Source organism: Amblyomma maculatum, chromosome 1 (genome assembly GCF_055883805.1).
Source record: "Amblyomma maculatum isolate TAMU_Amacu chromosome 1, ASM5588380v1, whole genome shotgun sequence".
In the NCBI taxonomy this organism is placed as follows: domain Eukaryota; kingdom Metazoa; phylum Arthropoda; class Arachnida; order Ixodida; family Ixodidae; genus Amblyomma; species Amblyomma maculatum.
This window is the reverse complement of record NC_139344.1, coordinates 375,479,094-375,551,182: the sequence shown is the minus strand read 5'-3', so window position 1 is coordinate 375,551,182 and position 72,089 is coordinate 375,479,094.

Below are 72,089 nucleotides of genomic sequence, written 5' to 3'. Positions count from 1 at the left end.
GGTACCTAAACCAGCGGGAGCATCTTTCGATGGCGAGGGTCAACTCCTCTAGTGTCAATGGCGATTTTGTGCAGCCGGCTGGCCAGGAAGTATCAGCACTGAGATGAAACAGACCGAGAACTCGGTTGTCAGTGAAGGCCATCTCACCATCGGCACTTCCCGAAGGGGGAAGCACCTGCCTGTCGCAGTTTCCGACCGGGACCAATGCGACCTTACATAGCTCCTGGGAGGTGTGCTTTTCTACTCCATGCATCTCATTAAGGCTGCTCATCGGCGTGCTTCTAATTCTGCTAACAAAAGTCAAGAATTTCTCATTGTCGTCGCTGTTCACGCCATGCGGGATTAAGGCATGAATAGTTAGCTCATTTCCGTCCCGAAGAGTGGCTGGCCGCCGCATTCGGAGGCCCCGTTGTCAACACGCTGCCCCTGGGCTCCACAGGCATGCTCGTACGGTGTGGTTAAGACGAGGCCTTATATCTGTGTTGCTCTTGGTAGCTTACGCTACGTACCTTCCAGTCCTCTTTATGAGTATGCATCAGTCAGGTGATGGAGAGAAGGTAGTAAAAAATTCGAACAGATCTATATTATGTTTTAAAGAAGATAAATGAATAAGGTAAACTTGGGCGTTCCCGCATTTCACCAGGTTTAGGCATGTTATTCAGCTGTACTTCATTTAAATTTTAAATAACCGTGACACGTGGCTGAAGTTTTAGGAAGAAGAAATTGGAAAGTGTTCTGTGCAATAGGATTTACATAGTTAACATGAGCGCATAAACAGGGACTACAGAGAAAATAAGGACACAATATGCTGATGTTAGCTATATGTAATCCTACAAACTTGCCCAGATATCTGCGCTGAACGAAAATATTTGTTGTTTATGTAACACGTGATCGGTAAATACTTTCTAATCCATTTGTCCTTACTCGAACACAATTTTACACATAATCATGATAGCGAGGAGCAGTTACGTGAAATGTTTGTCGTACACAACGAAAGATGAACAAGAGGTGAGGGAAGCATCAGTGCATTCGCCGAAATCTAGCGCATTCAGGCCTTGTTCGTTTTGCACTGAAAGTATTATTTCTATATGAACTGATAAAACAAGTCCAAAATAAGCAGAACACAGCCACCAATGCGAGCACATCAAGATAACTGTAATGGCAAAGAAACTGTCAGCGCTTTCCTGCGCAAGCTGCGGTCAGTAATCAATGCGAAAAACCCCAGTAAGCCTCTGTCGGCTCATAATGATGTTTGAACGTTTAAGCGAACGTAAGTCTATATTCATTCATGTAGGGTGTTGGTCGACAGATTACGGTGCATTTGGAATGTGTCACCCATTAGTCGCTCCATTCGTCTTTTTTCTTTTTTTGATTCGACAATCTTCCGTGATTCATGGAAGCAGAAGCCGATTGTAAATATTTTTTTTTAGCTCTGCGAGTGGAAACTCTGTGTTCACGGGCTTTACATCCGCTGGCTCTGAATGCTAGATTGTAGCAAGTTCCATTTTCCACTTTCCCTTTTTGTTCCGGTTATCTTTAAAACCGGTCTTTCTCCCCATCTCTCTTCGTGCCGCCGTCTACTACGTGCAATCCATTAGGAAGCCTGCTAGTGGCATTAAAATTAGATTTTAGGAATCAAAAATAAATTGCAGCCAGCGAGAGAAGCCAGACCCTTCCATTAGCGGAAAACGGTCGTCAGTCACATCGCTTCACGTTTAAAAATGTTTTTAGCCTCGGGCTTAAATTAATCTTTCGACACCAATTCTTTTCTTCCTTTCATTCGCTTACTCTCATATAGTATTTATGACAGGTTAAATCTGCAGTCACGCTCGGAAGTGTTTTTCCAATAGTGGAATGAATTGTTAGGTTGCTTTTCTACACGGGCTGTGCATGTAAATACAAAATTTAATACTGTCATCAAATGTAAGCATTCTAGATGCTAATTCCTTAATTTTGCTTGTTATTTTTGTTACAGTTACAGTGATAGCTAATTTTGCTACCACTAATCGTACCACTTTTTGTGACTATTTATAATTTCACGGGGTTTTGAGAAGCTGGAGCAGGTTCGCTAAGGCACGCAAAACTACTCTCACTCACACATGCGCGTACAACACGAAAGACTCCTGTTCTTCATCACAATGGCGCATCATACCACAGCATATGCCTCGACCTCACCTCTTGTGTGCCTGCCGTCCGTGCCCCTCAATACCCCAATTTAAATGCATGCCACCCTTGTCCCTACTCCACCGCCTCCTCAGGGCAATCTTCGAGTGAAGGACAGCTCACTCTACTGTCAGGTGCTTTAGACAGGCGAACAAGGGACGCGGTTGGGCACGGAACAAGCTCCTGAAAGCAGAATACGAAGGAAAGTATTCTTTTTTTATTTATGTATGCTGCTATATAATGCGCCATTGTGAGTATATATATATATATATATATATATATATATATATATATATATATATATATATATATATATATATATATATATATATATATATATATATATATATATATATATATATATATATATATATTTGCGCGTCTTCACTTACTGAAAGCAATGTATTGCATACGCATTAGCGCAGCGTCATGCAGAAAAGAGGTCTCGGGGCTCGAGTGGGCGGGAACTGCGTCGTCGTGTTTAATAAATGAAGCGTTCGTTGGCGTTATTCTTTTACAGGCGACTCCTATACTAGACACCGTGATCGCAGCGCTAGCCTCGGTTCGGCTCTCTGCTGTGAATAAGGTTGATAAATCACCAGCTTTCTTGGTCACCGTCCCCGTTTCGTAGCGTTTCACATAAAGCGTATCATACTTCAAATGGGCGGGCCGAGGCTTTCGATCGCGATTTTTTTTTTTCTATCGGTGAAATGAAGACACCGCGTGAGGATGCTGAAAGATAATAGGTCACATTGTGCCTTCCTCTCTCCCTATTCGTCTCCCTTTCTTTCCCTCTCTTTATATTCTCGGCTGGCTTAGCGGGCTTTCGCTGTGTTTTTTTTTTCCTCGTTGCTTTGTGTGCGCGGCTATATTCAAGGAAAGGCGTACGGCGCTGTCACGTAGAAGGAAAAATAATACATTATTTTTCACTCAGTTTTGGCAGTTCTCAGTGCATTGGTTGGAACGATTGAAGGAAATTGAAGACCCTAACAGCCGAAAGGTTTCAAATGAAAGAATTTGAAAACTGCGTAATCAAATGTAGAGGAAACGTAACCTAACAGGCAAGGATCAACAGAATACAAACACACATCGTAATCCTGTCAGCCTTTGTCTTTCGCACTAAGTTTTTTTTTTTGGTCAGAAAAAATGGGACCAGTAAGGCTAAGCGTCGACTGCTATGTGTTAATAAAATGCTTCCTATTGCGTTTCTTTTGAAGAGCCAAAGTGCCTTGTGGAACTTTCCTAGTGGAAGCTCTTATTAAAGGATAAGAGCTGCCTCAGTAGGTGGCATCGCTTGTTATTATAATGCCCCCCCCCCCCCCCCCCCCCCCCCCCGACCTTTTCCCCCCTTTTCCCCCCGAAAAAACAATAACAAACAAACAAAATAAGAATACTGCTTGACAGCTTGTATTTTCCTTTCATGATAACATATATTATGTTGAGGCATGAAAAGGAAAGAAAAATAAAGATCCCGAAAAAATGCTTTAATATAATTATTGTTTTGAAGTCTTCATAGCGTGAATAGGAAAGATAGCGCAAGACAAGGCGAGGAACGAACGTTTGGGTCTTTCCTTAAAGCATTGTTTTGTGTTTTAAGGTTTTGTTATTTTATACTAGTTCCTGGCTTCACCGAGCGAACCAACCTTAACGAGGGCGCAGCGTTAGAGAGAGCAAAGTCAGTGCCAGGAGTTATGCTCAAGTACAACCCCTGGCTGGGACAATAAAAGCACCGAAACCACTTTCAGTTTGTTCGAGGTCGTACTCAAACAGCTTGTAGTAGACTTTAGTACAAATTGTTAGAACAGGAAAAAACTCTTCGGGTCAAATACGCATCGGTGCAGCATATACCCAAACCACGGAAACTACGCGATATCAGAAACCTATGAACTATCTTCTCCGCATTATGTTTAGGGATGCTTTCAACGGGTCACCAAGATGCGAAAGTTGATCTAATCAAAGGCACCGGCTAGGGTCTAGAGAACATCTGCGCATTATTGTAAGGTGCCCTCCTTGGCATCAATGATGAAATGCTGAAATAAAAAAAAAAAAAGCCATTTGGTGGCAGTACTGGCGTTAAATCTAGAAGAAGATTCTGGTAACGTGACACATCAAGATGTGGAGCAACTGAGCAAAACGACCTGAGGAAACGTGCATATCGCTACATCAAAAACTTCCTCTCGGACAGGAAGGGAATGCAGACATCTACGCCGGTCATGCTGAGCCCAAAATGCATCTTCAAGGAGCAGCACTTTAACCTAGCCCTGAAAGGCTTAAAAACGTAAGGAAATTAACGCCATCAAACACGCATTCTATGCCGGCTGTATAACAGCCTGTTAGAACAGCGGAAATGATAAAAGAATCCAAGCCGCAGCGCATGACACAGCTGGCACAGTATGTGGGTACGCAGCAAATATGGGGCTAAAATGCTGCCCTTAAAATTCCTGCTTATACATTCTAAAAGACAATTTGGAGCAAGGCTCGGATAGGCTCGATTAAAAAAAAAATTACGAGACGCTTTGGCGGCCAAAGCGGTGAAAGGCGAAAGCCTGAGTGCCGCATTCTGCTACGCATTTGTTGCGAATGTGGAGGTTAATGATGCTTCCAGTCAAGAGGATGACTACTGTTTCACATTCCTCCATTCATTTATTATGGCATGGTACGTGGAGAATTGTGACAGATGCGGTGCCTTTTCTATCCAGTAAATCAATTTCAAACGCTGCTGATGCCTGCTGTACTAACGCCTCCAGACATCTGGGTCTGCTTCTGTTTGCTGTGTGTGCGGCGTTCCAGGAAGCGCCAAATTAAAGGGCGCACGAACGCCTAGATCGGACGAGCGGTGGGGTCAGCTCCGCTAATGCATTGGTTAGTTGCATAACTTTTATTTCCATCGGAAATGGGCGTCCTCTTCCCCGCCCTCGGCACGCGTACTGGGGAAGACGGGGAGTCGTGCGCCCGCGGATTAGACGCTGGCAGGTAGCCCTTGGCTTGTTGTGGCCTCTTCCGCCATTAATCGCCTTGTGACGTGATGACCTGTCGTGATAGTACATCGCGCGCCCCTTGTCGAACACAACCAGCATTGCATTGAACACATCAGAGTTCACCGGCGTCCTATAGTTCGTCTACAAGAAAAGAAAGGCGCAGTATCTGTCATTGGCGGAATCGCGCTATCATTCTCACTGTAGACAAGGGGAATTAGGAAGAGCGCTTCACGATCCGGGGCGTGGCGCAGGCAACAGGCGCCGCAGCCTAACTTGGCAGATGGTGCGCAAGAAAGAGCGTTTCTCCCTGGTTGTTGTTGTGGCTGTAGGAAGAAAGAAAAGAAAATGCACGGGACTGCTACTGGCTCTGTATCTGAGGCACCTCCGCTGACTCTTGCGGACGGAAGAAGATTGATAGATTTTTTTTATTGGTTTATAGGAAGCGAAAGGCGCGGTAACTGTCTCACTTGTTTTCTGTGGACACCTCAACCGCACCGTAAGGGAAGGGAGGAAGGTGGGAGTTAAAGTGGAAAGAGAGAAGGAGGAGCCGTAGTGGAGGGCTACGGAGTAATTTCGACCACCTGGGGATCTTTAACGTGCGCTGACATCGCACAGCACACTGACGCCTCTTCATTTCGCTTGCATCGAAACGCAGCCGCCGAGGTCGGGTTCGAGCCCGGGTACTCCGGCACAGAAGTCGGGCGTCTTACCACTGCACTAACCCGGCGGGGGGACCGAAGAAGAAAGCAGACAAGAAAGAAGAAGAAGAGGAAGAGAAAGATGCGCGCCGCAACAGCCTTCGTCCACCATTTACACGGTGGCGGGTGCAATAACGGCCTACAACATGGCAAGTTGTGTGTTCTTCTCTGGCTTGGTAAGGAGTTGGTGCCAGCTTTCCGCAGAGGGAGCTGGCAGGAGGGTCCTTGGGGGCGGTTTATTTTCGCATCCCCAGAGGATATGCGCCTGAGTGGCGGGTTCTCCGTCGTTGGAATTTGGACATGCGGGGTCTTATTTCCCGTTAGTAATTAGAGAGAGCCTGGAGTGACTAAGAATTGAGTGTGTTTGTAATCTGCGGAGCAGGGTGGCTAGTGCTCGGTCGAGGCTGGGTGGGGAGGCGGGAAAAGGCGTCGTGTCTCTTTGTGAACATTGGTTATTTCGGTGAAAGTCTGGGGGCTTCAGCGAGTGCGTGTGGATGCGTGAGACCGACCGCCCGGATTGTTAATCTTCGGACAAGTTGGTCGTCCCATCGTTTCCAGAGTTTCCCGCGTGGGCGGGTATTGATACGAGCTTGATTTTGTGATCGGGAGTGCAGCCGCGTAGGACGCGTGCAGCAGAAAGGCAGGTGTAGCCTGCCGAGAAATTTTTTTTGAGTCACTGAAGACTGTACGTGTACGCGGGCCAGTGATGTCCAGCGCTATCGCCGTTTCTTCCGTTGCGGTGGGTGAGGAGGCACGCACCGTGGCGGCGGATAAAAGGGTAGATTGCGGCGTGGTGGCACAGGCCACATAGGTTGTTGTACCTTGCCGCGCCGCGTCCACGTATGCTGCGTGTTAGTCGGTATGGTAGGTGTCATGGAGTGCTCTGACGGCGCGCGTCGTGTCGGCCAGGGAGCATGTTTTTTGGTACCGGTTTGACAACGAGGCGGCTCTGTACACATGTCGGGAGGGGGCCTGTGGGATGGGAATCGCCTATTTGGTTGACGTTTAACCGGTCACGGATGAGACGGCCGTGATTTGTTCTGGAGTGACGATTAATTTGGGCTTTCATTCGTGCCTCTATAAGTTCGGAAAGAGTGTTGTAAATGCCCAGTTGGAGGAGGTGTGTGCTAGCGCATTGTGGCAACCCTAGGGAAGCCTTGTACACCTAGCGGATGATGCTGTTAACGGCCTCTTCATCTTTTTGGCGAAGGTGATAGTAGGGATAGGAGTATACTGTCTTAGTAACGAGGAATGCATGTGTGATATTGTGCTCCCAGAACCCTTGTACAGGGCCATTTGTAGGGCCTTGTACAACACCACTGCGACAGGAGCGATAGTTTATCGTCCAAACGCACTTGCCTGAGAAAGTATGATAGATACTTCGGCTTTCCTGTCCTGTAAACCAATTATAAGCAGTATCGCAACGAACGCCGGTAAAAGTCAAACTATGCGAGGCAAATGATAGGAGAGGAATGGTATGCTTTCGCTTTTAAGAGACATCTAAGTGACTCTCAAATTTTTTCTTGCATCGCGATAAAAGCGTTCTGGTTCATATAGACGTAGTTTACGCATATCGCGTACAGCGACCGTGCCTATCTGGGAAAAAGACAAAAATAAGATATAGGAGCGCTCGCAGAATGACAGGAACGCTGGAAACTGAAGCACGTCGAATGAAAAGCACCATCACCGACGCGACTGCATTATTCAGAAAAAGGCATGCCCTCGCCATCGAATCCCTTCCCCTATGTTGTCTCGACCTTCTTTTCCTGGAAAACGGGAAGAAAGGATGGCGCCGGGAGGTGCCGGCGCGACCGCGCAAAGCGTGATTCATGGCGATCAACGCCACCAGAGGCCGCCGCGAGCGCCAGCTGCTGCTTGCATACTTGCTTCCGCCCGTGCTGCTCCTTCACCTTTCTATATCACTTGTTCTTGCGCCCGTTCCTCGTTTGTTGCAGCCTCTGTTGGTCTGCTCTTTGCTTGCTCTTCACCACGGTGCTTTTCACCCCGCTTTGCATTGGTCTTCCAGTTCAACCTGTCTCCTTTGAATTCTTACCGACGCTTCGACGGAGCTGCGCCACTTCTGTGTGCCTTTCGAGTGACGCCATGGTTTACTTTAGACGCCGGAGTAATGCCTACACTCCTTGCTTCGAGAGCGCATGCTCTGACTTGCTAGCTAAAGCTGGTATGCGGGTTCACAGAGAAGCAATATATTGTGCTTAGTAAAGCTGGATATTTCGGCTCTTTTTAAACATGTAGCGGTCTGCCCTCTAGCAAAGGCTGCCTTTATTCATGAGAAGTAGTAGTAGTTGTACGTGATTATTTATTAAGATAACAAATAAAGGAAATAAAAATTTTTTCCCAGCCCTGGCATCTGCTATCTGAATAGCTGAAGCACCCCAACTAGGGAGGGGACTAGGTGAGCGACAGGGTGAAAATTCAGGGTAGGTTAAAATAAAAATAAAAGGTATCATACGCGATGGCATTTTATGTTTCCTGTCACGCGATTCAAACTTAAGATGTCGATACACCGTAAATAACCCAGCGAGTTTCGTTTATATTAGCCAAAGGGCACAGGGACATAAACTTGCGCAGACATGTTGATGTGCAAGTTACTTGAGAAATCACTCAGTGTATTGCATTCTTTTTCTACCCGACAAAAAAATACAACAAGACCGTTTTGAGATATGATGACAGTTTTGTTGTTGGAACGCGGTAATATATAAACAATGGGCCGAGTTCAACGCGTCTTTCGTGTCCATTTGAACCCCGGTCGGTATTAACAGTGAGAACCTGGCCCGACCTGAAATCCACTGGATAAGAAAGAACGTACATTTTTGCACATTTCTTCTAAAGCCGTTATTTTTAATGCAATACTGTTATTAGCCTTATTAAACAAAACCCCATCTGGTGTTGTTAACATTCGAGTGTCTCGATAAAAATGGCGTATAACTCGAATTGCAGGTATTATTGACAGGCTCCACGCAGTGCAATATTTTCCTTCCTTCGTTTAAAAAAGTGTGACGCTACCATTTTTCTGGTAGAATTTCCGGTGACGTCATACCATTTGGTTACTCTATTCGCGTGCATTAGCTAGTAAAGTTAAAGACTAGTTCATGATAGGGATTCGAACCAATGACAACTGTATCTCCTATTGTACGCTTTGATCAGCTCAACATACCACGTTACCTAGTCCAGAGGGAGTTTTCAATGGAGGAGGAGTGGTGACGGTGCTGTAAAAATTCAGAAAGTGTAGAAAAGGCATTGCGTTATCGGTCACGTGGTTGCGTGTACCACGCGAAGAATGCTGAAGGGGGAAAACGGGGAATGCAGGCAACGAAAGGCAGAGGCAATGCGGAATAAGCGACTACAGGACAAGAAATTGTGGCAACGGGAGTCAGAGGCCTCCCGTTGCCGGTTTCGTGTTGTGGTGATGCACGTAAAGAATAGAGATGCTACTTCTTACCAATAGATCATGCAGAGTCGGCACTTCTCGCCGCCTTGAGACGAGAATTCCCGAATATCGCCAGTCTGCTGTGTAAAACTGTGCAGGTATATTTGCAGCTGCATTTCACCAAAAAAGAGACGCGATTTCGCACTCAAAGGTTGGTTGGTTGGTTGGTTCATAGGAAGGGAAAGGCGCAGTATCTGTCACACTTGCTCTGTGGACACCTGAACCGCGCCGTAAGGGAAGGGATGAAGGTGGGAGTGAAAGTGGATAGAGAGAAAGGGGGGTCGTAGTGGAGGGCTACGGAGTAATTTCGACCACCTGGGGATCTTTAACGTGCGCTGACATCGCACAGCACACGGACGCCACTTCATTTCGCCTCCATCGAAACGCAGCCGCCGAGGCCGGGATTCGATCCCGGGAACTCCGGCACAGTAGTCGGGCGTCTTACCACTGCACCACCCCGGCGGGGCAAAGCCGTAAACTTTCTTTTTCCGTTACGCAGACTGTACACTCACAAGGCTACTAGCGAACTGCTATTATTGTGAAACTCAATATTAAAAGGAAGCGGGTTGGTATCGCAGGTCATTCGTTACAAAATGTATACGAAACGACATCCACTGAACGTCTGCGCATGTGCGGCTAAAATTAGTGATTCATTCCACAAACTCCTTTTAGCAATAACTTCATTTAAATATCCTTTTTACTCCATGCAAAGGTATGCGTCTATATTTTATTACTGTCCACTGAGTTCTTGTTGCAAAAGGGTGTGATCTGAACGCGCACTCAGATTATTCGCTGTTTGGTGGGCAGCCAGGGTCGGAGATTAACGTGTGTATATATATATATATATATATATATATATATATATATATATATATATATATATATATACATATATATACACACACACACACACACACACATATATATATATATATATATATATATATATATATGGTGCATGGCGCATTGTTTTTCCTTCCGCATTGCATTTAATATTCTTTATCCTGATAATCACCATAAGACTAATTCTTTTCAGATCAGGAGGTTATGATGCAGCTCGCGAATAAGGTATTCAATGCTTTCGTTGGAACTGCACAAGTAGGCTTCGGCGGTCGCTAATGACAACAATGCACGAATGACGTCTTATCACCAATTGAAGCTGGAAAACGTTAGCAGGCCAAGTAGCAAGCTTAAAATCTTCTAACATCAGTTATTTATTTAAAGCTCTCTTTGTATTTGTGTAACAACATTGGACAAGGAGAAAGCGAGATGAGGGGGAGGAAGTTCTTTCCGGTGCGGATAACAAAAAGTGTTCCTCACTGCCTGGAGTATGATGCAACATGTGGCCTTCATGTCCTAGATGTACCATTGTTTATTTCTTTAAGCCTGTAGAAATGTGAGCTGGGTCAATCGGATACATATTGCCTGGTATCCGAAGGGCGGTTCATGGGAGGTGATTTCTTTCAGTTATGCACATCCATTTCTTCGTGCTTACATTCTACTTCTGTCAGCGTCACATCGAGCTCTGCTATAGGCCCTCCAAAAAGCAATATAGACAAAGGCGACGAGGAAGGGGGCAGGCAATAGAACGACTGTAGAAAATTACTGCCAATAAAGATGGAAAATAAGTGCTCTGGTTGTATAGACTCAAAGGCGGTGCGAACTACATAAACGGGGAACGCACGCAGCCACGTCTAACACCGAGGTCGGAACCAAAGAAGTGCCAGGATAGAAAGAGAGAGAAAAAAAATAAAAAGGACGTGCGCGAACAGAAATGGACGGGGGAAGCACGCGGCCTACTTGAAAGAGGCGTTCCGGGCCGTGCGTTGAAATTCACTTCCTTCCGGTATGGGGCGCTGGTTCCCGGCACCTGCTCGGCGCTTCCGCATTATTATTCCCCGGCTTAACTGCGCTGCGGCTCCCTACGGCCTTCGGTCGTCCTCAGAGCATTGCCGCACGCACATACGTACGAACGCAGCGCCGCAATCTACCCTTTTCTCCTTTTATTCCCTAACCTTTCATTGTGGGCTCTGCCTGTGAGCTCCGCGTCCGCACGAGGAGGAAAAAAACGGCCGTATGTTCTCTTTGAAAAGAAAGCGGAGGATCCTGGCGGACGTCAGCAGTGCGATTTTTTTGCTGATATGATGTGCTTCTCTGGGAGAATGAGGAGGAAGGGAAAGGGCCGATGATAATTTTCGCAGGTGGTGCCGTAATAGAATTGTGCAAGTGTAAACGGCAGCTCAGATTATTTAAACGCGGTTGAGTGTGTCTGTATTCACGGCGCATTATGCACAAACGTCGTAGAAAGTTTAGGGCCTGGGAAAGTTGACTTCAGGGACATGTTTGGTGGCACTCTAGGCTTCCTCGGTATTTGAAGCTTAATGAAGATGAGACACACGTTGTACATGGAGGCAGGTTTGCGTGCTGAGGAGTGAGAGTTGCAGCTAAGGTCACTTAGCGCTACGAAACAGCGACTGTAATGAAGACATCGCCCCCACACCTCCCACTGCTTTCGTATAATGGCGTTTAGCTCTATAAATATATTAAAAAAGAAAACTACTGCCGAAATTATACATTAAGAGCAAATGTTGTCAACTTCTGCGTCATTGGCGCACTTAGGCCGGCCCCGTCAATCATTTACTTACGTGAAGAATGAATGTGCGAAAGTGAGACTTGCGGTTCCTAGAAAAGAACGTGCTTAAGTGTGAAGCTGCCGGTAGAAAAAAAATCTGTGCACGTTTTTTTTTTTTATCTTATCGATCTTATGGTCAGTGGTACCTTTTCGCTGTGTAACTCCGATTAACACTAACTCCTGTCATGGCAATGAAAAAGCGAAAATCTGTTTTGTAGTAGTAAGACAAAAGCCACACAAAAATCAAGATATAAATAAAGAATTCGAAGACAAATTCTTAGTCGTCGGTGAATTCTTTTTAATCACAAAAATCTTAGTACTGAGCTGCTGCGAGCAGCACTACGAAACATGGTGATCCCGTCATACAGGCAACCACTCAATGACCGCTCGCAAGCGACATAGTCCACCACCGATAAACGCCACCTTCGGCCACGTTTATTGCTTAAAGAAGGATGCGAGAGACCAGCTTCAGGTTCATTTAAGCACGTAGGATGGCCTTCTGCAGCAGTTGTAGTCGGGAACAGTCTAAACGATCGTGCACTCCCGTCCGCATTAAAGACAGCTCCAAACTCTTCTCGCAGGAGATGATTAGCTTGCAGAATAAGAACAGGTATGTGACACCGCCGTTACCACGGGAGAACCAGCGCTGCCTTCGAGAACAAAATAAGACAAAGGCATCGACGTAATAAGATAGACCCTGAAGCGAGGCTACGTTCTGCCCCCTTCTGCGCAGCTCCTCCAATTGTGAGTACCCAACAAAAATTTATTCTTTTCAGCTGGGGCTCAGAGCTTCATAAATTGTCAAAAAAAAAAAAAAAAGGGACTGGGTAGACGATTAAAAAAAAAAGAAATCAGTTGAAGAAATGAAAGGCAGGACCTGAGGTAGTGGCGTCGTGCTCCCATTAGGACGAATCCAGTGGTGGTCAGCCAAGCCGCTCACGTCTGGCTCCCAGCTCACGGGGCGTGCTATGGCTACGGCTGAAGGCGGTCACGGGAGGCGGGGCGGCTTCTCAGTCTACCGCGGGTAGTGCGATCACGTCTGACCCTGTTCTAGGCGGTACACTGGCCTGCCACCGTGTCGCGGTACCCCGGTGTGCATTGTCCACTATTTCCTTTTCACCTTTGTGTTCGCCTCCTAAATCAGGGAATAAGCCGCTGCTCCCTCTCTAACAGAGTACATGGCATTGTTTAATGGAAGTTTATTCTTAAGTTTACGGTGGCCCTGGAACACTCTTCTCACTTTTCTCCTTTTTGTTTTGATCGTTATCGGATGTTCGAATGGCTTTGTAATTGGCTCTCGTGGACATGTATTTTTTTACGCTTCTACTCAGTTTCTTTTCCGCATTTTCCTATAATGCGCTTTGTTTACGCTTTCTTTCTGGCGCTGCAAAAGTTAAGGTTAAGCCACAGCGTAACAAATTACTTACAGGGTGAAATAAATACTATACAGCTTTATAGTGTCTTCGTCACAAAGAAAATGTTGGTAGTATGTGCTGTATGATGACTTTCGCACATAACGTCGAAACGCTGTTCTTGCTGGAGAGAAAAGAGCAAGATGTAGAAGCACATAAAGTAAGCATTAAAGAAAGAAGAAAACGTGAAATGCAACGAAGGAGTGAATCTAGGGAAGGTGTTGTGCGTGGCTCAAGCGCTAACGTTTGTGTGCTCGTCATGAAGACGAAGGCGACAGTGAAAATGAAAAAAAGAAAAGACATCAGTAGGCCAAAATCACTCAGCCTAGAGATGGGTCCCGAATGGGTTTATTCCCCCGATAAAGTGCCCATAATGAATCACCTGTTATTGCAGGAACGTTAAGCTGCTCACAAGCATGCTGACAGTGCTGGAAGCATTCGTCCAATAAAGATCTTTGAAGCTAATCGCAGTTGTCTTACCACGAGGCATGTGCAAAAGGAACACTAGGGCAGAAGCTCTCTCTCTCTCTCTCTCTCACACACACACACACGCACACACACGCGCACACACACACACACACACACGCGCACGCACACACACACACACACACACACACACACACACACACACACACACACACACACACACACACACACACACACACACACACACACACACACACACACACACACACACACACACACACACACACACACACACACACACACACACACACACACACACACACACACACACACACACACACACACACACACACACACACACACACACACACACACACACACACACACACACACACACACACACACACACACACACACACACACACACACACACACACACACACACACACACACACACACACACACACACACACACACACACACACACACACACACACACACACACACACACACACACACACACACACGCACGCACGCGCGCACACACACACACACACACACACACACACACACACACACACACACACACGCACGCACGCGCGCGCGCACACACACACACACACACACACACACACACACACACACACACACACACACACACACACACACACACACACACACACACACACACACACACACACACACACACACACACACACACACACACACACACACACACACACACACACACACACACACACACACACACACAGGCACGCACGCACACACGCGCGCGTAGGCAGCGGAGAGACTGCGGATGACATGATAATCCTCGTGAGAGCAAATAGCCAGAAGTAAAAATGCTACCTGGCAAACATTTTTATGTCCTTTTCCAAAGTTGCCAAAACGCGAGATGTGCAATACTTTGATTTCGCCTCGAATGACGAAGACGTTGCCGCTCGCACCATAGCAGTGGTCGCTTGTATCCAAGTGCGTGCGGTACAATTCCTCGTTCTGCATTAGGCAGCCAAGGTGAGGCGAGTTAAACGCCCGAGGCGCTAGCGCCTCCAAGCTCCATTAGCGTAATGCGATTGGCGGCCTTGCCGTCAGAGCCAGCCGCGAATTTCGGCACGGAATAAGCGCGCTGAAATGCAGACCACGGCTCAGGGCGTGAAAGATTAGAGAAGAAAACGAAAAGGAAGATAGAACGATGAGCGCACATAGGAGGGGACAAGCGAGAACACTGTTATACCTTTTTATAAAATAGGTAAAAAAAAGGAGACAACTGTGCGGGAGCGAACGTTGATGAGGGAAAGGAGAAAGAGTTAAAACCGCGCCTTTCATCTTTTGCTCTATGCTCCTGAAGCGGCAGGTCCTCTCCCGCCACTGAGGCCTTTAAAACAAATGGGGCGGAGAAGTCAACGTTGGTCGGTGGGAAGCCGCCCGTGGTTTAGGCTCCCGTTAATCCTGCTTACCGCTGGCGCACGCTTGCGGCTCGCAGTGGGCAGTGTTAGATGGGGTGGAAATCATGACGCGAGAGAAAGGGGAAGGTCGAGAGTTCAAGCTATAAATTTTCCGGGAACACGAGATGCATGGCACCCGAGGTGTGTGGGGATTGTTACCACGCTCTATATTTTGACGCCGCGTAATTGGGCTACCAGGAACGATCCGCAAGCAGCCTTCCTTCTCTCCATGAAAGAGGGGTAGAGGGGAAAACGGGGTGCACAGCCCAAGCGTTTGTCGTGGGTGTGCGATGGAATAGGGATCTTGGACTTCGTGTATTTCGAAAAACACAGCCTAAAGACATTTCCAAAAGAGGGCAGAAGAAAAGAATATATGTTGTGGACAGGCAGTATTGCAAGCGAATTGTCTCGTAGTGCGTAAAAGTTGCATAATGAGATCGTGATTCTGTGCAGCTTGCCAAGGAAAGATGCAGTTCCGTCACATTTTTAACCAAAACTATGTTCATGGAATACGTAGAAATGCCAAGAAGATGTAATTATTCATCAGTCTGATATTATTATTAGTGTTTTCAGCTCACACGTCATTTTCATTGTCGCTCTCCCAATGGTCTTAAAATTGTATTTGTAGGCCATAAAATTCCGCTTCATAAATATAGCCTTGTTTTCTAACACTTTATCCTGACCTAGATATTGAGGAAGAAGTTCGCTACATACAATTTTGAAAAGCCTCGGCTTTAATAGATACCTTTCTAGGTCTGAAATGTATCGACAGAAACTGTTTGATGCGAAGCATTTGGATCGCACTCTGCGAAGCATTGCATATATTACAAATATTGTATCAATAATGCTTTCACGTAGAACAATTGGCAGTTTTATACAGAGGAAAAAAATGTAATAAAAATACACTCTAAATATGTGTCGTGACTGGTAAACTTGTGCCTATATCAAACGAACAGAATTTGTCGGCGGCAATGGTTCATCGTACCTAAATCCCTAATTACTGCTGGTATGTTGATGAATTACAAGAATTCCCTGAATCAAGAGTGACATTTATGAGTGTTGTGAAAATCATGCGAGCGCTTTCGTAATTTTTCGCGAACGTGCTGTAGACGCGTCACGCCAGTTACCAAGATAGCTCGATTCACTAAAACTGTGTAAAGAATTGGGACATAACAATGGCAATGCTAGGACACTAATGTCCCGCTTGCTTTTCTGCTTGTAGTTAATAGTAATCCAGACTTAAAGTAATTATAAATTTGTTTTTACGTAGCCCATTTGTTTCGGACATGAAACATGAAACATAAAAAGACATGAACATAGCTCAACACTATCATATAGCTTCTTATGTCACTCACACCAACTGCTCAAAGAGCGCCCAGCGATGTGGCACTTTTTTGTTAAATACTCTGCATCGCCACATACCTTGCCTGACGATGTTGCCTGTGCTAGAAATAAGAGGAATTTCTACACATTTCTTTTTTATGTTTCATTTACTTATCTCTGTACATCCAACTGTAACCTTTACACCTTTCAGAGCACTAAAATCTTGCACCCTTTACAGTAGTGTTGTCTTCGGGCTTAGCTTATGAAAGAACGGACTGTTGGCGTCTTTCCAAGTATGCAGTTTTCTTCTGTTTCATTCCAAATGAACCTTACTGAAAATTATCGTTAGTGGTTAAAAATAATATCTATAGAGGCCTTGGAGAAATGAAAGCTGCTCGGACTTCTTCTTTTCTATTTCGACGTCCATAATGCGGGCTTAGTCCAATGTGTATTTTCTTGCCTTTTCATAGCGCGCCTGCCTAAAGTTCTGGCTTTTTCTGAAATAACAAGATAGCCGCAGAGAGCTGTCTTAAAGGAACAATAAGTTGCAATAACTTGCAAGGCGCAGCTACATAAACAAAGCGCTTCTTACGAGTTCAGCTGCGAAATAAAGAAATATACAATGCCAGGCGTGCCTTTATATCTAAATGTAACCAGACATTTCCCAAGCAATTTGTTTTTAATTTTTAATGTTTCTGTTGCGTTTTGAGCTCAAATCTACGGTTTTTAGTTTTAGCACAAAAGGCGAAACAATAGTGAACATTCGAGCTATGGCGAATAAGAATCGATACATAGGAAAGCATTGTGTCGATTCAGTTAGTTACTTTTACTACTTTTGTTCGTCGATTTTTTGCTAATAATGCCAAGGTAAAGGCTCAACGATCTAACAAAGAGGGTACTTTTTAACTTCAATGTCAGTTCTTTCGCCTCAGATTTCAAAACTTAGGAAATACTTTTTTCTTGAATCGAAAGAAAAACCATTACCAGATGGCATTCAGAGAACTGCGGGTTCGAGCTAGAGCTCAGGTCATCTTGACAGTCGTGTGGTATTTAAGGGGCGCTTACGCCGTATGTGGCGGACGTTCGAACTTCGATTCTCAGTGTGGCGGGCAGCCACTACTTTTCCGATACGTGTTTGTTTTCCTCCACCCCGGTACTTGGAATTCTTTGCCGCGGAATGCCTAGGAAAAGTGTTTTTGACCAAAGCGTTTTTTTGACGCGCCGGTGAATTGTTCTGCCTTCGAACAATTTATCCGCGTGTACGCCTTGTGAGATAGATGCGCCGTGGTAGAGAAAACACAGCGCCAAGGTTAGAGGCGTCATGACACAGCCAATCGCCACCTTCTGTGCAAATATTAAAGGCCTGCCCTGTTGGTTAGTGATTTGAGACTGGGCATCGTTCGCGAGAGGCGGAGTCGATTTCATGGCGCATCTCCTAATCCGACACTATTTGAGGAAGTTAGGTGCCAGTCTGTGGAATATTTGCGCTAATTTCTACTGGTAGGTGTCCGGTTGGGGCTTTAGAATGAAACCGCCTCTTGGAGCTTTGATGGACGCCCAAACGACTGAGCCAAGACTTGCAGCTTAAAAATACAAGTTTAGGTTGTTACTTTAATCTGAAATTAGCTGAGAATATTAGAAACACTAGCGAAATTTAACTTTCTTGCCTTTATCTTGGTATAAGATGAAATTGATTTGCTTTTTTTTGTAGGTTTCTTTTTTTTAAGGTGCTTTTCATCCTCCTCAGCGCAATGTAAGTTTGCTGTTTTGACGCATCGCTGAGTATGAGTTTTCAAACTGAAGGATAATCCTTTTCTTCTTAACGCTTCCAAGGCACTTCACGTTAACATTATTAAAGCTCCCTATGCCTCAGGTCTACATCGTGTCTCACCGAAACCTAAGCGCTTAGATGAAAAGAATTGTTAACAATAAACGCAAGTATCAGTCCGCCTAGTAAATCTCTGGCCCACGTGGCGACGAATGATCTAATTGCGTCACTCACTATACAAGTGGATTATTTGAAATCACGTGCTATGGTGATGGAGTTCTATTTACCAAGAAAGTAGCAACTTAGACCAAAAAGAAAAACACGCGAGGAAACGGAAATTTCATTTGCCGGCAAGCGGCATGATCGAAGGATTTGGCGGAGCATGATAGCCGAAGACTGCGCAGATTCCAACGTCTGGCGTTCAAGCTCTAAGTGAACGCCCAGATTGAGTATTTGTGCGTACCGATGCGAAGGCACACTAGTGCCCAAGATTGAAAAAAAAAAAAAAAGGAGCCCGTAGAGCACGAGAAGCACAGCTCGTGCGCCCTACTTCGCCTATTCTCATTTTGAGCTTAACGCTGTTTGCTTAGGCAAGTGCACTGGAAACAAAGTGACCCGAAATGAACGCAGGCGCTCCATCTGGGAAAAAATGTTAACGGCAGTCGCTGTAGGATCAAACAACAAAATGGCAAGCAGCCACTAGGACGCACACCCGTCGTTTTGTCCAATGTTCCTGAAGACCGTTCGTGCAGATGAACACAGGGGTGATTGCTCCTTGTCTATTGCGTGTCTTTCTATTTATGCTGCTGCGGAATGCTTTTGAAAACAGACGAACGAGCGCTAGAAGCAGCCCAATAATATTGCGGAGTAAACAATTCTTTCGCGAACCACGCATGCAGCAATTTTAGGTGTGTCTTGTTGGTTTCGGGTGCTTTGCTTTGATGTTCGGGTGATAATAAAAAAAGTGACAATTGCCAAGAGAAACCAGTAGATTGAAATTTCTTCAAATCATTTTCTATCTCCTGATGACAGTGTGTGAATGACTGTAAGGCATTGGGACCATCGTGTTCACATCAATGGCGTAAAATATTTGGAAGAAAAAAAAAAAAAACAAGTGAGTTACACGCTGAGTGTTTATGTCGCATGTACATGCTAATCAGCTCGTTAATTTTTTTATAATGCAGCTTGAGTTATATTATTTATGCGTATACGTAGTGCAGAGAAGAATATTTGCTAAGCATTCCGAAGTTGCACCACTCAGTCACGGTAATTTTTTAATGAGGTTTAGAATTCATTTCCAGACTCATTGAGAAGTTGGTTTTGCCACAAAGTATGTCTTAACGCAGCGAAGCACGCTTTAAAGAGACAAAACACGGAAAGAATGAAAGCAAACAAGGAAAAATCCTTCGTCTCATTGGTGCACGGAGGTAAACACATCTTGGCTTCTGCTCCCAGTATAAATTGATACTCTGGTCCTTTCTGGCTATGTTGACATTATTACGACAGCAGAATGCAGGGGGTGCAGTGGTTACGGCGCACGACTACTGTTCCCAAGGATGCGGGATTGAATGCCGGCCTCGACGGCCGCTTTTCGATGGCGGCGAAAAGCAAGGCGCCCGTGTGCTGTGCGATGTCAGTGCACGTTAAAGAACTCCAGGTGGTCGAATTTTCCGGAGCCCTCCACTATAGCGTCTCTCATAGCCTGAGTCGCTTTGGGACGTTAAACCCCACAAACCAAACCAACGACAGCAGAATACGTTTTTTTTTTTCCAAGAAAATTGAATTTTAAAATCTTCCATTTACCTTAACGGACATGTAACCGTTTTAAGGCGAACAGCTGTATTTCATGGTCGCTAAGATTCACGCACGATAAACAGCATCAATGAGAGAATGCTATTGTTCAAGTAGTCTGACGACGCGATGCTTTTCGACTTTTCCAGCTTATAAGGGCGTGTTTTCGCTCAGAGCGAACTCTTTGGGATTTGCAAGTGGTACCTGGTATTGATATGAACCGACTTGTAATCGTTGTCAGTATCCTCTTGATGTGTGAACAAATGTCTGTGAATCCACGGCGATAGTAGAAAACATAAACTAAATGCCTATTGTCAAGTATAAACATTCCACGTCAATTTATGTGCATCTGCTTTAAGGTCACAATCGTTACATTTCGTATATATTTTATTGTGAGTGCCAGGTAAAGCTATTAACCCACTGTACGGTTAAAGCTGAGGTGCACAGATCTGCTTACATACTGCATTGGGCATGCAATGAACTTTCACAGGAGCCTCCAAATAATTTACCATTTCACAGGCAAAAATCATATTACTAATAGAAAGGAAAGGAGTCAGCAAACTCGCCTCATTCGCGAATTTCCTCCATGGTACGCGTAAAGAAGGCGAGAAGTTTACTTCCCTCGGCCTTATACGTAATGCGCTTAACTAATAAATATACACTACGGCTAATTATAAGCCGGAACGCTTTGGTTTGGGCGCTACGTTACGTTTCCTGCGCAGGTAAAAATCAGCCTTGAAGCGCCATCTAACGGAAGACAGAACAATATTTATCCAACCGGATTACAAAGAACTAGATGTATTTGATTCTGTTAATGTCGCCGCGCTGTGAAATGGCGTTGCCGTTTTCAACCCTCAGGACAATAGGTGACGTTGATTTTATACACGCTATCTTTGTGCCCACTTTCCTGCTCTTTAAGAATGAAAACGCAATTGTTAACGTTTGTATTTGGCATCTGTTATATTTTACGCTGCATTTTGTGATGCGTTTTAGCCAAAATGACTGCTGAAACGTTCTCAGAGAAAGCAATTCATTTCCTTAATTTTTGTCCGATATAGACGAGCGCGGAAAACATTTACTGTTTACCCAACCAGTGTGCTATCTCTCAATGTTTATTCTGAAACGCCTTTCAGAAAACCATTGTGTTACGAGATTGCAGTACTAGGCGCCATCTGTTCCATGTGTGCACATTGCGTGGTGTGGAAATACGCCGATATCGTATCGTTCATGATTTAGAGCAAACTGTACAGGTGGGCGCACTATACCAAACAAACTGAATGAATGAAAAAGCATGTACCCTTCCACTATATGACAACTACATGACTTGAATGACTGGAGGCTAAATGTATCGCAATTGTTAGATTATCTTTGGAGCTCTTTCGGCCGTTTGCCTTAACCCTTAACCACACTTTACTGCTTCTGGTAACTGTACAAGTTCATACTACCGCTGCAAAAACACGAAACAATGCTATGTTAAAGCGCATACAACAAGAATTTTAATTCTTATTTTCACGCCGTTGCAAGCTAAGTGTTACAGTATTAGCTTTTTGCGCTTGATAATTTATCTCGCGAAGCGAGTCTTACTAATTGGCACTTGATGGTCCGAATGTCGACTAATTTTTGCCATAACATTGGATCTCATTTCGTAATTTGTAAGGCAACTGTCTACAGATCACTCTCATTTGCATTCGTTGTTTTCCCCGCTGAAGTATAAAGGTGGAGTCTGGTTCGTTTGACATGATGTCGGTGCATGACATGAAGTCAGTACACCGATATAAAATTCACATGCTCCGTCTTCCAAACTTGATGGTGCCCATTTGAGCTGCGAACTACGCTGAAAGCTGTACACGCTTTTTTTTTCTATGACATCTTGTTGCGAATAAATGTTTCCTATATAACTTGGAGACCAGGCAGTGGACAACTATGAAATTTGGTTAAGGAATAGCATAGGGGGAAGTATTTTGAGTTTGCTGAACGGAATAACTTGTGAATCATGAATACCTTCTTCAGCAAACAAAATAACCGGAAGTGGACATGGAAAAGCCGTAATGGGGAGACTAAGAATAAAACTGACTTCATACTTTGTATAACCCTGTAATGATGTAGGATATAGAAGTAAGCGGAAAGGCTCGACGGAGTGACCAAATGATGATAAGGTCTTGAATTAGTTTGATTTTGATGAGGGGGTGGAATAGACTAATGAGGAAGGAGCCCATCAATGATTTAGTGGAAAGGGTAAAAGTAGAAGAATTCAAGCTCTCGCTTCAGAATAGATATTCAGCGTTAACCGCGGAAGCCGACCTTAGCATAGAGGCAATGAAGAATAATTTCAGAGATATCATTACTGAATGCGCGGTAGAAGTGGGCGGCAGATATGTTAGCATTGATACCGGTAAACTATTTAAGGAGACGAAATATTTGAATAAGAAACGCCAAAGTATGAAAGCCTTCAACCCAACAGACCGGATAGAACTGACATAGATATCAAAACTAATCAATAAGCTCAAGGTGGTCGACATAAGGAAGTATAACATGGAGAAAATTGAGCATGCTGTAAAGAACGGGGGAAGCCTTAAAGCGATAAAGAAGACATTGGGCATAGGTAAAAAACAGATGCATGCGCTAAGGGGCAAGGCGGGCAATGTCACCTCGAATATGGACAAGATAGTCAAAGTAGCCGAGGAGTTCTATACTGATCTCTACAGTAACCAAAGTAGTCACGAGAATAATGAGATTGGCAGTTCAGAAAAGCAGTCAGACGTTCCGACATTGACAAAGGACGAGGCTAAGAAAGCTTTAGAAACTATGAAAAGGAGGAAAGCAGCTGGAGGGGATCAGGTAACTGCAGATTCGTTGAAGGACGGGGGGATCTCCTGCGGTACCGGAACCATGGAAGAACGGAAACATTATCTTAATTCATAACAAAGAGGACACTAAGGACTAGAAAAATTAAAGACCGCTCAGCTTACTATCTGTTACGTATAAGCTATTTGCTAAAGTAATCTCTAATAGGTTCAAGACAACCTTAGACTTCAATCAACCAAAAGATCAGGCAGGTTTTCGAAAAGGGTACCCTACTATCGATCATATCCATACAATCAAGCAGGTGATAGCAAAATGCTCTAAATATAACTAGCCCTTATACATAGCATTCGTTGATTATGAAAGAGCATTTGACACAGTAGAAACCTCACTGTCATTCATGCAGGCATTGCGAAATCAGGGGATAGACAAGACGTACGTGAAAATACTGGAAGGAATCTATAGTGGCTGCACAGCAACCTTAGCTCTGCATTAAGGAAGTGAGAAAATTCCAATTAGGAAGGTGGTAGGAACACGATCTCCCTAGTACTATTTACAACTTGCTTAAGGATATATTCAAAGGCATGGAATGGAGAAGTTAGGCATCAGCGTCGGTGGAGAATATCTCAGTAAGTTTCCATTCCTTGTAACTAACTCGAAGGACCAATTGTAACTAATGCTTAATGATCTAGGTAGGAGAAGCAGAAAGGTAGGCCTAAAATTATTATGCAGATGACCGAGGTAATGTTGAACAGCCTGGGAAAGGAACAGCAGTTTAAAATAGGTAGCGAAGCGCTGTACGTGGCAGGCGAATATGTCTACTTAGGGCATGTGGTGACCGCATAGCCGGACCATGAAAGGAAAATAACTAGGAGAATAAGATTAGAAGGGATCACATTTGGAAAGTATTCAAACTTTGTGACTAGCACCTTACCGATATCTCTCAAGAGGAAAATGTAGAACAGTTGCATCCAACCGATACTCGCCTACGAGGCTGAAACATGGAGGTTAACGAAAAGTGTTCTTCTTACGTTAAGGACATGAAGAAGGGTTTTGAAAGAAAAATGTATGCTTGCCTCTTTCTATCTGTCCGTGTTCTAGAACTGTTTTCGAAGTAGAATAAGGCTCAACGAACTCGCCCAACAAGCTGCTGTGAAAAATAGTAGGTGTAACTTAAAGGAATAAGAAGCGTACAGAGTGGGTCAGAGAAATAAATCAAGTTGACGACATTCTAGTGGAAGTCAAGAAGAAATAGGCATAAGCAGGGTTTGCAGTGCGAAGAGAGGATAACCGATGGTCGCTTAGGATAACAAGTTGGATTCTAAAGGAAGGAAGTCGTAGAAGGGGGAGGCAGAAAGTTAGTTGTATGGACGAGGTTAGGAAATTCGCAGGGGACAAGTGGATGCAGCAGCACAGGACGTGGGTAATTGGAGCAACATGGGACAGTCTTTCGTCATGCAGGAGATATAGTTAGGTTGATGATTTACGTAACCTAAAACATCAGTTTTGCGAGTTCTCGGCTTGGTCAGAAAGTTTGTTAGCCTCATCCTTACAAGACTGTCGTATGTCGACAGCTCAACTAAATTGTAAATATTTTTGATGTTTAGCGAGTAGGTTATTACGTATATTACGTAAACTAAGACAAATGACAAGTGAAGTGACGTTACTACGAGTCTCGTCCCTGACCCGTTCGTGCACATTAATAGGCTTATTCCACAACGTCCGTAATGACCTTCTCCCCAAATATTCCCTGAAAGCCTTCCCTAGAGCATTTCCATCCAGTAGAGATGTTACATCGTTGCTTGGTCAACTAAGCAATAGCAAAGAAAAGCGCTAGGGTTTCAGAAAACTATGAAGTCGGCAACAAGTACACGTGAGAAAAGTGCCAGAATGACCATGAGAATAACGTGGCATGCTCATTGTGGGGGCGCACCTCATGTATAAGCCGACGTTCGCGCCCCCTGGTACGCTTTCATACTGAGAAGCCTGTTCGTCTAACGGGGTACCGGCCATTTCGCGATATGTGCATTCTCCGTGACTCGAGACCGGGACCAGAGGGCCCCGGCAGGAGGCGCGTGCATTCGGGTAGTTTCGATCAGCGAAGCGTATATTCCGCGAAGCAAACACAAAGAAACGGGATGCGCGATTTGGGCAAAGCGCCAAGGCGTAAACGTTGCGCAAATGCAGAGCGAAAGAGAAGAGCTGTGGGGTTCGAACATATATGCGGGTCTCGCCGGTGCTAAAAGTGCTGAAAGGCGAGCATGCTCGAGACGATTTTGTACAAGAGTCTCACGTATTCGCGCTTCTTAGAGCCATCTTGGTGGATCCATTTGGTTTCTTTGTAAAAACAATAATAAAGAACATACGTAAAAGAAACGACGTAGGAGATGTATGAAGCAAACCACGAGGACTGCGAGGATGCTATGCGAGCTTCGCAGAGGACGGATATAGGTCATGGCGACGCATATCAAGCAGAATCTGCCCGGAGAAGCGCGACGGTGTACAAGAAAGAATGAGAATCTGAACGCAGCAAATATCTAAAATGTAGCGACCATGGTCTACAAAAGAAAGTGACTTATGCAAAGGAACCGCAGCGTCCTTTTTTTTTTTTGCATGTCTTGAAGGCGATCAACACGTACCAGAAAAAAAGATAGGTGAAAAAAATGAAATCGACGGTCGAGGTCGGCGGAAGCATGCCTATAAACACCAATTTACTTTTTAATGGAGTTCTTCCGTCGTAACGTGTGATTACGTAATGGTTAGGCAGTAAGTAGTTGCCATCCATTTCATCGCGACGGTTTTAGGAGTATCGGTTAACCAGTGCGAATTTTTTTATTCTTACGAATAGGGAATCTGCTGTAAAAGTACCGCAAATATTAACCGCAACCAAAAGTTCTTGAAGAAAGTGCTCTCTATCTCTCTCTCTCTCTCACACACACGCACGCACGCACGCACGCACACACACACACACACACACACACACACACACACACACACACACACACACACACACACACACACACACACACACACACACACACACACACACACACACACACACACACACACACACACACACACACACACACACACACACACACACACACACACACACACACACACACACACACACACACACACACACACACACACACACACACACACACACACACACACACACACACACACACACACACACACACACACACACACACACACACACACACACACACACACACACACACACATGCACACACGCGCGCCCGCACGCACGCACGCACGTAGGGACAAAAGGAACAAGAATAAGGCATGCGCTTTCCTTTTTTAAGCAGCAACCGAGCATAAGCACCTTCTATTGATTTTTGTTGGCTTCATTCAGTCCCAAAAGTATGAACGCATCTTTTTCCTCAGCAGTCTTTTGATCTTGCTGTTTATCTGTTCGGTACCTGATTTCTGATTCGATATTCTTTTATTGTAAAATTATTTATGACCTGCTGCGAATGACAAAGTTAACTGTAAATTAAAAAAGAAGCATAAAAGAAATGCAGCCATATTATTTCCGCACCGCGAATTCCGCATTTCCCAGCATTTCTATTTTTTCTCACTGTACTGCTTCGTCAGTCCTTAAACCCAGGGCGCAGATTAAGAAAACCAGCAACAATATTATGAAGTATAGATAACTATTCTGCTCTACTCTGGTATTTAATTCTTTGCTTTGGTATAAGGAAGATTGAGACGCTGTTCCACTAGGTGAAAACTGAATAACGACGTAATTATACGTCCTTGCGAAATTGAAGAAGGCTATGTTTTATTTCCTTTCTTTTCCCTACTTCTCCAGCCGACTCGGTACTCGCGTACGAAGATTAATTACCCATCCTTTGTGCGGGCCCAGAGAGAATAATTCCAGCTCTGCGCCTAGACTCCGCTGAGCGTCTCGCAGCGCGGCTCCGAGGCCATTCTAATAGCGCTGCAGCGGCTGGAATTGATTAACATGGCGACAATCAAATAACGCCTTGTGCGCCGGGAAGGAAGCGTGGGCCTCTAAGCAAATTAAACGCGTTTCTCTGCGTGCTCTGCCGCTTCCGCAAGTACTTAGAGACAGAGCGTGTACGCGCGCCATGGTGATATGCGCTCTGTTGAATACCTGCTACTAAGGCTATGCAAATGCCTGCGTTGTCTAAGCTACACCACAATGTAGGTTCATTCCGCTATGCAATCGCGCACAGGGTTGTGAATATCGCTCTGTGGTTTCGGCCTGGTTCTGGAGTTCCTCAGAGGAGGATACAGAGCTATCATAGCTGTTTTAGTCTAATGTAGTGTAAAGGTAGAGCTTAGTACATCGTTTATTATAACAGTTGATTTTATCAAACGCAAATGTCCATACAAATTAGACGTGCAATTCAACTGAGTATCAAGGAATAAATACCAAAGAGGTATCTTGGACAACTGTGTCCTCGTCGGGAAACGGATGTTATTTTCAGAGAATATTAGGAATCCGCTGTGCCGAACTAGAAAACAGCTCCAAGCCTTGCAGTCCAGAAAGGCGTCGAGCGTAGGTCTGAACCAATACACGAGCGGTGCTTTCCGAGTTCGATCTTCGACATTTCTATCAAACCTGTTCTGTCATCTTTTGATACCTTTTTTTCTGGAAGTGGGTGGTATACATAGCGCGCATGCCTGCCACGTATCTACATGTTCAAATTAACGTGGCGGATACAAGTGCCGTTTTTCAAGCAGCCTTCCTTTTGTCACCCTTCGTGTCTTGAAAATCGGTAGTCGCACTTGAAGTACAAATTTCTTCAATTATAAGAAATTATAAGAGTAGAAAAAGTGAAATGAATAAATATGGGAATAGCCGTTTGTGACCATTTTAGAAAAAGAAACTTAAGTGACGTGTTCAAAATATTTTTCAGCACAGATGTCTATGTCCGCGCTGCACCGCCATTTATCTCAAAACAGCAGTCACGGAGCCCTCTCTGAATTTTGTCACCATAAATTTCGAATTGAAGTGGCGAAATAAGTTCAATTTATAAATGCAACTTTCTTGGAAATAAATGCGCCTTTTTTTTCCCGAGCAAACATCACCGTCTTCAGAAACGTCCACGGAGATTCTCTTTTCACACTGAAAATATATTAAAAAAAACTTGCAGAACAATGTGCTCTTTGCCCCTTAAATGCCATCTTGGCCTTTGAAGCGAGGCCTCTATGAGTGTATAAAAAAAGACGAACAAAACATTCTTTAGCACAGATCACACATCCTATCATAATTGTCAGTTTTTAAAATTTGGAATTTGGTTTCGCCTCTAAAATTCGCAGACAACATTTATGTACGCGCTGCGGAACTACTCAGCGGTATATCAATGCAAATCGAATTCATTAGAGATTACAAATAAGATCTCCTATGTGTTCATAGCGTATACTGTGCCTTTGACCATATGCAGCAAACACCTCATATATGGCCGCGTAGTTGGATTCAGGAGGGGCCTGTCTTACAAAGATAAACGTTTCAAAAGAAATAAAATGAAGAAACAATAAAACTATAGTCTTAGTAGCATATTGTTGCAGACTAGATATATCAAAAAGGTGTGTTTAGTGCAGGAGGACGAAGAAGAAGTGTGTGGGAATTCAGGTGCCGTCTGGCTCGGGTGCACTTGTTTCGTGTGAGTGAAGTTGTTTTACGCAGTAACATCAATAGGGTGTTACAATATATTCGCTTTTGTGGCTAATCTGCGGAAATGCGTGCACGTAGCATTTGGCGTTTCGCCTGCGCATCTGCATGTTTACCGCGACGGCTATAAAGCTTGAATTTATTGCGTAACGAGGAGGGGGGTCGAGAAAACGCAGACTGATAATTAAAAAATTTGTGACGTCACACGTAGAGTGACAGAATCGGAGTGTGACAGGTCGTGGCATGAAACAGGCGTAATTAGGACACGGAAGTTTATATTTTAATCACTTCGAACTGAAAGGAAAAGTGGTGAAGAGGTTTGACTGAACCCAGGACTCTTGCATCCTAACTTTAGTACGCTACCCAGTTGAGCCACCCGTGGCGTATTTTCTTTCCTTTAGGGAACGGCAGTGCAGTCGAAACGGAAAGTTTCACATAGCCTTATTTCGAATCGTCGCACTGCACTATATACAGAGCCTTAGGTTCGCTTACATAGTGTGGGAGCTTAGTATTTTATGTTGCCGTGTATGTGTGTGATTACATATGTGAATAATAAGGTAATAATTAGGTTTTGGAGCAAAGAACTAGCATATTGAGGAGGGGAGGAGGGAGAGTGTTAGTGTTCGCGAACAACTCTACACGCGAGCTGCGTTTGTGATTATGACGAACATTGAGAATATAAAAGTGTAGGGACTGTGCCACAATGATGTGCGTCCCAAGAATTATGTGGCTGTGATACAGGGAACAGTGCCCGTGTGCGCGTGATGATAAAAAGCCACTGATGGGACTCAATCACGCTATCGTGTAGCCCACTCAAACGAGAAGCCTGATCGTCGCCCGCATTTTTATGTTGTTTTTGCTGGCCTCACAGGCTCGTGCTTATTAGTATTCGGGGAATCATACCAGACTATAGTATTCGCACCCAGGGCATCTCGTAGATCCTCATATGCGAGAAATTTCTCACTTTACATAACGTGTGCGGCAGGTCCAAGTGCTTCCAACGTAACATTTGACTTCTGCTTCGGGCCTCCTAATCGTAGGGAACGCTTCGCAGCATCATATCATAAGCTGTTCAGGTTAGAGCAGCAGGCAGGCTGTAATATATTGCTCGTCCTTTTTCACCGGTAATTGTTCTTTATGGGCACCTCCACTCCCGCTTTCACTAGTCCTTCCGCTATCGCCTCGTTTCATGAGATGGAGATCGGGAGCTGATTATCGCCAGAAGGCAGTACATGCGGATGGCCACCATAAATGATCGCTATCTCCTTTTCGGGTGCTTATTGCCCACAAGGGACACTTCGGCCCTCACCAAACCAGGTTTCGAGGGGGATCGCGATCTTCTGCTAAAGAGGCTTTCACGAGTGAGTTTCCCTGCTGCAACTGCCGGGATTCGATGGACACGTGGGGTCAGAACCAGCCAAGTACAAGCAGGTCGGTGTTTGGGTAAGAACCCAGGACGACCATACTAATGAGCAGTGGTATCGTCAGGTGGGTGCAGCGTCGGCTATTATTATAAGCATTGTAAATGATATATTAGCGATTTTTTTCATTAAAGAAGGCTTTCTTTATCGTTTTTTTTTTTTAAATTGGATGAGGTGTACACGCCGACCTCTTTCTTACTGCACTTTAAAAATAAAGAAAAAATGCAACTGTGCTAGCTGGAGAACCTAATCTTCCTGCTTTTACTTCCCAGAATCTCTACTCTGACTGCTCAGTGTTCAGCATGCCTGCATGATCTTTATCTGGAAAGAGCAACTTAGATTGAGGATGCAGCCATCATCCACCCTTCCTCAAAAACCAGCTGTACCTCAATCACAAAAACTGTAACCCAATCCATGATGCAGTGGGGAAAATGCCCTGAGGCAGGCGTCCGCCTGACAATTCACACTCTACTGCAGGCAATTTATGTCGACATGTAACATGTAGAGCATGTTGTCATAATTGTGTTAAACATTTCAGGAAAAATCTAGTGGCGATCGCTTATTAAACCTTGAGGAGAGGCTAAATTAGGGTTTGATCTTACGCAAATCTCAGTTTTATTGTCAAGACAGCAAATTTGGACTTCTGGAGCAGAAATCTGAATCGCTATCAACCGATTTAAAATAAATAATTAAACAATGTTCGTGTGCTTTTGAGAACAACCCGCTTTTTATATTATCTACCATAACGTACTCCGCTGAGATAGAAACCTTGATAAGCTCTTTCGTAGCGCTTCTAGTTCCGCTACACAAGCCAGTGGGTACCAGGGTGCACATGAATAGCATTGACTATTCTCTGAAATACTATGCAGTATTTCTTAGGGAGATGATTTGGAATCACTCATCGGGCAAATAACGGCATGGGATGCTTGAGTTTAGCATGTATTGAGCCCTGGTAACCTATGCTGCCTTACACTTTTTTCCCTTGAAAAGATCTTCAGTGATAATGCATTTGAGCAAAAATATACTTCACATACGCAATTTGAACATATAATTTGATTTCCTCAAGCTCCGTGCCCTGCACCGCTTGTAACTAACCAGCAAAAATCTCTATCTATTGCCACCGTGGAATATGCTAGTGGTGAACCAACTCTGTGAGAGAAATTGGACTGGCGACCCTTGTGTGCTGGGATGACCTCAGCAGATAATAAATGGAAATGAAGAGCACTTTGTTATCCCTCCAGTGCTCCCTATAAGAGACACTGTTCCTGTTAGAAACGCAAGCGACAGAACACTATTCCATGCGCAGCATCCGAGCCTTCAAGCCCGCTTTTACACGCATACCTTCACACCGACAACCGCCGGCTTGATTAAAATGAAAACTACTCTTTTTCATAAGGAACCCGCACTTTTCTTGCCAGGCGCCGGAGCCTAATGGCGCCGAGTCACGGCAAGAAACACTTGGCGGATCGCATTTCGGGGGAGAGTGCGTTCAGGCGCACGCGTCCCGCTTCTTCCGCCGTTCCCAACGAAGCCTAGGCGTCTGACAGGTTTACGACTACTGCTGCGTATAAGCCTTAAGGAAGTGGCCGTTGGAAGAGAAAGGAGAAAGTAAGAGTAGCCGTACAGTGGGCAGCGAAAGTGTCCAGAGCGTACTGCCATAAAAAGTTATTGTTTCCAACGTGGAAATTCTTCAGGGACCATATATTTGGTTCTCTGCTGCGGGGGGTCACTGTTGTGCGGGAAAACAACGCTTCCCTTTAGAGATAGTGCTTCTGCCTGAGCGAACGCTTTAAAACTGAAGCCGTCCTCTCTCTAGTATGAGCCTATCTTTTGCAGCTCTTATCAAGCTGCACGATGGGACCGATCAGGAAGCCCCCTGAGCACTTGACTGTCATAGGACATGTCATTTATTTTCGCTTTATGTGTGATGTCGTGTTTTTTGGGCCCGTGGCATAACACATTTGTCTGGTTCATTTATTATTGTTTGCTCTGGACGCATGACCTACAGGGCTCATACAAATCAGTGAAGTCATTTGATAAATTCCTCGGCAGTGGCACCTCTGTCCTCAGCCAGTCGTGCTTAAGAAGCAAAGTATTTTAAAAGGACTTACTTGCCGAGACTGAACCCCTTGACGATTGTCGAATATTCGACAAATGTAATGAGGTAAGCTTCTAATTTAGAAAATGGTGGTTAGAAGACGCCTGCATGGCCGCGGTGGCGCGCATTTTAGTGTAAGCGCAGTGCAAAAGCCTCCGTGAGCTTTGCGCAAGCTCTCTAATGCAGCGTAAATCTCAGCAAATCTGCGTATTGGAGACATTAAATGCGCATATTATATTTTGAACAGAGCAGAAACATCACACGCTACGCCTATGCAAGCTGTGCACCGACTCTCCCGCGGCTGTATTCATTGCATGGACCAAAAATCTGGATCCCTGTGCGTTAGAAAACTGTTGAAGTTCTTTTCTATGGCTCGGGGAAGGACTTGAGTACAAGCAATGGAAAGAACGCCTCGTGCAGGCAGTCCGCTCCAAAAACTCCGGTCGTAAAATTACGGGGAAACTTGAGCTCCACCTTTAAGGGTATGAAGAGAAAGCAGAGGCGACGGTCTGACATATAGAGGCCCGCTTTCACCCAGCCGTATGAACTTGCCAGCGTAGCCTAAGTGTAGCTTTCTTGACTCGACATCCGAGAGCACTGGAAGATTGATTCTTATTCTAGCTTCCTGAGCAAACCCGAGATGGCAGCTCCTGAGACATTTCCGATTATTGTGGTCTCGTTAACTCGCAAAAATCATGAAAGAAACAGCGCCCGGCCATTCCAGTTACAATTTCCTACCTACCAGCTTCATGCCTGTGATTTCATGCTCACAACGTCAACAGAGAATTTTCTTGAGTAATGGGATATTTAACGCTACCGCGGTAAAATGTAACACAGATTGAACAATAGTAAAGGGGGAGACTGCCAGTAGGCAATGTTTGAAAATAGGACTCGCCACAAGCGCGAGCGCGCACACACACAAGAGGTTCTTCTTCAGCTTATTTTGTTTCGTCCAGAATCCCACCTTTCTGTTCTCCCTCGCTCCCTCTCACCCTCCCTTTCTCTCTAATCACGGATATCTGTCGAAGTCTATGCCACCTAGGGTGACGGTCCTGTGCTCAGCATAGCTCCCGAAGCAATGTTGTGGAATACCGGTGTTCACCTTTCCATGCGCTTGAATTCAAAGCCCACCGTTAGGCGAGTACTAACGAGGAGGCTTCTTTTGGTGCCCCGCAGCGTTCTAGAGGGAAGCGCTGAGCAATGCCGTGGCGAATAAGTGCAAACGTGGACTCGCGCGGGTACAAGTGGAGGTAATTACGCCTGACTTCATCGCCCTTACGCGCATAGGCGACGCAATTTTCGCTCACTTCCTGTGCTTACATAGCATTTTCATCGTTTACTTTGTTTTTAAGGTAGTCTGAATGCTTTTATTACGACGGAAAGCGAGATCTTCGCAGAGGAGGGAAATTTTGGAAGACCGTGATATTTTGTTGCTGGTCTCTTCACTCGAAAGAAATATTATTTCAGGCTCGGATGATTTCTTTTTCTCCTGAAAGGTCTGATTATTCTTTTTACTTATCCCAAGGTAACTTTGACATTCACAGCCAGTGGATCAGATGCCTTTCTGGATAGGCGCAACACTCCCACCAGTGTCCACAAAGCGAAAAGTAAACAACGCTGAAAAAAAACAAAAAACTGGATGGCTAAGTCCAGTTATTATGTTTCAGCCACCCACGTATGCGCACAGTAGGTGAAACTGCCTCAAAAAACAACAGCAAACAAACAGAGACATGTTCCTGACACTAAACAGCGCAAACTGACAAGATTCGTGGGGAGGTCCTGTGAATATATATTGTCTAATCTTACAATATAAAAAAAAAAACTGTATTCGTAAAAAAAGAATTGCCGTTCTGCGAATGGGCCTCTCCATGATTTTCCACTTTGAAAGTGAAACACACGAACGTCTTCCGCCTGTGTCACATTTCTTCCTCTGACTGAAGTTATCGCAGTGTCACGCCGTTTCTCAGATACCACAGCTTGGAGAATCTCCCCAACTGAAAATATATAAAAAATGTTCTAATTTTGTTCTCGTATAAATATATCACTCCAATCTAACCTGCAGATAAATAAAAGGGGAATAAGGGTGCTCGTTACAATACATGAAGGAAAAGAGTTAACAGTCGGCGAGGCCAAGGAAAGCATTGGGGATTGTACTTTGTCTTTTTTTTTTTAATTTTCACTTCAGTATTCACACAACAAAAATTAGTAATGTAATCTGTTTAAGGGCCAGATAAATAAACACAAAGCAGAAAGAAAAACAACGTGCCGATGGTGGGAACCGAACCCACGACCTCCGAATATCGCGTCCGGTGCTCCGGACGTGACATTCGGAGGTCGCTCCGGACGCGACATTCGGAGGTCGTGGGTTCGGTTCCCACCATCGGCAAGTTGTTTTTCTTTATTCTTTATTCAATGATTACCCCGCTTAGCCCGAGGGCGCTACAGCAGGGGGGTTACAGAGTGGAAAAAAACACATCTTCATTTATGGAGCACACTTGATGACTTGAAAGACGATTCCATTCACTGATGGATCGAACAAAAAAGGAACTGGCATACATGTTAGTTCTGGCACTGTGCCAAACAGCTGTGCCTTTTTCAAGAGCGGATACGACGTGTCTTCTAAAGAGTTGTATGGATATTGCTACAGCGACTTACTGGGCTCAACCAGACGCCCGACACATGCGTCTAAGAAAGCTTGATCGAACATTTAAATTTACTGTTCCGCGTGATATTCCGCGTCATCAGACATGCTTGATACATCGACTTCGTTTAAACGTGGCTTTCACGCGCAAGTACGTACATTTAATTGGACAGATGGACTCACCGGAATGTTTAACTTGTGGCATCCCAGAGACTGTGGACCATGTATTATTGGTGTGCCCAGAGTATGCGAACGAAAGAAATGTGCTAGCTGCTTCCTTGAAGCGTTTAGACAAGAGGCCTCTGTCGGAGGAACTGCTGCTGGGCGCTTGGCAGGACAAGGGGAAGGGCATCCAGGCAGTGCGCGCTCTTTGCCGTTATTTGAGCGCCAGTGGACTTGATTCACGTTTGTAAAGCAAGCTGCTGTGTCTGCATATTTATTTCATATGCCTTCTCCCACATCGTCACCCATCATGACCTTCTTTCTTCTCTCCTTCCCCTTCCCCAGTGCAGAGTAGCAGGCCAGATTTGAATTATTCGGGCCAACCTCTCTGCCTTTTCCTATCAATAAATCCATCTATCTGGCACTGTATTCCAAAATTTTAAAACAATGATCTGTGCGAGCAGAAACATAATGTGGCCTATGTAAGTATATTTCCTTTCGAATGCCTGTTTTGTTGTGGTAAATTTGGTACAACAGTTTAAGTCTTAATTTCCTTCTTCGAGAGGAGAGGGTTTCCCATCCTAATTCATTTTTCATGACAGTGCAGCTATCAGTTCTCGAGTACCGACACAGGACAAACCTTGCTGCTCTATTTTGAATGTTTTCAATTTTATTGCTGAGTGTTATTTGCCAAGGGTCCCATACGGCACAAGCGTATTCGAGCAGTGGTCGAACGTAGGTTAAGTAGGCTATTGATTTCAAACAAGGCGGCACGTGTTTCAGATTTCGCTGTATAAAGTTTAAGGTCCTGGCGGCTTTTGCAACTACGGTATCCACATGTGTATTCCATGAACAGTCGGCGGTAAGTGTCACACCTAAGTATTTATGCGCCACTTTTTGTGTCACTACAATACCGCTGATGCTATACTGTGAGGCTAACTTATGTTTTTTACGTGAAAACGTAACATGAACACATTTTTTAGTATTTAACTTCATTTTCCATTTAGAACACCATTCAAGAACACATGATAAGTCACTTTGTAACTGGACAACGTCGTCTTGATTTCTAATTTGTCTATATAAAACACAATCATCGGCAAACAACCGTATACTGGAATTGATTCCGGAACAAATGTCATTTATATATATTAAGAACAAAAGTGGTCCTAAAACTGAGCCCTGTGGGACACCTGATGTTATATCTACAAAACTAAATTTCATTCCATTTAATACCACGCACTGTCGGCGGGAAGATAACTTTCGATCCAGGCAAGTATTGTAGGATTAATATTTAATGCAGCAAGTTTCCTTAAAATCAATGGGTGCGAAACAGTATCGAATGCCTTAAGAAAATCCAGGAAAACGCAATCGATTTGGCCACCCTTGTCAAGATTGAATACAAGGTCATGATAAAATTCAATAAGTTGTGTCGTGCAAGATAAGCCCTTACGGAACCCATGTTGTTCTGAAGCCAGTAAGTTGTTTGCCGATAAGTGTGTTATTATCGCTTTATATAAAATGTGTTCTATTACTTTGCACGGTATAGGTGTAAGTGAGATAGGCCTATAGTTGGCGACTTCTTTTTTTGACCCCCCCTTATGAATGGGAACAATGTGTGCAATTTTCCAATCATCTGGAAGGGCACCGCAAGATAGCGACTTGTTGTAGATTACATAGAGATATAGAGAAATAGGTTCAGCACAATGTTTTAGAATTCGAGGAGAAATGCCATCTGGTCCGCTTGCCTTATTATCGTTAATTTTATTTATTAGTGCTCTGATTCCATTCACAGATAGCTCTACTGGTTTCATAGCCTGAACAGCACTTATTTGATGTAAAGGACTGCAGCTGTGCTTTGGTAAGTATACCGACCGGAAGTAGTTATTCAAGCAAGTAGCCTTTTCAGCATCATCTAATAACGCCTCATTATTAAAAACTATTTCGCCGATTCCCGTTGGATCTGCTCCGTATCCTTTCATGTACTTCCAGAAAGCCTTGGCATTCAATTTTATTTCTCTGCCAAGTTTTTCAAAATAGCGTCCCTTTGCATCCTTTATATTCCGTTTGCACTCAGAAGTTGCAGCACGCAAATTTTCAAAGTGACGAATATTCGGATATTCGGACGCGATATTCGGAGGTCGTGGGTTCGGTTCCCACCATCGGCACGTTGTTTTTCTTTCTGCTTTGGTGTTTATTTATCTTTCCCTTAAACAGATTACATTACTAATTTATGTGATTACCGAAGTGAAAATTAAAAAATAAAAAGACAAAGTACAATCCCCAATGCTTTCCTTGGCCTCGCCGACTGTTAGCTTCTTTCCTTCAAAACTAACCTCTTTTTTTTTGCTAGTGGCAGAATCGTTGTAATAATAAAAAAAAAAAAAAAAAAAAAAAAAAAAACGTTTCAAAATTGGAAATCGTGTTTATGCTTTTGTACATGCTTGCCTAGCCATCCTCAAACTGTTTCTTGTATGGGGATAAGAGATCACGGCCACTTTTTTCTGTTTTTCAAGTGGTCGTGATCCCTTACATGCATACTGTGTCTCATAATTTGAAACGAATAGCAAAATGGGTAGACGTTTCAGTTGTTTTTAAGCCCCAGAGAAGTTAGACAGGCTATGCAAATTGAACAGTCGAAAACAAAACCCGCCAGTTGCATGTAAAAAGAAACATCAAGTGCCGTTTGTAGATTGCAAAGAAGGAGTCGTTCATGAGATTCCACTCTCGTGCGGACAACAGTATGTAGGCTAAACGTGTCGCTGCTTGAATGATCACCTTCGTGAGTATAATCGTAATGTTAAAAATAAAGATGATAAAGAGGGACAACTAGTCGCAATCTGTAACACCTGAAAAGATTGCATGCCGCTCCTTGACAAGTGTTTTGTTATCGGGAAAAGTAAGGATAGGTGCACCCGAGAAATAATCGAAGCGGAAAAGATAGCCAGATTGGGAAGTGCATGCGTGAGTACCCCCTCTGTTATTCTTTCAAAAAAAGAAATAGATTACCTTCGTTCCTCCTGATTCCGTGCATGACTTGTGCTTCTTGTATGTTTGTTTTAACTACATCCCAAGAAGAAATCAGAAGCGATGGATCGAATAATATCCTTCAACACAGAGAGAAAGCGAAGTGACACTCGGCTGATGAATGTCGCCACAAGACCATCGAACAAATCTGGTTAACGGGTGAGCTTCTGTCAACCTTGCGGTGAAATGCCTTCTGTCGCATATAATTTATTATAGCCCTAGCCTGATTTGTGCTCTCTCCTTTCTGAGCCTTTGAGTTACACTCTCATGTTTAGAAAACAATTTTTGCAACTTTTATTTTTAGTGAACAGCTTGAAATCCGCTTTTGTGTCCTAGTTGTTCATCCGTATTGTGTTCTCCTACGGCAACGAGCGGCAAAAAACGATCTACAGCTTGACCTCTTCAACATTTTGAATTTCGTATGCAACCATGATAATTAAAAACATATCGAAGTGATCTTGATGTTCTTTCTGTTTATTCAATTCGGGATTTATCTTTTTTAGCTCAATTTTACACTTAACAAAACACTTTATATCTGCATAGTTGGAAAAAGCAAGCTTCGTAATTTCCGAAGCTAATTTCAACCTGCCACTTAATTTAATTCGTTTACGCATAAAAAATTCACATATTTTTGGGATGACAAAATGGAGGCATTAATTTATGACCTGTAGAAATCACGGATAACTTCACATCTGGATACTTTAGAAACTCGGCTTTGGCACATCTCGCGTGCAGAACAATTCATTGCATGGCCTTTACATAAACTGGCCGTGACTCATACCGACTTCTGTTCGATCCATTCCACCGTAAACGAATGCACTGAAAGTCACGCCCCAATCTTGTTTACGCTTAATTACTCTGCTGCCCATGAGAGAAAACGAGCGCAGCTCTGAAGCCAAATGTCTCCCGTCGGCACCTGCTATAAACGCCACACATTACTCGGTCCCTCCATAAAACGTTGCGCCATCCTGGCGACAGCTTGTCGTCTAAGTAGGCACGATTCTCCTAAGCGTGGGGCCATCTGTGGAAATTGCGCGTTTGCGCGGGTTCCTTCGCGCGCTCCACCGCTTTGACCTCCCGGCTCCTAACGAACACACAAAGCGGGGCACTAGCTAGGCGTCCCAATTATGGTGTCAGCGAAACTTGGATGTCTTTACTCCAGCCAGCAGTCGGATGGCATTAGTGATAGCCGTGAGCTACTTAGATACAAACAAACAAAAATATTCAAATCAGCCTTCGTGCGTGTGGAACAGCGTTCATTTCGTCATGAAATTTGCAAAGTTCCTGATCATTATTCTACATACTTTATTCCATCTATCTCTCTCTTTCTTTTTTAATAGCGTTGCACAGTTTGAGGAAGAAATGTGGTTTCCGGTTCGTCGTCGTCTTAGCTTTTGCGCCACTGGGTAGAAAATTAAGTAAAAGGAAGCCCTCCTTCTGTGAAAGTGAGTGCAAAGCTGTTTGGGACTTCAAACTGCCAGTATGACAAGAGGATCTACGAGTTGGCAAACGGAACAGGCGCTTATAATATCGTATCGCGCAATGTCATATCAAGTCACTGCAGATTGCATGTTATATAATTCTATTAGATCGCATTATTGCCTATTGTGCCGTACCACTTCGCACCGTATTTTGTTGCATCATATTGTATATCACTGCGTCAAATAATATTGTGTCATATATTTTTGTGCCGCATTGTATCCTTCATAATTAAGCCATTTACGTATTCACAATTACTCACCTACGAATCTATAAAGGTTGGAAATATTTGGAAATAAAAAGATAACTTAGTTCAGAAGCCGTTGCACAGTCTACGACAGCCCCGTCCAGCCGTCCCAAAACCCTTCCTCGGGGCATTGACACCAACATTGTACACAAGTCTTCATTACTCACTACATAACGTCGTTTTATATTACGATATCACCGCTGAAAGGAAGATTGGAGTGATAAAAAAGAGAGGAAAAAAAAAAAAAAAGGGGACGCTGTCATAGACTGCTTTTCGTAAAACGTTGATTTGGAAGCAAGTGCCTGTAATACCACGGCATTGACGTATGCAACCTATTTAGCGTTATATTTACAGACAATTCGGCTAAAAGGCACAGATCCCAGCCCTTCCACATATAAAAAAAAAAGTCTAGAAAAGATAGAGAGAATAAATGTTTCGATTCCGTCGATGAGCAAGCAATTACATGAATACTACATAGACAGGCACACTGTTTTAATATATCAGCAAGCTGCTATGGCATTCGTACGAGAAACGTTGGTTGTAAAACTCACCCAACGATATTTTCGGCGTTGCATATCCTGAAATGTCCGGCAGGCTATATTGTCGGTCTCCTGACGTACCCAGTTTCACTCCCTAATAGGTCACACGTATCCTATTCTTTCCGTGAGCAGTATTCCACTTTTTCAGACCTCGTAGGTGGTGAGCCCACGCCAACAGTCGTCCGTCATACGACCCCGCAGTAACCTGGTCACTCAAGCTTTCCCGCTGACGCACGTGAGTAGCGTTGGCTCGTCACAACACCCCTTCACGTGTAGGTGCTCCCTTCTGGCCCAAGCACCCAGTGCGCGCGCTGGCGATACTCGGAGAGTTGACAAACGACCGAGACCCTGGAGAAGCAAGGAAATGAAACGACGCACGAATCAGGTATTGGTCGTTGCAATCGCCTGCAGTGGCTGTCCCAGCCGTGAAGATCGCGTGCTCTCCGCGTATTGCCTCAGAAGCCGTCGGTTGCTGTCAGTCGCCTCGTTCGATGAGGAAGGGTCCAGCCTCAATCACTCGTTATCGCCGGCCGTTGATAGCGCTTCCATGGCAGAGGAAACCGATGACGACCAGGGCGACGTCCGAGAGCCCGCTCACTAGCATCCGCGCGGCCGGCACCACTCCTTCATCAATGGCCGGAGGCAGGAAAAGAGAGAGCGAAGAAACCAGAGGACGAAGAGGAACCGAGCGGCAGGGGGATGCAGAGGTTCGGCGTTTCGGCACTGCGCTCCCGCTCTCGGATCGAACCTCGGCAGAGGTCGGCCTTTTCCCCGAGCTCCGCGTGACGAGGGGCGAAGCTTGCTTTCAAGGCTTGTCCCACTCGATTTTTGGGAGGGGCGCCTCAACCACTACGGCGACGCCGTGCCGGCGCTGCTGCCCCCAATTCGGTACTTCATCACCACATGCCTGACGGCGTCGCCGCTGTGTCAGGGCATCCTCTCGTTGGCGGCGGCATCACCGGTGTTGTCGCTGCTGCTACTAGTGGTGCCGCGGCCACTGTCTGGCGTTGTCGCGGCAATCGCCGGCGCTCCATGCCGATGGCGCGACCCACCGCACGCAAAGCCGAGTGGCGCCGGCTTTGCAGAGCGCCATCTGGGAGAACTCACGGGAACAGATAAAGCTCCTCCCTGCTCTTCCGTTCAAAAGGCGGCTCGCTTGGTACCGTCGTATATCCTCGAGCTATCCATCTTTGATTTTTTTCTGCTTTCTAGTTTCTCTAGCGTGGCAGCTTCCCGTGATGGGTGTCGAGGTCAGGGGGAAGCTCTAGCCCGCGGTTTTCTCACGCTACGCAAACTATCATGCTTGCTCAGTTAGTTCGCGCCTACTCAGGTGTTTGATTTGGTATATGTGCTCTTAAGCTTGGTCAGAGAAGTCTATACATGAAGTGGAAAGGGCGAAAGCTTATAATATTGTATTCTGCTTTGAGCTGTTGGTCTTGATGTTTGTGGCTACAAGCACAAAAGCCGGAGTTTTATACACCCTATGTTGGTAGACGAAACATAAGAGAACGCCCAGCTTTAACGTAGGAAATTATGCGCATTTTAACCGGCTAGATTTAAAATACTCACTGTCCAGAAAATCCAGCGTGTCGGTGTTGTCGGCGTTGACGCTTTAGGCAAAAATTTATAATACATCTTTTTAGAAAGTGCTACTTAGAAGGTAACACTACCTGACACTGAATGGTTCGTTGGTTGTGTCACATCACGAGAGCGCATCTCATGGCCAGGTTAACTACCAATAGCTGCCCATTTGGGCAGCTTATTTGGTATGGGCGTCTGATATGAGAACAAAACAGTGGGGCCTTGGATCCCGAATGAAGCTCCCAGGCCAAGGGCTCGCAGGCTTGTTGCTACGGCGTTGTTAGGCAGATTTTTTAATGCGAAATCATTAATTTGCTATGTTCACCGATTTCTGTCCGCAAAACGTGTCCGCAAAATCGCGTCCGCAGCAGTTATGAGTAATTGAGAAAAGGTAGAGGTTAATGAGTGGCGTCAATCAATAGAGGGGGACGTACTGTTGTGCCCAAAACTAATTAGGCCAATAGGTTAATTAGGTAACTAATTAGAATAACTAGTTCACAGGAAATGAAAGGCGCAGTATATGTCACACTTGTTCTGTGGACACCTGAACCGCACCGTGAGGGAAGGGAGGAAGGTGGGAATGAAAGCGGAAAGAGAGAACGGGGTACCGTAGTGGATGTGACGTCAAGGATGTGACGTCACGCAACCAGAACTAGAGCCGAAAAAGGGCATAGAGAGGGCTGGCGCGCAGTTTAAAAGTACCAAACACTAAAAGGGATAAAGAAGATGTTAAATAAGCAACTAGACTCAATCACAAGCAACCAGCAGCAGCATCCGTGCTTTCGCATTACTTCAATGCAGATTCTGCAGTGCTCTTTTTTTTTGCTCACCAGGTGATATTCACACAAGGTAGTAGCTTACGACTGCACATATAGGCGGAGCTTGACCCTCATAATTTTATGCTAAGATAAAACTCCGCTGCTCGGTTACCTGACTGCAGGCCTCTCACGCTTAGCACTGACTTGTGAATAAGAATGACGGTAGGAGCTTGTAAAATTGACATAGGAATCGAAAACCACAAGGGTTGATATTTTGTCTGGTTGGCTGTACACGCACCCCTTCCGCCATCAATAATAGCCCGGGCACAGGTCACGCCCGCAGTACTATTTAGCGAAATTGGCCGAATGCTCGAAGGCGCAGACCATAGGATCATGATTTCACAGCTAACGTGGTTCTTTCACTTGCTGGTAGGTGGAAACCCGTTCAAGTAAGGAAAATTTGCTCAAAACATGGCGATGAGATTGTAGCCGGCCTCCCTGCTGTACTAGAAGACTGGAACCTGATATCTACAAGCGTATTTGAAAGATCTGCTGCACATCGTTTCCAACACTTTGAAACGGAGCGCGCGGCAGACGCGGAGCCGAAGTTTCAATATTTGAATTCAAAAAGGAAAAAAAAAAGTTGGCCTCTGTTTCAGATTAAGTAGCTTGAAGCTTTCATTTTTTGTAGCATATTTTTCTTAGTGCCATGGTGAAAAAACGAGACTGCCTCCTCTTGGCCTAAGTGAATGTGCTCTTTCTTTACTATCTTTTCCTCGGACATTGCCTCTAAGTTAACCACCACACAAACCCACGTGACGACTCCTTTCTCACACTTTTTTTGTAGCCTTGTTTCTTAGCCAGAAAATAAATAGAAATTTGCAACCAGAACATAAATCGGACTCTTCTCGCTGAACAAGTCAGTATAGCTGCCGTATTTACGCCCATCTGAGTGCACCAGCCATAATTGCTAAACTTATGTTCTTATCTTGCCATTCCTCCATCGTTAAAAAAAATCTGGCCCTTTTGTTGCGTTTTCTTTTTGTATCCTTTTTTAACTCCTTCCCATGTTCATTCAGGGTGGCACCAGTACTGTCCCCAACAGACGGAAATCCTGTGCCATAACATACAATGACGTTTCTTACAATAAGCATCAAACAGAACTGAAATACCACAAATATTTTCTACTTATTTTATTTCTCTTGTCTTCGTCTCTAGTCTCTCCCACCCTTCTCAATTTAGCTGGTAGATCTTCTCACGCTGAGCCTAAGATGGAGGCATGGAGAGAGGAGGACAACGCGCCAAAAGGTCCCCGCTAATCGATTTGAGGCTCTTCCTTGTTTGCGCAGCGTATACTTAAGTTCGCGCGTCACACGTCGACCTCCGCAAAGTCCATGTCGTCAGCACGGTGACTTAGCAGGCAATTCGCACCCTTATTCTCTTCACAGCCATAATTTTTCACACAAATTCAATTTGTGGCTTGTGCACCTGTTTTTTTTTTTTTTTTTTTTTTGATAACCTGTGGGTACGTACTGAAAGACTAGTTTGAATGACAATGACTATAATCTGTGTCTTCGTAAATGCGTACGCCTACACGAAGGTAAGGAAGCGAGTTATACATGTTCATGTAGGCGGGCTTCGAAGGAACCTAAGTTGTACAAGGAGTAGTGCTGGTGTACGTGCTCCTAAATTGTGAATATTTCCTCGGAAAGGTTTTGCGCGTCGTTATTTACCATAATGCGTAACACCCCGATGCGATACATCCGCAAAGGTCCTTTCGACATTCTTTTAGTTTTTCGCGTTATTTCTTTTTCAGAACCGCACTCCACTTATTGAGGAAGCTTTAGAATCTAAAATTTGTGCTCTATGCAAAGCTTAAATTTATATCTATTTATAATGTTCACAAAAAGTATCTTACACCATTCTAAATTAGCCACATCGCTTTCAAAAACATTGACCATTCCTTTCTGTTTTTCTGTGGGAGTTTGTCCAGTCGGTACAAGCATAGGAAACTTTATAAGCAAATTTTCGCCATCCATCAGAATCTCAGAACATTATCCTTAACATGTGCACGACCATATTTTCAGTAACTCGCAGCTCCCCACAATTAAATGATGTCTCTGATTCCTGGACCTGAAGAACAAGTAGAGTGCACGTCAGTGACGTAGCCAAAAAGTTTTTTAGGGTGGGTTTATGCCGCCGATGAAAAACAAATTGGGCAAAAAAAGAAGACTGAAGGAGAAGTTGCTCAGAAAACTGTGGGGGTTGTTCTGGCACAGCATAACTGCCGCCATAATCTCGTCCGCAAGCTGTGACGAGCTCGACGGTTCCAGGGTGGCGCAGTATATCGGCGCATGCCCAGATCATGTCGATCGCAGAAATTGTTAAAGCATACAGGAGGCAAAAAGGCTCTGGGCTTTGTTTATGTCAGAAACAATGTCAGTTCTGGAAAAACGCTTGGTGAGGAGCAAGGCGATGCCTACCGCATCCACTGCAAGTGGTGCACATAAACTGCAGCCTTCTCATATGCACTTGTTTAACGCATACACTAGAGCGCTTTGCCGAGATTGCATTCAAGGTCATCGCAAGTACTTGTGTAATTCGCTGGAAATAGCTGAAAGCTTTAGATAAGCGATAGCGCTGCTTCTCCAGGTACAAACTCGGGGACAGCTTAGTTCCGTCCGGCTGACCTTGAAGCTGAACCAAGGTCAAACTACGATTGCCTTTCCAGCGACAAGTCCCGTCTAGTACGTTGTGCTATGATAAGCTACTGCATAGCCACATGACTAACTAACCACTTGACCATGACTAAATACCCCTGAATTTTAGCCTTAAAAAGTTATTGCTCTTCAGTAACGTAGAGATCATGCGATGGATGTGCTATGACGTCAGATGACAGCTTGGTATTGCAGATCAAAGAAAAACAGAGCTATCACTCCTCAAACCTTGTTTACCCGCTTTTGATAACTGCTAATTCTGTTTTAAATAAAATTCTTACTCCTACAGTTGGCCAGTTCAGATGCATGGCGCAAGCAGCTTTTCGAGAACGGGGACCTAATAGCAGGTGATGCCTTGGAACACTTGAAGTATGTTCACTAGCACTGCATGATTGGCTGCGACGTGCCATGAACGAGAGGAGCTGAATCCTGTAGAAGGTTTTCTATTTCATGCCTACCAGTCTGGAAATGATAATGGCGGCACCGTCGGTGGTGGTAGCGATGTAGATTGGAGATAGAGAAGCGGTTACAGTTCGTATTGTGGCACCTTCTTTGCAGGGTATTGCATGTGATATCTGAAGGGCTTTCATAGGATGACGCTGTGGCGGTTGGTTGCAGTAAAAAGACACATCTGACTACTTACCGTCGCCGTTTCCGCAGCTAGCTCTGCAAACTCTACCGGGGTTAGAATGCATTCATGCAGAGTATATGGATATGGACTTCTTCGACATGCCGATCCACGAAACTTATTTATAATGTATCTCAGTAAACGCCTGTCTTAATATTTGAGAATACTTGAACTACTTCAAATTCTAGAGGCAGGGAAAGTCAGCTTTCGTATAGACGGAAAGTGTGTGGTAGAGTCAATAAGTCGTGAAGATGGAGGGCGGTGTGTGGTTCATTGTTCTTCTACACGCCCCTCTTTACAAAAAAATGAAGTTTTAGACCTTGATTGACAGTGGTTCAATATATTCGATTCTTGTTCGGCAACTTGAAAAGATGGGGAAGCACCTTTGATTCGCTATTTCCGGCGTGTTTCTATTCTACAAAAGTGTTAGGCTCTCAATTAGCCTTACGCTGCATAAATTTTAGGTATAGAAGACAGGCCTTACTGCATGCAATGCGCTAGCAATGATATACAGTGAATAGCACTCTATAGTAAATTGTTTTAATTGTATCTGGCACTCTCGTACGAGGCTTTTTTGCGCTGCTACTCATGGAAAGGCTGACAATAATCAGCCTTACGTTATGATTGTTTCGGAAGTTGGTGTGGATATGCTTCTGGATTCTTTCGCGCAACCGCTACATATTGGGACAGCCTCCCCATCAACGCCGTTACGCACACTATCTTTGCCTGTTTCAAGTGAGTTAGAATAATGAAATGCAGCACTAGCATATCCCTCATGTATTGCCTTTAGAAGGCTGTTATAATAATAATAATAATAATAATAATAATAATAATAATAATAATAATAATAATAATAATAATAATAATAATAATAATAATAATAATAATAATAATAATAATAATAATAATAATAATAATAATAACAATAATAATAATAATAATAATAATAATAATAATAATAATAATAATAATAATAATAATATTAATAATAAATCACTTCGAAGTAACCGTGGACAATTTTGCCCAGCAAGGCTCACTTCTGGTTTTGATCTTGTAAATATTGCACTTAAAACTCTGTGTAAATATCTGTTTATTTTAGTTGCATAGTGTACGAGAAAATGGCGGGAAAATCCGAGCGTTGGTGAATTTAGCTTTGTTAATTCTGCATGCCACGTATCGAAGTTTAGTCCAAGCATGAAACAGGGCATAACGAGTCTCAAGCAGCGGATTTGTAAGATACGTTTGAAGGTGAAGCGGTGTTATAATTTGTTTATGTATGTTTCCCTATCATCTATGAAATGCAGCCATATCGTAGACATTTTATGCACTGCAGCTTCAAGTCACCTTTCAGCAGGGAACTCTTTTGGCAGATATTCTTTTCGTGTTGTAACATTTTACAGAGTATTCTCAGTTAAAGCACACATGCGCCTATCCCACTGTTCACCAACTCAGATATCGATTACTTCGGTTTATCGTCCTCCATATGCTTTACCATCCTGTTAGTATAACCGTGACATTAAGCGACGAGCGGGGTAATTTACTGACGGCAGCCACACAATATTTACGTTTACACTCTGTACCGGTTTTCCTCCGGGATGAAACGCATCATTACTTCCCCGCGCGGGTGCGTCCCAGGCGGCGACACGTTTGTGGGAACACATCCGCACCTATTTTTTTCACTATGTTTGCAGATAGTTTCGCCGGTATTTTTTGCGGCCGCGTCATCTGTCAACTTGCTTGCGTTACACCGGAAAGAAAAAGTGCCGATAGGCAGAAGAGAGAGGGAGAAAGGAAAATTTAAGAAATAGCAGAAGTTAGCAAAAAGCAAGCAGGGTTTTATTCCCAGTGGGTTATTGGATGGAGCTCTGAAGGCAGGAGAGCTGAAGGCGCATGTTATGAAAAGAGAAGACTGCACTCCCTCGCCCACCTTTTTCTTCTCGGCATGGTTAATACATTGACGAAGTGTACGGGAGGACAGAAGCCTAAATTACATCTGAAGATCGATAAATGTGCCAACTCTGTAATAATTACTTAGTCTCATGATGAAACATCCACCTCGAATTTAGCTGGTACCAGGCTGGATCCCAGTTGCCGCCGGTTTTCAGTAAAGTTCATTTGTGGCCCTTCTTAATGTGGCAGCACTAGATCCCGGATTTGACGATTTCGCCAGTGTTCATCATGTCTCAAGCTTCTGCTAGTTGGCAGTTGGCAGAGAGTATGCAAAGAGTAGACCACTGTATAATTAATTGAAGGCATACTACAGTGCTACCACAGGGGGAAGGAAAAGGGGAAGTAAAGGAGAGTTAGGGGGTGAGTGGAGTTCCTTGTGGTGGTCCAAGTTACAGGGGAGACCGTGCACATACTTGGGGACACACGTCTCGCGCAACACGCAGCACATCTTTCCCATACGCACTCCTAGCCTTCGCACGAATATCAGCACAGGTGCAATGAAGAGCTCTTCATTCTAGTGCGCCGGCACAAATGCGTATGCACATCAGGTGCTCGACCAGAAAGGTTTAGTGTACGCAGACACATTTTTGGCAGATACGAGTAGGCGGTGGCCGAAACCTTGGGTTAAAGCATCCGCCTCGTATTCGGGAGGTACCAGGTTCGATCCCTGGCGCCGCCGGGTACCCACCGGTTTTTGTTTGTGTATAAGTTTTCCCCAGCCTGATGCTCGGCTCTTTTGGGGTTAAATGCTTAGGATAGGCATCATGGACCAAACAAGGGCCATATAAGAGCTTCTGCCGCACAAGGACTAGTTTTCCCCAGCCTGATGCTCGGCTCTTTTGGGGTTAAATGCTTAGGATAGGCATCATGGACCAAACAAGGGCCATATAAGAGCTTCTGCCGCACAAGGACTTGTAGTTTTCTGATGGCGGAAGGAATCTCTAACCCATCGGCGCAGCGTCTAAAGAGAGTTGTGCACGCTTTAAACGGTCTACTCGCCCACAACACACCTCAGGGAAGTGTCACAAGCCACAATCTAGGTATCTTTGATAAGCAAAAACGTAAACATAACCTTCTAGTGCACGTTAAAGAACCCCAGGTGGTCGAAATTTCTGGAGTCCTCCACTACGGCGTCTTTCATGAGTCGCTTTGGGACGTTAAATCCCACAAACCAAACCAAACCAAACTAGCAAGAAATTTCTCAGTCACATTCGTCCTGGTGCTTGGAGCAGCCTCCTGGAAGAGAGGAAGGCAGTCCAACTACCTGAGATGTGTTTACAAAGCCCTGGTCTCATCAGTATAGTCAGAGCACTCGCAAATAATGCGAGAAATGTCTCTGGTATATTGCAGTTTGAGGGGCTCACCTAGCTTCGACTCTGATCTTGTGGAGGCAGATTTGGTGTATGCGGCACCAAGCCGTAATTGATGTATTAGAGTTTCCCGGCATCGCGTACACTTGGGTGAGGTCGTGAACGTGCATCAAGTCACGAGATATGAACCTCCTGATAACTCACAACGTTCCAGTTTAAATACAGTGCAGATAGATTGTATGAACCAGAAGGCTGCAATGTCACTTCTCGAAAAAGAGATTTGTAGAGAAGCCTGATCAGCATGAGCGAGATTATCTTCTGTATGATTGCTTCACCGAAGTAGCTGGTGTCCACTGAAATTTTATTGTGTGGCTGCGCTGGAACAAAACATCTAGCAGAATTACAACTTGTCCGAGAACCTGCGCATATGGTCTTGTTTTCATATAGGTGTTGGAGGTTATTAGTCGCAAAATACTGTCCAGCAATCATTTCGTTCCCAGAGAGAAATCGAAACTTTATTGGTTACAGAGATTAACGTAGTCTCAAGGTGCTAACATATGGTAATGATGCGCTCCTGGTAGAGCACAGAACAAGTCTCGCAATCCAGTTCTGCCTGACAAAGGACTTTAGGCATATAAGCACGCATCGACCCTTTGTTGAAATTTATTTTCCTGAATTTTGTCATCATCGTGGTCATTGTCACGATATCCACCATCACAACAAATGTCTTCACAGTCGATAATGTTCGGAGTGTGCCCGTCCTATTATACCAATGCTCTTTCCACTGTAAAGAATTGCCGCCGGATCTCTTCTGAGCCTTCCTAACCTCCGTATATGTCCACATAACGTTCGCCCATGGGCTGCCTACGCTTTCCGTCTCTCGGAGTTCTACTATGCCAGCATGTTCTCTTGCTTTATCTCCTCGCGACTTTACATCACATATCCTGTTCCAAGAGTACATTCAGCCAATTTCTCATTTCTAGTACGATGTTTTCTACAAAAGCGAAAGAAAGAGGGTAGAATGAAGAGATAGAGAAATTGATTGGTTTCATTAGCATCACTAATGAATCGCGGCTTCTTTTGAAGGACACGTAATTTATTCCTTTTCACGAGTGGGGCCGCACTAGGCGGTCATTGTACTGGCAGCGATAGTCTGTCGAGAATTGCTAGTCCCGACTCACAGCCGAGACCTTGAGAGCCGCAGGCACGGGCCATACTAAGTACAGCTCATCCTAAAAGTTGCCTCGCTGGCCGAGGTACTGCCGGAGCCGAAAATAGACAGCGCCAATTAAGCCTCTTCTAATGAAAGTCCGCCTGCCTGGATCTTTCTACCCCGTTCCACAGTAGCTCTACTCCCTTCCCTATTTCCGCGGCAAGAAGCGGCTCTGTTACGCTCCAACGCGTCCGACGGCAACAAAGTTTCGATCGTGACTGCCGCGCGGTGAGCGCATACTTGCAACGCAGGCCAGCAAGCATAGCCTGAGCGCATCCCGCTACTCCGCCGTTTCCGGCCGCCGCTGCCGCACGGAATCGTACGAAATGAAGCCAGATACTTCGGACAGACTTGCTTTCCCTTGGCGGAGTTACGCGCGGAGGCATCTCCTATACGTCGAGAGGAAGCCCTTCCGCATTGCATGGTAGAACTGACTGCGCTGAAGCTTACTATTTCAGTGGACTAATTAGGAGAAGGGGAAGTTTCGATCGGAATTAAAGGAGGAGGCAATATTGCTCCCGTCATCGGGTAAAAATGATGAGCCCACTTTAGGCCCCACGTAAGGTGAAGGCTCGTTTAGTGGTGTTGATTTTTTTTTCGTAGATATTACAGGCGCTTTAAAGTGACGAAGGCAATTTATTCATTTCTCAACACTATTGTATTCATAATAACACTGCATATGGGTATATTACTAATTGCACAAGTTTAATAGGACCGAAGGAAGACACCTTAGAGCCTCGCAAGTCACTAATTGTTTTTGGAAGCCTCCTGCTTTACACCTTTGAAATCATTTCCTGCTACATAAAGTTCGACTAGCGCCTCGTGTACGGCAAAGCCGTATCCGATCGTGAGGGAGTTACGATGGCCGCTTGCCAGCGCAACTATAACACTTCAACCAAAATCGAGAAGACAGCAACGTTCACTTTGCTACGCGTCTAATTAAAATTTTCATATACATACTCATCTGGGCACAATTGTAAAATACTGCTTTACGTTCAAGACCACACGACACCTTTTGTATCGCACCTCAGACCAGGCTTACCTGAGTGAAAGACTTCAATCAATCAATCAATCAATCAATCAATCAATCAATCAATCAATCAATCAATCAATCAATCAATCAATCAATCAATCAATCAATCAATCAATCAATCAATCAATCAATAAGTCAGTCAGTCAGTCAGTCAATCAATCAATCAATCAATCAATCAATCAATCAATCAATCAATTGACCTAACCCGATCCCAGTACCTGAGAATTCTTCTCATCTCTATGAAGATGCCTGAGTTTTGGTTTGAATATGATGGCGCTTTAGGGCCATCTTAGTCCTTTCCCTGGCAAGCAAAAGCACAGAGGCACCCTGAGCTTTTAGGGCTCATGCCAGGCGCGTGTTCAGCAATTCTTGGCAGTTTCCAATAAGTATGTGCAAGAGTTTCCTCTAGGGCATATACACCTTATGGTTTTATCATGTCAAATTAACTGACAAAATATCCTTTGTTTGACGCTCTTTAGCATCTCTTGCCGTGTGGCATTATAGTCTACAATCGCCCATCATCGTTTCGCCTCCATTGAAATGTGGCCGCCATGGCTTGTTTCAATGGGTATATCTCCCTACTATCTTGTCCAGCGCCATAACCACTGTACCTGCATAGTAGGTGGCTCCTTGGCCTTGAACCCTGCTGCTGACACGCGATTACTCTTAGGCCAAGTCGGAACGTTTTCACGGCGTAGTTATAAAACGGGCCTTATATCTATTTCGAGTGGTTTTTCACGTGATTTCATAGGTTAAGTTCATATGCCCAAGGGCAAAGTTGAGATAATAATGAGAAACGTTAGAGACTAGGGATTAATCGAATTGCAATGTGCACGCACGCGATTCAGGGTGCACAGGGGGAGTCGCAGACGGGAGCCATTAGCCCAAAATGGTGTTCTGGGCTAGTTGGTAAGACATGATTACTAGGAGGCTAAGCGCAGAACAGACGAGGGGAAGAGAAGCACACAGAACGAGCGCTAACTTACAACTGAAACGCAGTCGCGTCAAACCCTTAAAGGCAAAGATTAGTGTCCCTTATTTTTTTTTCTAAGGAGGAGAGGGGGGGGGGGGGGAGAAGGTTTTAATTAGATGAACCAATAAAGCGTGCTCTCCCATATTACATTAAAAAAAATCATCTTCTGTGTCTTTAGTTTTTAAATCTTACTATACACGGGAATATTCAAGAGCAGCGCAATAAAATGCAATTATAGACTTTTTTTTCATGCCTACTCCGTGGTCGCTGCTTTATGTGATGTTAACGTTCAGGCATGTATAGGATCGACCCACACAAAGTTTTGCTTCACGCACGCATATCATGGAACGCAGAGAACTCAAGCACGTGCCGTACCCACAAAGCTACCTATCCAGTATCCACAAAATGGGCCAGCAAATGGCTCAGCAAACTAAGCAAAGCTCAGCGAACCTTCAAAGTTTTTCATCGGCTCCCTGCTTCTTGAGCTTACCGAACGGGAAACTCAATTTCACGAAAGAAGCGGTTTATCGAGGATATCGATCCTAGGACAGAAAGTCTATAAGCAGAGCTCAGAACAGCAACAACCAAACAAAAATCGATCAGAGCTCCAGCTAAACAGCTGCACGTGATATATGCTGCAGCAGGCCATAACAATGGCACCCAAAGAGTAGTAAAAGAAACAAAGATATTATTGAAGGCACCGAGTAGACTGCCACGTGTCCACTTTCAATACTCCGTGCTGCTTCATCCCCATTTTCCGCCCGCTTAGCGATGTACGAAAGAACAATCTTCGGTCCATACCACGGCCAGCCGCAGCCCTGTAACACTTTATTTTAGCTTCCTACGTTTGCTTTCTTCTGGCTTTTCCTCCTATGCTTTTCTGTAATCTATTATTTGCCTCTGTATTTCACTATCCATTCGAAGAGATCTTGTTTGTATCGAGCGAGGACGTGAAGAATTTGACGTTGCTTTTTGGGCGCATAAATGTATCAGATAACCGCTAGGTACGCGTGCGCAACTCTAGCAGCCTAACAGCACGTACGAGTTTTTTCTCTCTCGCGTTCGAAGAAGCATCCTTGTGCCTATCGATTTCTGTCGAGCTCTAGCAAGACGAACCGATCGAGCATTAGTTCCATGCACATGCCGGCCTAAGACACAGTAAACTCCTTTTTAGACAACGCTCGGGGGCACGATTACCGAGCGCGAGCTCGGATGTCACTTGTTTCGAAGTTTATTTCTCCGGCTGCTAGCTTCGTTCTATACGGGATTCGCCACCTCGGTCTATTATGTAAATATGTTTTTTGTTTTTCGAGCACGATCGCATTTAAACATCTTCGGCGTGTACACCGGAAAATATAATTACGGCCTAAAGATGACTTCAGAATTAAGTCGTGTGGATTACATATGAACATATTACGCCTATATGTGTACGTCAGCGGCCTCGGTGCACAGTGCTGCTTTGCTTTCTCTGTGACACTCAGGCGACACTTTAACGATAAAAATAACGAAGCTACGTGGTAGATACATTGTTAGGTTAAGATGATTGTACGCGTGTAACTTGTCACACTCTATAAATGGCAAAATCTGCGCAAAGGTGATGGAGACAAAGAATTGTCGTGGCCGGCTCTATACAGGACATGATACCACTTATATCTCATGCTCGTCTTTATTTTGTTTGTTTTGTGAGCTGGCCACAAGCAATATGCGCAAAGTAGAACAAAGAGTTGTATTTTTTTTTAAGAATGCGATGCTAACGAGGAAGCATTGCTGCTGAAGTTCAGTGGTTACGATAAATAACTGTTTTATTTACAATGGGCACCATCTGTTTAAACGCGCTGCGAAATACTGACTTGTATTGAGAGAACAAGACACGCAGGCTTTTTCCAGTACGAGAAACTGGAACTCCATCTGCGCCCTAAGCCAGGGTTAGCAAGCCAGTATTCATGTTCAGTTCGCACGTTTATGCAATTTACACTCGATTTAGGAATATCCTGCATTTTAAATCTAAATATGTGAGCCAGTAATTTTGGTCGAGGCATAGAAAAGTAACCCCACTCATTATCTCAGTTGACCTATATCCGCCGTACCACTCAAGAATAAATTGATACTACAGTCCGCCACGTGAGGATGGAGAAAAGTTGATAAACATGCATTGCGGACTGTGCTCGGAACATCGGCAACTCAGAATACTGGGAACTCATTTTGGAGTCCAGGCAAACTGTACTGACTTTCACAGCATAATAGGAGCGATGCCGTCTGCTTACGTGTGAAAATGCGAAAGCACTGCGTCACTTAATACGTACTGAGTAACGTGCGATGCATAATGACAATGAGTCATGCTTGCGGTGACCATGCGTAATGTTTCTAGTCGACATCTTAGATTATGTTACTCAGTAAAGTACCGAGTTACGATTCATTATGTACTGCACATGAATATTGACTATGGGTATTAGTCGTGAATGTAGGCAACGTTTTATAGACTGCACCTTGCAGTACGTTGTTTTATAAAGCGACCAGTCATTCTACGTCGCATAGTAAGTAATGAATTATGAAGTCATAATGTGCTACGTTTCATCATTCATGACTATGCATGCCCTCTTATATACGTTGTGAATTTAAGTGTCGTGAGATGGAGGGCGCCGGTGGCCTTTGTTGTGATGGTACATAAAATGTTGTCGCAATGGAAATGATAATGCTCATAATTGTTGATGGTTTGAATCCACTGAGCGCACCACTGAATATGCATAAACATATCTAATAAGGCCTCCATTCCTTACACGCAGTGAATGTCTATATGAAGACCATGTAGAGTCGTGTTTGTCGTCGCCATTTGCGCTGAAAAAAAAAAAAAAAAAAGAATGTGACGACACTCATGCCGTATTTCTCAGGATTCTTGGACACATACACACAAAAAACTTTTTCATGACGGTGCACTAGATCAATTTTGTTACCCGCCGCGTAGCACAAGAGTGCGTTTGTTAAGTTTGCCTTTATTGAAAGAGATAATGAACAAAGCGCCTTATTGCGAGAAGTTGAGACAGTTTTCACCGATCTGTTTATAAAAGCAAATCTTGCTTCCTGTGTTATCCGAAAGACGTCTTGAAATTGTGTTGTGCAATTACTTAAAAAAAAAAAGAGTAAGGAGGACTCTATTAACTTTGTTCTTTAAAAGAAAAAAAATATCTTCGTACTCCTAGTGGAGGTGTCGAAAGTTTTCCAGCAGAGAAAGGACCAGAAAAGGCGCAGGAAAAGGGTGTCAGAACTCATATTGAGTAAGGAAACAATTATCTTGTGTCGTAACGTTTTTTGTACAAAGATGCTTTTGCGTCATAAAAATTTGGAAATAACGTCAAAAGGCGCGTTTATTGGCGATTAATTACGGTTTACATGCCTACCCGCCAGTACAGTCAAGCTAATGGTGGCCTCAATGAAATGATTGGCTGCCATCGCTTTATGTGATTGACGGCGTTACATAGCTTCCAGAACATCTACAAATATCGTGGATATTAGAAAGATATAAGATTTGCACCTACGCCTGCATTGTACTTTCATAATGAGCCGATAATGCCGCCTTAGCCCTTTGTGTTTGGCCTCTAACAGCTATTAAATATTCTATTTTCTGTGAAAGTGGTCTTTTTATAATTAGAGCGTGGATCATATTAAGGCCAACCTTTATTTTTCGAAAGCTCCTTTAGGACTGATTCGCGGATGTCATACCCATGATATGATGATATGATTATGCACTTATTTTCATATACTGCAGGCCCGCCCTGGCCTATGCAGGAGGAGGAATAGTATTGAAAGAAAATGGAAAGACAAACAGAACAATTATATTTCGCTCACTCTTTCTCGTCACATGTGAAACGGAAAAATAAAATGTCACTTTTCACAAAACAGTTACACAGTGCCGCGGTCCTGGAATTTTGTTGCATACATTTCTATATTAGTTCATGAAACAAAGTCCCCCGGCAACTTATTTCAATGAACTGTTGTATTTGGGAAGAGAGAGTAGTTATATATGTTAATGTGAATGATTGGATATTGTATGACTTTGCTATGAGTTATTCGTGATGAGTGTCTGAAATGCTCCGTAAGAAAATTCCTTGGGCCTAGCATAAAAGTCTATGGTTTATAAGTAGTCGATAAATAACAATATGGAAGATATCTTACGCGCTGAAAAAGACTGCAAGATTGCCTTCATTGTATCAGATTGTCTCCAGCTTTTCAGCTTGGACACGCCAGAGCAGCTAGTGTAGATTGAGCATACAAAACGGCGGGTCACATTCTGCGTTCGGTAAATCTTTTTGATCGCGTTGTTCTGGTGTGGAGTCCAAGTAGTTTCTGCGTATTCTAATCAGGTATTGGAAGTGTTTTGGCTGAGTGGAGTTCTACTTCCGCGTGGGCATTGTGAATGACGAGTCTCATTTTAAGGAAGCAGTTTCCTGTTAGCATTAGTACACTTAGTCAGTTATGGCCTACTGCAGCATATAGAGTTTTATGGTCAGTCTCGTACATGGCTAAGCGGGCAGAAAATGGGGATGAAGCAGCACAGAGTATAGAGCTTATTCACATGACGTCATTGCAGCTTTACGGGCAGTCATGGGATGCACAACGCAACATCGGAGAGGGGGGAAAGAGAGGGAGAGGGAGGGAGGAGGCCTACGGCGAATCATGAAACGGCGTCGGTTAAATCCGAGCTCTGGTTGGACGGTGTTCCGAACGGCGTCTTAAAGGGCGACTCCGGTGGTTTTTTCATCATTTTGTGTTTTTGGTTGAATTACATTCCTCGGCACCTCCTGACTCCAACACAAAAAAACCGTTTTTCGAAATTCCAATTGGAAGTATTTTTAAAAAGAAGAAACAGCAAATCGAAACCGAAACTGCTTTCACGACCAGAAACGACGTCCCAGTTGACGAAATGATGACGTCACACTCAGTATTACAAAAACACTCGTACGTGCGTTGGATGGCGAAAATAAAGTATGGAAATCATGACGCATTGCATAAAATGTCTGAGGTAGTTCAATATAAGCCTCACAATTTTATAATTACGCGGGAAGTGGACAGTAACTCACGTTAGAAACTCAGTGTGGCCCGAAGAAATAATCTCAACTTAAGCCATGAAAACGACATATTATAAAGTCGTGTTGCGCCCGAACGGATTATCGTATGGCACCCAAATTTTGTAGAATGCGTCAGGACGGAGACGAGAACCTATAGTAAAATTTTTACTAGAATATTCAAATGTCCAAAAACCTCCGAAGTTGCCCTTTAAGTCTCCGAGAAATGAACGGCGCGCAGTAGGAAGTACGCCAGTACACCGCTAGACCGGCGCCGACGCTTCGGATACATTTTTTTGTGTACTTTTAATTTCGAGCCGCGCAACGTTATGGCGTCTCCACAATATAGGGTTGCCACAACTGCCATCAGCTAAACTTGATAGTGAATAGGGTATATAGAAAGTGGATATGTGGCAGTCTGCGCGGTTCCTTCGATAATATCTTTGTTTCTTTTACCCCTCTTTGGGTTCCATTGTTATGCCCTGCTGCCGCATATAACACGTGCACTTGTTTGGATGGAGTTTTTATCGATTTTTGTTTTCTGAGCTCTGCTTATAGACTAAGTCCGATGATCGATATCCTCGATAAACTGCTTCTTTCATGAAATTGAGTTTGCCGTTCGGTAAGCTCAAGAACCAGAGAGCCAGTGAAAAACTTTGCAAGGTTCACTGAACCTTGCTTAGTTCGCAGAGCCATTTGCTGGCTCGTTTGTATGGATACTAGATGGGTAGCTTTGTAGGTACAGCACGTGCTTGTCTTTTCTGCGTTGCTAGACATGCGTGAAGCAAACCTTTGTGTGGTTCTAGCAGTATGAGTTGAGTGGTAGTAGTGCTGGTATTATTACTAGTAGTCAGTAGCAGTAGTGGTGACAATAGTGAAGCAGTGGTGGTGGTAGTAGTTGTGGCAGGAGCAATAGTGATGGCGGTGATAGTATCAATTTATCTCATATACTTACTTAAATCAAGCACCAAAAAGACAGCGAATTAGCTTAATAAGGCTATCTGCTTTTGAAGCTTGCCTGAGGCAAGCCAGAAAGCCCTTCCCCCAAAAGGAGGTGGGGAAGGGAATAAAATAAATGGCGGTGAGGCATTCTTGAAGAAACTTGACCAAATTGCCGTGTGATTTAGAATGGTCAGCCATATATGTTGGGGACTTTGCATGACTGACAAAGATAACCCTTGTCGGCGTTAGTAGGACTTAGAGCGAATGCTTAGGCAGCCGAATGGTTGAAGTGGATAGAGAACTACTTGAAAGGGAAGTGGTTTCTCTGCTTTCTTATAAGTTATCATAATGAGCGGAAATGCCATTCCTGTGTAGGGCGGCGTCCGTTTTGAACAAAAGGTCTAGCGACTGCAGCTGCCCGATTCAAAGTATCGCTCGGTATACCAGTCTGTTGCCTTGCTTTATAAGTTATTCACCAATTTTTCTATCATTTGCGTCTTGCTTTACCCGCTTTATTATTTGCCCAAATGCATAACCGTCCCTTTGCGTAAGCTTCCCGCTGGGCACAAATATCCACAAATTGATGTCGAAGGCAAATTCTGTCCAGAGCTTTTAGCGGCAGGACAACAAAAAAACTGCCGAAGCGTCCGTCATCTTCATCTGAGGGCGTCCCCACTTCTTGGTCGCTTACCCGCATGCTGATCTCCTCGTCTGAACGTCTGGCGATTCTTACGCCGTGTTTCGCAAGAGGCCGCTTGAAATAATACCCCGCCAAAGGTCGTCAAGGCAGACTGCGCCCCGAGTGCGGGCGTCTTGCTCAGCGGTCGTTACAGAGACTAAGCCTCATCAGCAGATGCCGGGACGCCTTACCAAATAGCGGAAGATAGAAAGAGGTGGAATGGAGGCGAGGGGGAAGCTTCACTTTCACGACCACGGAGGAGGACGGTTTTCAGAAAATAGCCAGTAGAAAAGTTAAAAGAACATAGCAAGTTGTAACAAACGGGCTGAGTATAGAGATCTAATTAGAGCACGGGAAACAAAAAAAAAAAAAACTATTAAGCGAACAAGGGTGCACAATGTTTTGTCATGCCGGCAGGAGCAAACGTTCGCAAGAAAAACAAAAAACAAACTTGGAACTATAATGAAATAAATATACGATTTCACACGACCTCTAATTGACGCAGACAGAAATAAAAGCTTATGGTTAGTTCCTGGAACCGGAGATGTTTTGGGTCAATTACACCTGTCTCTTGCTTTTTTGAAACTCATTCTACCTATATAGTATGCCAGGAGTTTTTACCGCCCATATTTTATCAATATGCAGCGTTTAGAAAACTATCTTGCTTTGAGACTTGAATTTTTGCAATATTTTCTTATTTGCTATAGAAAATAGAAAGTGCAGATCAGGCTGTGGCTCAAACGGTCAAGCGTGTGCTCCGGCAAAAAAACAACAACTGAGGACTGAACTTAAATGCATTGCAGCATATTTCGAAACCTCTATTACGCCTCTGTTCAGCCGTGTAGCGTTGCCGCTTTCCCAGGGCTGCTTTATGCATCCGTGGTATGGCTACGGAGCAAGCCTCTGGTTATAAGTGTTCCGTTACTGTCTATATGAGAATTACGGGAATTGAAAGAACGTGAGGACAGTGACTGGAAAAAGAGAAAGAACGTGGAAATTATGCGCAAACTGAAGGAGAGGCTTGCGTCGTACCGTAAGCATAAAACTAAGTAAATGAGATGAAAATCCCCGCGAGTGAATTTTGCGTTCACACAAGAAGGCGGCCCCAACTATGTCTGCTAAATTAGTTTTTTCATTAGAGGGTTCAGAGCTCAGATATCATTGCTTGCGCTCCAGTTATTAGGTCCCATTGCATATACAGTTAAAAATGATGTCAATGAAATTTTAGGTTAATGAAACGAAGCAGGTGAGTTAGACGCAGCATGAAACTATAACCTGATATGTCCATGATGCCTCGTACTAAATGTTGTTTTCCCTTACATGACGCATCCTTGCTCCCTTCCTGTAGTTTACGAGTTATTTAAAGAAGTAGTTTCAACATATTGAACGATTCCGCTTACTGAATGCTGTGCGTCCTAATGAGAGGTGTTAATCGCTTCAATTTTTTTGAACATCACTTTTCATAAATACCGGCTCTTCGCAAATTCCATGCAGTGTTTTCTTCATCACAGCTTGTTTATATGCTTTTTTTTTTTGTGAATTGAGGGCATAAGCTGTGGCAGCGTTCGCGTTGGGTTTCGCTAATTTGTTGCAACATTGCAGTACGTTTTGTCTTGCGGATGGCCCTAGATCAGGGCTATCGATCCGTGTTCTGTCTCTCCTTAGGGCGCTATTTTTATTTGCTAGCACAGAGTCAGCCCTGAACCAGTCCAATCGTATTATTTGATATGTGAATCGCACTAAACATATGCGCTGTTTTATCGTCTTGGGACTTACAGTAATGGCCTCGAATACATGCATGACCTCGTGATTGCTTTCGCCGGCGTCTTTTAGCGATATCCTGCTTTCAGATGCACTTACGCTTCCATCTCGAGGACAATGGCGTAGCCACATGGACCTGGTGCAATCGCCAAGTTAATTTCTTTTAATAAAGATAAGAAACGCAACCATTATGTTAGACCTTATGCATCGCAGGCATCGTGTCTGAAACGGCTTCCACAGTGCCGAGCAGCATGCATTTCCCATCTCCATTCCCCATTCCGGTTTTCCCTTCATAAAGTTTCATCTCGCGTCATCACGTTGTTTCAGCCACCGTCGACTGGAACGCTCCTCTGCACCATTTCTTTCTGTTCACTTTTTGTCTTTATTCGTTCTTTACTTGACTGAACATTTGTGTTGTTACGCTTGTGAAATCACCAAACACCTCTTAGGAACTTGACCGTGGACTGCATTGCCATTAAACACATTCTTTCGTAATATCCGCTTTTTATTGGCAGTTACCGAAATACGTTCCTACATTTGTTGCATTCACTGTCGTGTAGCGAAAATAGGATAGAGAAATACCCGAAGAACTAGTAACGGGACGATGTTTTCCTGGTTTTCCTGACATAACAGTTCGTACTTTTCGTCCGAGTCATATTACTTTTATTACTATTACTGGGTGAATAAACAACAACAACAACAACAACAACAACAACAACAACAACAACAACAACAACAACAACAACAACAACAACAACAACAACAACAACAACAACAACAACAACAACAACAACAGCAACAACAACAACAACAACAACAACAACAACAACAACAACAACAACAACAACAGCAGCAACAACAACAACAACAACAACAACAACAACAACAACAACAACAACAACAACAACAACAACAACAACAACAACAACAACAACAACAACAACAAATATGACAGATCACACAACCTTGTAAAACTAATGTCATAGCGCTGCTGTTTGCGTTTGGTACAACTAAGTTATCCGTGAATATACTTCGAGACATCATCATTTCTATCTGTTTCCATCGGCGGAGAAGTATGATAGATAATGCATCGTTTCCTGTAAACCAATTTGAAACGCCGCTGATTCCTGCTTTATATACTACGTTTGCTTCTGTATGCTGTGTGGTGCGACGTTTAAGGAAGCTCCATAAGGCGCAGCATGGACGCCTGTATCGGACGCCCGGCGGTGTCAACTTCGTAATGCGTGAATCGCCTGGTGAAGTCAAGGGTCATGACCGAATGTGACGTCATCGTGACGTCAGGTTTGGTTACAACACATGACCGAACAGGACATCATAACGTCACGTCTCTCGTAAGTTAATGTTTTTCAGAAAGACAGAGATGGGCATGCAAGCGAGGGAAGAAGGTTAGACACACAAAAAATATGCAGGGAAATAAGTAGAAGGGGATGTTGACAAGATCACAAGACAAGGAAAGATGAATGCACGAAGTTGCGAGATCACAAAGCGAAACTAGACTATAGTATATACCGAAAGATCGACAAAAGCAGCAGAAATATCGGTAAAGTAGCTAAACAGAGAAGTAGGCAGGCAAGCAATTAGTGCGGCATTATTGGATCCCTACATGCGTGTTTAGCAGCCCTGAAGCCATGATGCGCGCTCCAAGGAAATGTCGTCGTAACAGCCAAACCAGCGCGACAATAGAGACGAGCATTTTTCTCTAGTCACAAGCTCCGATAAATTATTGCTTCCTGCGCTGTCGCAGAAACTAGGGGAGTCGGCGTTTTCAGACTTCTTCGCAGAGCAGAAAGAGCAAGAACATAACTATACATAACTTCAGACAAAAGGTAGGAAGCGGCTAGCACTCTACACTTGAGAGGCGAGCCGCCCCGTATCCCTTGGGGCAAGAGTGCATGAATGGGAGTGGAGGTGGAGGAGTGATGCTGAAAGGGGAAACGAAGCTTTACAAATGAGCGGTCGTTTGCACGCCCCTCGGGGTCGTTATCATTTACGCCAGCAGGGAGGGGTGCGACACCAGCACGACGCTGGTGACAGTGCGCTGTACGTTCTCCGAGCCTGGTAAAGAGTGCCCGAAACTAGGAATAACAAAACAAAACAAAAACGAACGAGCCAGAAAGTGCGACGAGATTGTAGAACGAAACGAAAAGGCCTAAATATTGCATCACAGAAATCTGCTCGGATGCTTAGATGGCGTTTTCTCTCACGTGCGAGTAAGCAAGCTTTTGGTTTTCACTGACTGAAGGCTAATATTTTGACGCAGCGAAAGTCGAGAAATTAAGTAATTATCCTAACGAGATTTCCGGTGACAAATATCATTGTTGCGCAGTGTAATTGTTAAATATATGTTTTATGGCATATTCTAAGCGGCACTTCCTCTTTGCTATTGTTTTCTGATCAGTGCTGCTTTAAGAGCATATGCGCAGACACCTAAATTGAAGTTGATTGCAGCTGGTAACGTCTTGTCGCAGCATGGGTTCAATATAGTAGAATAACCATCAAGACTGCAAACGTATATAATAATATAGGATATGGTACTTTTCGCATGCGCTATGATCTTAAAATTTGTTGTACGTGCTGGGCCCTGAATAATTTTGTCCATCTCCTCGCATGCGATTAGCAAAAGCTTTTTGAAGAGAGAACCTGAGCGCTCTTCGTGCGAGAGAGTTGTCCTATATCGCAGGTTTATGTTTCGTCATGCTTTTAGTTTTCGGGTTTTTGTATAAATGACTCCAAGTTCGGTAGAAAAAGACACATCGTTGTATTTTTTTTGTACTTCTCTCGTACTTCTCTGACTGGCAGTTTATCTCACTTGTTAGTTCGACCACCCAAATCTCAAGCCCCTTTATGCTTGCTTCAAACCTTTAATATAGATGGGGCTGTTTAGGTTCCACAGCTTGATTCACTTTATTTCACGGAGCATTTATGTTCGCGTGAGCGGACTGCTTACAGAAAAGCAGACGGGTGCTGCTGAAATACACATAAACCGATTTTGGATCTTCTCTTCAGCACTGAGATATATTTTAGTATTCATTATCAGTTAACTTTTAATATCCTTTTGTTCGTCCATTTCGACACCATTGAATGAAAGCGAAACATTTCGATTAGGCTATTCTGCCAGTGCTAATAGACACAACAAATGCTGTGATTGTGAAAACGCTGGTTATAATACAAACATTTTTTTTTAAATTTTGATGTAAACTGTTCATAGTTAAAGTAGGTTTGGAAATGTCGGATACGAAGAGTGAAGTTTTCAAAATGCAGGAAGAAGGAAGGGCGTCAGTGTCTGCGAGGAAGTGGCTGCACTATTCTAATACTAGGTATAATTTAAAGGAAAGCTTAACAAACAAATAAACCTTCGGAAATAAACTTGCGGAAATAAGCCTTCAACCTTCAACCTTCAACAATAATATTTAGAAAACGCGGTTTATGCGATTTCCGGAATACTTAGGGTATTTGCAGCTTCTAAATTAACGCTTTTTGTATTTTTTCCCTTCCAGAACTCATACTTACTGTGGTAAAATAATGCATGTAAACTTTAGCCACAGTGCGTTCCAAAATTGCAGCTTTAATAACAGCGAATATTTTTTGTTCTGATAATGTGTTACACACTCTCCGAGATTTTGGTCTCAAAGTGCAGCCTCTGAACAAAGAGCAAGTTCAACGTTTTGCCATCGTTTCCTGAAAAGTGTGCCTTGCATCATACGTGACATCTACGAAACAGGAAAAGCGACAGTTTTAAGGCAGATAGAAACATGAATATTGAATGGTGAACTGTGGGTGTGTTTGCGCGCATGGCTGCATGCGTTTGTGTGTGTGCAAGCGTGAGATGATGAGTCCCGGACGGAACCGAGAAAAATGTCTTTGTACGGAAGGCTTAATCTATTGAATAATCTTCCTACAAGGCATTTTTTCTTCATCTTCATGAGATACTGACTAACGTTTAGAGACAACATAAGAAGAAAAATTTTCAGCCAGTTTTCTTATGCGGAATGAGTTACGTGTTTGTTTGCTAGGAGAATTCTTCCGAAATTCACAAATAAAAAATCTACTCAATGAACGATTTGCACGCATGACAGCAAGAGTAAATAGAAATTCTAGCTTAGGCGTAGTCTTATTTAGGACCGAACGCCCTGCTGCCAGCATCAAATTTGGAATGAAGTGATTCAGAATATTGTTACGATACGGTAAGCCGATGAAGACAGGAGACAGAACATGACCGATGACGATGGTAGATGACGTTTAATGAATGTTCGCGGCGGGCCTAGCGGGAGCGCTCCTGCCCGCGCCACTGCCCGCTTCTTCTTCCTTGTCCGTAACATGACCCGGGGCCACCGAGCGATCGTCCCGATCGTGGACGAGGAAGTTTAGCGATGTTAATGATTTTATGGCGTGATGATGGGCGTGTCTGGATGCTTGAAGAAGAAGAGGAAGAAGGAAGAATAGAATGGCTTGCCGGTACGGTGTCTGATGCGTGGGTGATCCGCCTCCCTTGGAGCTGTCAACCATCCGTCACCAGAGTCCATGGGACCGATGGCTCGAGGTCACGTCGGGCAGCTTGGGCGGGGGTTGCGTGTTCGTGTCTATCGGTTCCTTCGGGTCATTAGGGTCTTTCGGGTCCTTCATCTCGGTTCTGATTGGTCTGTTCTCCTTGTCTTCAGGTCCGGGCTGGGGGCTGGGCGGTGGTAGTTGTTCAGGTCTGGGCTTGAAGGGCTGGGGCGAAGCTGCTCGGCGATGTTCCTGGTCCCTCGGTGATGGTCCCGGCTTGAAGATGGTCTCGATGCTCCAAGGGGAGGATGGGGATGTCGTACGCCGCACCTCCAACCAAATGTTACGATACGGTAAGCCGATGAAGACAGGAGACAGAACATGACCGATGACGATGGTAGATGACGTTTAATGAATGTTCGCGGCGGGCCTAGCGGGAGCGCTCCTGCCCGCGCCACTGCCCGCTTCTTCTTCCTTGTCCGTAACAATATGTTTGAGATGCGTGCAAAAGCATCAGAGACAAATTTCTATGCCCTACACAGTTATGAATTTTGCCAGTTTTTCTTCTTTTGGTGGCACATTTAACTTCGTCCCGTCACGTAGTTTTATGGCTGTGCGCGCGATATTCAGCAATAGTATCACCTGCACTTGAATGTGTAATGTTTGTCTCCCTATTCAGTTCAGTTCAGTCGTTCAGTCGTGTCCGACTCTTCGTCCGTGTCTTTCTATTACAAACAGTAAAAATAAAGCATATGGCTGATCCTCTCCGCCTGTGCCGAAAGCCGGCTCGAGCCCTGTTCGTGTTATAGATTGTGAACACAATGAACTCGTTAGCGTTTCGACTCGCAAGACCGATAGCTGAGAAGTCCTACGGGCATCTGCTGTTAAGAAATAAAATTAAATGCAAGAAAATGAAGACGATCTCCCATTTTATATAAATATATGATTGTATGGTTTGCATTAACAGCTTACATAACGCCGTTGATAAAAGGGCGATTCTGTAACTGTTTTCTTCGGCGAGAGTGCATTTTGTTTTGAGCCCCTTGGCAAATAGTTGTGTACAGCTTTGACATTTACAGCGCTCTGTTGAATTCAGGGACAGCACATTCGTTTCCTAGAGAATATGTACCATGGGCGGAAGTTCTAGTAATAACTTTTGTTAGACAACGAGAACTGTGACTTCTGAAGCGCTATGCTGGATGCTCCGAGTTTGGCCGAAGTGAGGATTTCCCCGAGCTCTGGTGGCACTTTCAGATGATGAACTAATGCAATCAAGACGTGGAATTTAAGCCTCGGTAGGCCTCCCTGTTTCATTGACTTATCAGTCCATCTATGTTATCACCTTTTGTTTGTCGTGTGATGGGCTTCGGGTTCAGTGCAATGAAACCTGCACTCCTCCGCTTCCTAAGAGCGTGGATCTACACGACAGGCCGTCGCTTTATAGTGCATGTGGCTTCTTTTGCCCCTTTACTTCCATTTCTGTTTCGCCTTTAAATCTCTATCACTTTTTCCTAAGTGTTGCAGCAAACCGGCTTATTTTGCCGTTTAATCTCGCCGTCTTTTCGCTTTCTTCCTTCTTCTCCCCGTTGTCATCGAGTGTCGATACAGATGACCGAAAGTGAACCTTGTAAAGAGTGGATTTTGAGCGATAAAAGGCTCCTGAGTGTTGTGTAGTCAGGACAAATCGACGCGGCAAAGATGCTTACGGACTTCATCTGTTCGGTGCAATATCATTCTCTTCCCTACCGAAAAATCGAGAACATATCAATAACCTCATACATTTATCTCATACTAAACCCTTACAATACTCATATCATCTCATGCAAATATCATTCATCGTATGAGAAATGCATGAGGCTCTATGACATTTGTCCGAGTTTGGCATGAGAAAATTTGTATGAAGTTATTGTGACACAGATTTTTTCACTAAGGTTATCCCAGATTTTATCAAATTGACACAGTCACAGTTTTCTACGCTTTGTATAGTGGCTGCAAGGCGACCAGCAAGTTAAGCAAAGGTTTGTCCAGGAATTCATTGCAGCGTCCATTTCGCTTTAACGTGGCCTCTTTTCATAAAGAAAAAAATCTTATTGCTTCACTGTCATTGCCCATTTTGGCGCGCAGCAGTAGTGAGGTAACACTTCGTTCTTTAACCCTTGTGAAACACATTACGCGCTGTCCAGCACGCTTTCTTTTACGAACGCGTTCAGAACAATAAAGGCAATTTCGTATCTTTCGTCATACGCCTTATTTTGCTCGTGCATGGCACTATCAAAAAAAAAAAGAAAAGCAATGCTACTAAAGAGAAACAGAAAAAGGGCTCGTTCGGCATTTTGTCCCGTCAGTGCAGTTTATACAATAAATGTTGATATCTGCAGCAAGCTTTATTTTTTTTTTTTTTAACATTGTGTTGACTAACGTATCTGGAGGGAAAACCCGTGAGGAGTGATGCTTTCTCGCTTGCCTCACCGCCGCACTTTATTCCTCTATACGTCCGCACAACTCGCTCATCGCCGTCAATGCAGCCAGCTACGTTTGGAACGTTGCTTCACCGGTGATTTCGCCATGCGCTCTGTCTATTCCAAGCCATACAGTCTGCCGTTCGTTTGCTCAATACCCCGAGACCAGCGGCTTACGATGCTTCGGTTTCGACTTAAATTGGGAAAACCTGGCTCCGAAACTCTTAGTCTCAGCCCTTCCTACGAAAGCTGGGGTCTGCGACTGACGTCTATAATCGCTGGTCAACCTTCCTTCCTTCTGTAGGTTTACGTTTTCCCGCGCATTAATTTCAAGTACTTGAGTCTGCTGCCAACAGCAAACGACTGCGCACATATTGTTTGCGACGGAGGAACCAAGCTATGATTATTATTGCCTCAAACGCTTTGGCCGACAAGGCAATCATGATTTATATTTCTATTCTGAAGGGGGTAGGGGGGCTATAGATGTTCATGTTTTTATTGTTAAGCGTTTAGTTTGGGGCACGATGACCTTAGCTGACTGTGTGCCATAAAACGCAAGACAACACATTATTAAACTTATCCCTCTACTCTATAGCTAAGTGGGCAGGGCGCTGAGCTATAGAGTCGGGAACATGGGTTCGATCACCGGTTCGGTGGCCGCATTTCAATGGAGGCGATACGAAAGGCGCCCGTACACTTTGTTAAAAAACAAATAGACATGTCAGAAGAATCTCAGCTCGTTGAAATCATTCGGGGCTTACCACTGTGGTGTTATTATATCGTGAGTCATTTTGAGACCGTCTGGGGACCGCGCCAGCCACATTCAAAGTTCCCGCGGCTACCGATGCGCCGTCGCTTAACTGTTCCCTCTCCCAGCTCGTTCCTGGGATAACCGGTCCCGCGCGAGGGTATAAAGGAAGGCGCACGCTGGCGCCTCGCCCTCTACGCTCCTACTCTTGACTGCCGAGAATACCCGCGGATCGCTGCCTGCCCGTCCAGACAACGACCCCCGATGACCTCCCGCACCACCATGGACTTCCGGATGTGAGATTAAAGATGATTGTTACACGGCCCGCTCTGTATTTGTCTAGCGCATCCCTCGGGCACAGGAATCGCCCACAACCGTTAAACTGCATAAAACCGAACAAGACCTTTATGGGACATGGTGGTATAATTGTAAAATTGGTAAGTGACGGCATAATTGACCTTTCTCTGAGATTTTACCTTCGACGTTTAGCAAAATGAGACCACTTGAAGACTGATCTCCCGTGCTTTTTATGGAGCTAAATATTAGGCCTTTTTTGACTCGTCTTAACTCTGAAAAAGATGGCGTGCTTCTTCCACGGCATATTTAAATAGCATGCTGCAAATGTCAAAGTTCGACTGTGTACAGCAATGTGATAGCGCGACAGAGCAAACAAGACGCGATTTAAAAGAAAAGTAAAATGCCTTGGAGCTTCATACTTAAACTGCTCTGTCCTATCATGCAAATGCTAAAAAATTTATTTCTTTCTTGCTTCTCCGTATTCCCGAAAGTGCTAAGCTATTCAGACATGAAAACGAAAAGACACTCAGGGCTCCTTGCTCTATTTTATTTTCGCAGCCATGGTGCGGGGAAGAATGGAAATGGAAGCTGCAAGAACAGGTAGAAGTCAAAAGTTTTGAGCACCCACAAACTACCTCGAAGTTTAAGAAAACAGCCATTTTCGATTTGGTAACGCGACTGAGAAACTATGACCACAAAGCAAGCCGTTCCTGTTACCGCTTTATTTTCTTTGCCTAAAAGAAGACTGTACTCTGCGCGAATTCGAGAAGCCGAAATGTGAATGCCACGGAGAAGAGAGAGAATTTTAGTGCGCCTGTTAAATCGATAGCGATCAAGTCCTGGAAATGCCAATAATCCGGCGCTGTCATCCTTGTGTGAGACACGTTAGGAGCGTGGCTCCGGTAGGTGCTGGTTGACGGGTGACCTGGCCTTCTACTTACTGTTCGTTGGGTTGCGTGACGACACCGTGACGTGAAACAAGCTACCAACAAGGGCAGCTCTTTTGAGATGGGAGGGTTAGATAGGATTCGAATCCTCCGGGCCCCTTGGAATCTGATTGACGCCCAGTTGGCACAAATATCAAACCAGTATTGTGTTATGTTGGCAATGCACTGGTCTTACGTTCGGCCGGACATTGTAAACACAGCCCTAATACTGGGCCAATGGCTCTTGCCGCCTGGGAATGCTTTCTCTTAGCCATGTAGGTACATTTGTATGACTCGGTTAAAGTGCGGCTTTACATATTTTGCTCTTCGTCTTTCCTATGAAGTAGAAGGCTACGTCTGCACGCCAATGAGTATGCACGACATATCAGCGATGCAAATTAATGTATTAATGAATAATTGAATATAGCAGTGTCACGCGAACTACAACTCTATGGAAGCGACAAAATGGAGCCATCATCGAAGGGCCCTCATACCATTAAATAGGGAACTTTTGTGTCCCCCCAATTCTTGTTTACAATTTTCCTTTTCTTCATAGGGAGACTTGAAAGCTACATTGTATGCAACGCATGTGCATCTCTTGCTTATTCAAGCCACAGAGCTGCTTTTACCTGATAATTGTTTTTTTTTTAACGCGTGTTTTTTCATGTGGCTTTCAAAAGGATCTCTAGTTTGGACCTCCGTCGTAATTTCGGTTGCTTTTTTTACAAGCTAGGCTTTGGCGGTTGCAGTGCCATAACTGAAGAAAAACTTATTAAGGGAAACAACCGCACAACTGTATTGACTTTATGCGTGAAGCGAAGTGTCCGTTGCGTAAATATAGCCAAATCCTTCATTGAAATCGCTATAAATATGTAAAATGTGACGCTATTTTTTTTGGAAGAATAGATGCAATATTTATTGTAGTATGGAGAGAAAACAAATAAATGAAACACTTGCATCATTTGTTCATTTGCATTATAAGCGTTTGTTTACCAAGCGCGAGCTCTGTAGCCACGGTGAACGATTTCAGCGATGCGCGTTTAGTCGTCATGCGTTAAGGAAGGGCAAAAAAATGTGCGAAAATATTGGCGTTTTGTTAAACCGAGTAGAACTGGCGAAACATTTTCGGCACAAATGGAAGTATATGAAGGTGAACACTTGCAATGCACAACTTGAGAGTTTGTTGCCGTCTAACACGCAGAGGAATAGGCTACAGCGATAGCTATGCCGTAATATGTCCCAGAAGACATATTACATGAGGAAAACATACTACACACTGTGAACGCTGAAGTAGGTCATTCAAATCACGCCGTATAGCAATCGGTTTTTACCTATTCTGAAAAACTGTGATGTTCCTTGTGAATTATTCATCCTGTTGGGACTATTCAGTTTGTGGAAGACCCGCGTGATGGACCACCATGACTAATCTCCCTGATCGTCGAAGTCTATGCTCCGCAAGAGCATTGTGCTTTAGTGTAGGGAGTATACGCTGCTCTTGAAAAACCTCCTAGCTATCTATCATATCTTCATGATTGTGTGCGCCGCCAAGAATTTTGACATTTGTGATGGTAGAGATTGGCTGGGAGGTATGGAGGGCCAGCACTCTGTAGTCTGAAGATTCGGGGCTTGAGATGTTTGGGTTTTTATATCTCACAAGGTTTTCCATGCAGTATGAATTAAAATATCTGCTGCAATAGCTACGAGGTTCGTAACTCGGTACTCACTAGAAATTCAAAAAATTCAATCTTTTCTGACTGTTTTTCTTGTGAGCTAGGTAGAGGCTCATGCAAAATTCATGGTTGGGGTTAACCGCGATAACTAGGTCTTCAACACTTCAAAAACAAAAAATAAAAAATCTCCGACGGAGCGGATTGGTACCCGGAAACCGCACTTGAGGAAAAGAGCATGGAACATCACTGGTTGCCCGACGTGCTTGCGTACATACTCGCGTTTGGCCAATTTCGCTAAATTGGCTGCAGTTTTTAGTATCGTGTACTTGAAACTAAAATGAAAACTTTAGGGTTCTGGTCAGTGCATTTTTTTTTTACTGGCAGGTTAAACGAATAAAACGAGAAAAGAAGGAGTGTAGCTCAAGGGGTAATTTTGAAACGTATACAAAAAGAATGAAAATGAACAGCACATACTGGAAAGGCAAAGTAAATTTTAGAGGATTCTGCACAACAATTAAGTTGTGTCTGATAACACGGTTTTCTTGCTGGGATGGTCATTACCAGTTAAATTTAAATTCGAATTTTATTCTGCATTTCTTGTACAGAAAGGCAGGGCAGAGAGACAGAGAACTTTTCAGGAGACAGCTTGACAGGGCGCCTGTGCCATTACAAATTGTTAGCATAAATATAGC